The sequence below is a fragment of the Natator depressus genome, chromosome 4, assembly GCF_965152275.1.
Source record: "Natator depressus isolate rNatDep1 chromosome 4, rNatDep2.hap1, whole genome shotgun sequence".
NCBI classification, from domain to species: domain Eukaryota; kingdom Metazoa; phylum Chordata; order Testudines; family Cheloniidae; genus Natator; species Natator depressus.
This window is the reverse complement of record NC_134237.1, coordinates 977,628-1,047,327: the sequence shown is the minus strand read 5'-3', so window position 1 is coordinate 1,047,327 and position 69,700 is coordinate 977,628. Positions and strand designations below refer to the sequence as shown.

The 69,700-nt window shown below is 49.5% G+C and overlaps 3 protein-coding genes, 1 long non-coding RNA gene and 1 other non-coding gene across 6 annotated transcripts; 1 reads left to right on the top strand and 4 right to left on the bottom strand.

Moving 5' to 3' along the window:
- Nucleotides 1-12,607: 12,607 nt before the first annotated feature.
- Nucleotides 12,608-12,680, bottom strand: TRNAK-UUU (transfer RNA lysine (anticodon UUU)). The gene has a single exon. It is a non-coding gene; the product is annotated as a tRNA-Lys (tRNA).
- A 21,531-nt stretch (nucleotides 12,681-34,211) lies between these two features.
- Nucleotides 34,212-64,300, top strand: LOC141986103 (uncharacterized). 2 transcript variants are annotated; one of them, XR_012639199.1, is made up of 3 exons: nucleotides 34,212-34,641; nucleotides 38,662-38,735; nucleotides 63,163-64,300. It is a non-coding gene; the product is annotated as an uncharacterized LOC141986103 (long non-coding RNA). The 2 variants fall into 2 exon arrangements; XR_012639198.1 differs by lacking the exon at nucleotides 34,212-34,641 and adding an exon at nucleotides 36,570-36,656.
- LOC141986083 (maestro heat-like repeat family member 5) lies at nucleotides 41,185-48,418 on the bottom strand. The gene is made up of 9 exons (XM_074950241.1): nucleotides 48,166-48,418; nucleotides 47,490-47,633; nucleotides 46,932-47,108; nucleotides 46,047-46,202; nucleotides 45,411-45,533; nucleotides 44,921-45,023; nucleotides 44,423-44,497; nucleotides 43,422-43,575; nucleotides 41,185-42,202 (listed from the first exon to the last, which is right to left on the bottom strand). Exons 1-8 carry the CDS (start codon nucleotides 48,277-48,279, stop codon nucleotides 43,463-43,465), a joined length of 1,005 nt encoding a protein of 334 aa, XP_074806342.1. The 5' UTR covers nucleotides 48,280-48,418; the 3' UTR covers nucleotides 41,185-42,202; nucleotides 43,422-43,462.
- LOC141986045 (maestro heat-like repeat family member 5) lies at nucleotides 48,340-52,650 on the bottom strand. The gene is made up of 4 exons (XM_074950212.1): nucleotides 52,602-52,650; nucleotides 50,656-50,782; nucleotides 49,396-49,586; nucleotides 48,340-48,580 (listed from the first exon to the last, which is right to left on the bottom strand). The coding sequence occupies exons 3-4, from the start codon at nucleotides 49,581-49,583 to the stop codon at nucleotides 48,340-48,342; spliced, it is 429 nt and encodes a 142-aa protein (XP_074806313.1). The 5' UTR covers nucleotides 49,584-49,586; nucleotides 50,656-50,782; nucleotides 52,602-52,650.
- Nucleotides 51,908-58,678, bottom strand: LOC141986085 (uncharacterized). The gene is made up of 5 exons (XM_074950242.1): nucleotides 58,508-58,678; nucleotides 56,751-57,109; nucleotides 55,954-56,069; nucleotides 54,189-54,338; nucleotides 51,908-52,756 (listed from the first exon to the last, which is right to left on the bottom strand). The coding sequence occupies exons 1-5, from the start codon at nucleotides 58,522-58,524 to the stop codon at nucleotides 52,598-52,600; spliced, it is 801 nt and encodes a 266-aa protein (XP_074806343.1). The 5' UTR covers nucleotides 58,525-58,678; the 3' UTR covers nucleotides 51,908-52,597.
- Nucleotides 64,301-69,700: the final 5,400 nt, after the last annotated feature.

The following is a 69,700-nucleotide window of genomic DNA, read 5'->3' as shown; positions in this document are numbered from 1 at the left end:
ATGATTTACAAGTACCTAGTGGTGAAGTCTCCAGCAATCCTGATTGACTCCTGGTGAATTTGTAGAGATTGGTTAATGAAAATTACTAAAAAATCAAGCATTTCTTCCTGATCACTGCTCGTAATTAGGACCTAATGGAATCATCCACCTAAGATCCTTTTAGATCCTCTCCTGGTCATTTGGTAGAGATGGGTAGTGTAAATTGCTAAAAAAGAGACAGTCATTACTAATCAGATGTAGCCCTTGATGTCTCACGGACTCTTCCTCGAAATGCCAGGCAGATTCTCGCCGGATCATTTGGTAGATTTCTGTTCAAGAAAATTACTCCTCATGACACATACATGATTGACAAGTACTAGTCATCAATTTCTCCTCGAATGGTTCGCCAAAATGCTTTCCGAATCTCTGCTGGTGATTTGGAAGAAATCGGTATTGAACTATACTAAAAAAGAGAAATTCATCTTTGAGCTGTGCGACAGATAAATTTGTGAGGGACTCTTCCTGAAAGCCCCGAGGATTCACTTCGCGTCATACGGTACAGAGGACTTCGTGAAAACGACTCAGTATGAGAAATTCATTCCTAATCAGGGATCCTGATCTATTTCTCATGGCACCATCCACCAAAAACCAAGTCCGTTATCTCTTCGGCATTTGGTAGTGATTTATGGTGAAAATTGCTAAAAATGAGAAAGTTATAACTGATCCTAGCTATATATCAATTATAATTGGAATCATCCTCCAAAAGACTTTCAGATAAGCGCCTTGTGATTTGGTAGCTATCAGTTCATGATTTGGTGGAAATGACTAAAAACGAGACTCTTATTACTGATCCATGTTAGTAATCAATGACACATGGAATCTTCCTCCGAAATCCTTTGGTAATGAGCTCCTGGTGATTTCGAATAAAATCGGTTGGTGAAAATTACTAGGAATGAGAAAATTCATTCCTCATCCGTCTTCTGATAAATTTCCGATGGAATCATCCACCAGAAAAGCAATTGCATTTCTACTTGGTGCATTGGAACAGATCGGCTGGTGCGAATTACTCAAAGTAAGAAAATCATGATTTACAAGTACCTAGTGGTGAAGTCTCCAGCAATCCTGATTGACTCCTGGTGAATTTGTAGAGATTGGTTCATGAAAATTACTAAAAAATCAAGCATTTCTTCCTGATCACTGCTCGTAATTAGGACCTAATGGAATCATCCACCTAAGATCCTTTTAGATCCTCTCCTGGTCATTTGGTAGAGATGGGTAGTGTAAATTGCTAAAAAAGAGACAGTCATTACTAATCAGATGTAGCCCTTGATGTCTCACGGACTCTTCCTCGAAATGCCAGGCAGATTCTCGCCGGATCATTTGGTAGATTTCTGTTCAAGAAAATTACTCCTCATGACACATACATGATTGACAAGTACTAGTCATCAATTTCTCCTCGAATGGTTCGCCAAAATGCTTTCCGAATCTCTGCTGGTGATTTGGAAGAAATCGGTTCTTGAACTATACTAAAATGAGAAATTCATCTTTGAGCTGTGCGACAGATACATTTGAGAGGGACTCTTCCTGAAAGCCCCGAGGAGTCACTTCTCGACATCCGGTACAAAGGAGTTTGTGAAAATTCCTCAATATGAGAAAGTCATTGGTAATCAGGGATCCTGATCTATTTCTCATGGAAGCATCCACCAAAAACGAGGTCGAATATCCCTTCGGCCTTTGGAAGTGATCTCTGGTGAAAATTGCTAAAAATGAGAAAGTTATAACTGATCCTTGCTATAAATCAATTACAAATGGAATCATCCTCCAAAAGACTTTCCGATTCGCTCCTTGTGATTTGGTAGCTATCAGTTCATGATTTGGTGGAAATGACTAAAAACGAGACTCTTATTACTGATCCATGTTAGTAATCAATTACACATGGAATCTTCCTCCGAAATCCTTTGCTAATGAGCTCCTGGTGATTTCGAATAAAATCGGTTGGTGAAAATTACTAGGAATGAGAAAATTCATTCCTCATCCGTCTTCTGATAAATTTCCGATGGAATCATCCACCAGAAAAGCAATTGCATTTATACTTGGTGCATTGGAACAGATCGGCTGGTGCGAATTACTCAAAGTAAGAAAATCATGATTTACAAGTACCTAGTGGTAAAGGCTCCAGCAATCCTAATTCACTCTTGGCGAATTTGTGGAGATTGGTTAATGAAAATTACTAAAAAATCAAGCATTTCTTCCTTATCACTGCTCGTAATTAGGACCTAATGGAATCATCCACCTAAGATCCTTTTAGCTCCTCTCCTGCTCATATGGTAGAGCTGAGTAGTGTAAATTGCTAAAAAAGAGACAGTCATTACTAATCAGATGTAGCCCTTGATGTCTCACGTATTCTTCCTCGAAATACCAGGCAGATTCTCGCCGGATCATTTGGTAGATTTCTGTTCAAGAAAATTACTCCTCATGAGACACACATGATTGACAAGTACTAGTCATCAATTTCTCCTCGAATGGTTCGCCAAAATGCTTTCCAAATCTCTGCTGGTGATTTGGAAGAAATCGGTTCTTGAACTATACTAAAAATGAGAAATTCACCTTTGAGCTGTGCGACAGATAAATTTGAGAGGGACTCTTCCTGAAAACCCCGAGGATTCACTTCGCCTCATACGGTAGAGAGGAGTTCGTGAAAACGACTCACTATGAGAAATTCATTCCTGATCAGGGATCCTGATCTATTTCTCACGGCACCATCCACCAAAAACCAAGTCCATTATCTCTTCGGCATATGGTAGTGATTTATGGTGAAAATTGCTAAAAATGAGAAAGTTATAACTGATCCTAGCTATAAATCAATTATAAATGGAATCATCCTCCAAAAGACTTTCAGATTCGCGCCTTGTGATTTGGTAGCTATCAGTTCATGATTTGGTGGAAATGACTAAAAACGAGACTCTTATTACTGATCCATGTTAGTAATCAATGACACATGGAATCTTCCTCCGAAATCCTTTGCTAATGAGCTCCTGGTGATTTGGAATAAAATCGGTCGGTGAAAATTACTAGGAATGAGAAAATTCATTCCTCATCCGTCTTCTGATAAATTTCCGATGGAATCATCCACCAGAAAAGCAATTGCATTTATACTTGGTGCATTGGAACAGATCGGCTGGTGCGAATTACTCAAAGTAAGAAAATCATGATTTACAAGTACCTAGTGGTGAAGTCTCCAGCAATCCTGATTGACTCCTGGTGAATTTGTAGAGATTGGTTCATGAAAATTACTAAAAAATCAAGCATTTCTTCCTGATCACTGCTCGTAATTAGGACCTAATGGAATCATCCACCTAAGATCCTTTTAGATCCTCTCCTGGTCATTTGGTAGAGATGGGTAGTGTAAATTGCTAAAAAAGAGACAGTCATTACTAATCAGATGTAGCCCTTGATGTCTCACGTATTCTTCCTCGAAATGCCAGGCAGATTCTCGCCGGATGATTTGGTAGATTTCTGTTCAAGAAAATTACTCCTCATGAGACACACATGATTGACAAGTACTAGTCATCAATTTCTCCTCGAATGGTTCGCCAAAATGCTTTCCGAATCTCTGCTGGTGATTTGGAAGAAATCGGTTCTTGAACTATATTAAAATGAGAAATTCACCTTTGAGCTGTGCGACAGATAAATTTGAGAGGGACTCTGCCTGAAAACCCCGAGGATTCACTTCGCCTCATACGGTACAGAGGAGTTCGTGAAAACGACTCAGTATGAGAAATTCATTCCTAATCAGGGATCCTGATCTATTTCTCATGGCACCATCCACCAAAAACCAAGTCCGTTATCTCTTCGGCCTTTGGAAGTGATCTATGGTGAAAATTGCTAAAAATGAGAAAGTTATAACCGATCCTTGCTATAAATCAATTACAAATGGAATCATCCTCCAAAAGACTTTCAGATCGCTCCTCTTGATTTGGTAGCTATCAGTTCATGATTTGGTGGAAATGACTAAAAACGAGACTCTTATTACTGATCCATGTTAGTAACCAATTACACATGGAATCTTCCTCCGAAATCCTTTGATAATGAGCTCCTGGTGATTTCGAATAAAATCGGTTGGTGAAAATTACTAGGAATGAGAAAATTCATTCCTCATCCGTCTTCTGATAAATTTCCGATGGAATCATCCACCAGAAAAGCAATTGCATTTCTACTTGGTGCATTGGAACAGATCGGCTGGTGCGAATTACTCAAAGTAAGAAAATCATGATTTACAAGTACCTAGTGGTGAAGTCTCCAGCAATCCTGATTGACTCCTGGTGAATTTGTAGAGATTGGTTCATGAAAATTACTAAAAAATCAAGCATTTCTTAATGATCACTGCTCGTAATTAGGACCTAATGGAATCATCCACCTAAGATCCTTTTAGATCCTCTCCTGGTCATTTGGTAGAGATGGGTAGTGTAAATTGCTAAAAAAGAGACAGTCATTACTAATCAGATGTAGCCCTTGATGTCTCACGGACTCTTCCTCGAAATGCCAGGCAGATTCTCGCCGGATCATTTGGTAGATTTCTGTTCAAGAAAATTACTCCTCATGACACATACATGATTGACAAGTACTAGTCATCAATTTCTCCTCGAATGGTTCGCCAAAATGCTTTCCGAATCTCTGCTGGTGATTTGGAAGAAATCGGTTCTTGAACTATACTAAAATGAGAAATTCATCTTTGAGCTGTGCGACAGATACATTTGAGAGGGACTCTTCCTGAAAGCCCCGAGGAGTCACTTCTCGACATCCGGTACAAAGGAGTTTGTGAAAATTCCTCAATATGAGAAAGTCATTGGTAATCAGGGATCCTGATCTATTTCTCATGGAAGCATCCACCAAAAACGAGGTCGAATATCCCTTCGGCCTTTGGAAGTGATCTCTGGTGAAAATTGCTAAAAATGAGAAAGTTATAACTGATCCTTGCTATAAATCAATTACAAATGGAATCATCCTCCAAAAGACTTTCCGATTCGCTCCTTGTGATTTGGTAGCTATCAGTTCATGATTTGGTGGAAATGACTAAAAACGAGACTCTTATTACTGATCCATGTTAGTAATCAATTACACATGGAATCTTCCTCCGAAATCCTTTGCTAATGAGCTCCTGGTGATTTCGAATAAAATCGGTTGGTGAAAATTACTAGGAATGAGAAAATTCATTCCTCATCCGTCTTCTGATAAATTTCCGATGGAATCATCCACCAGAAAAGCAATTGCATTTATACTTGGTGCATTGGAACAGATCGGCTGGTGCGAATTACTCAAAGTAAGAAAATCATGATTTACAAGTACCTAGTGGTAAAGGCTCCAGCAATCCTAATTCACTCTTGGCGAATTTGTGGAGATTGGTTAATGAAAATTACTAAAAAATCAAGCATTTCTTCCTTATCACTGCTCGTAATTAGGACCTAATGGAATCATCCACCTAAGATCCTTTTAGCTCCTCTCCTGCTCATATGGTAGAGCTGAGTAGTGTAAATTGCTAAAAAAGAGACAGTCATTACTAATCAGATGTAGCCCTTGATGTCTCACGGACTCTTCCTCGAAATGCTAGGCAGATTCTCGCCCTATTATTTGGTAGATTTCTGTTCAAGAAAATTACTCCTCATGAGACATACATGATTGACAAGTACTAGTCATCAATTTCTCCTCGAATGGTTCGCCAAAATGCTTTCCGAATCTCTGCTGGCGATTTGGAAGAAATCGGTTCTTGAACTATACTAAAATGAGAAATTCATCTTTGAGCTGTGCGACAGATAAATTTGAGAGGGACTCTTCCTGAAAGCCCCGAGGAGTCACTTCTCGACATCCGGTACAGAGGAGTTTCTGAAAATTCCTCAATATGAGAAAGTCATTGGTAATCAGGGATCCTGATCTATTTCTCATGGAAGCATCCACCAAAAACGAGGTCGAATATCTCTTCGGCATTTGGTAGTGATTTGTGGTAAAAATTGCTAAGAATGAGAAAGTTATAACTGATCCTTGCTATAAATCATTTAAAAATGGAATCATCCTCCAAAAGCCTTTCAGATTCCCTCCTTGTGATTTGGTAGGTACCAGTTCATGATTTGGTGGAAATGACTAAAAACGAGACTCTTATTACTGATCCATGTTAGTAATCAATTACACATGAAATCATCCTCCGAAATCCTTTGACAATTAGCTCCTGGTGATTTCGAATAAAATCGGTTCGTGAAAATTACTAGGAATGAGAAAATTCATTCCTCATCCGTCTTCCGATAAATTTCCCATGGACTCATCCACCAGAAAAGCAATTGCATTCTCACTTGGTGCATTGGAACAGATCGCTTGGTGGAAATTACTCTAAGTAAGAAAATCATGATTTACAAGTAGCTAGTGAGAAAGACTCCAGCAGTCCAGATTCTCTCCTGGTGAGTTTGTAGGGACTAGTTCATGAAAATGACTACAAAATCAAACATTTATTCCTGATCACTGCTCGTAGTGAGTACCTCATGGAATCATCCTCGGAAGACCTTTTAGATCATCTCCTGGTCGTTTGGTGCAGATGGGTAGTGTAAATTGCTAAAAATGAGACATTCATTACTAATCAGAGGTAGCCCTTGATGTCTCCTGCACTCTTCATCGAAAAGCCAGTGGGATTCTCGCCTGATCGTTTGGTAGATTTCTGTTCAAGAAAATTACTCCTACTGAGACATACATTATTGACAAGCAGTAGTGATCAATTTCTCCTCGAATGATTCTCCAAAATACTTTCCGATTCTCTGCTGGTGATTTGGAAGAAATCGGTTCTTGAACTATACTAAAAATGAGAAATTCATCTTTGAGCCGTGCGACAGATAAATTTGGGAGGGACTCTTCCTGAAAACCCTGAGGATTCACTTCGCGTCCTACGTTACAGAGGAGTTCGTGAAAATGACTCGGTATGAGAAAGTCATTCGTAATCAGGGATCCTGATCTATTTCTCATGGCACCATCCATCAAAAACCAAACTCTTCGGCATTTGGGAGAGATTTATGGTGAAAATTGCTAAAAAATTATAAAGTTATAACTGATTCCTGCTATAAATCAATTACAAATGTAATCATCCTCCAAAAGCCTTTCCGATTCGCTCCTTGTGATTTGGTAGCTACCAGTTCATGATTTGGTGGAAATGATTAAAAACGAGACTCTTATTACTGATCCATGTTAGTAATCAATTACACATGAAATCATCCTCCGAAATCCTTTGACAATTAGCTCCTGGTGATTTCGAATAAAATCGGTTCGTGAAAATGACTAGGAATGAGAAAATTCATTGCTCATCCGTCTTCCGATAAATTTTCCATGGACTCATCCACCAGAAAAGCAATTGAATTCTGACTTGATGCATTGGAACAGATCGGTTGGTGCGAATTACTCAAAGTAAGAAAATCATGATTTACAAGTACCTAGTGGTAAAGGCTCCAGCAATCCTAATTCACTCTTGGCGAATTTGTGGAGATTGGTTAATGAAAATTACTAAAAAATCAAGCATTTCTTCCTTATCACTGCTCGTAATTAGGACCTAATGGAATAATCCACCTAAGATCCTTTTAGCTCCTCTCCTGCTCATACGGTAGAGCTGGGTAGTGTAAATTGCTAAAAAAGAGACAGTCATTACTAATCAGATGTAGCCCTTGATGTCTCACGGACTCTTCCTCGAAATGCCAGGCAGATTCTCGCCCGATCATTTGGTAGATTTCTGTTCAAGAAAATTACTCCTCATGAGACATACATGATTGACAAGTACTAGTCATCAATTTCTCCTCGAATGGTTCGCCATAATGCTTTCCGAATCTCTGCTGGTGATTTGGAAGAAATCGGTTCTTGAACTATACTAAAAATGAGAAATTCATCTTTGAGCTGTGCGACAGATACATTTGAGAGGGACTCTTCCTGAAAGCTCCGAGGATTCACTTCGCGTCATACGGTACAGAGGAGTTCGTGAAAACGACTCAGTATGAGAAATTCATTCCTAATCAGGGATCCTGATCTATTTCTCATGGCACCATCCACCAAAAACCAAGTCTGTTATCTCTTCCGCATTTGGGAATTACACATGGAATATTCCTACAAAAATCCTTTGATAATTAGCTCCTGGTGATTTCGAATAAAATCGGTTCGTGAAAATGACTAGGAATGAGAAAATTCATTCCTCATCTGTCTTCTGATCAATTTCCCATGGAATCATCGACCAGAAAAGCATTTGCATTCTCTCTTGGTGCGTTGGAACAGATCGGTTCGTGGAAATTACTCAAAGTAAGAAAATCATGATTTACAAGTACTTAGTAGTAAAGACTCCAGCAATCCTGATTCTCTCCTTTTGAGTTTGTAGAGGTTGGTTCATGAAAATGACTACAAAATCAAACAATTATTCCTGATCACTGCTCGTAGTGAGTACCTCATGGATAAATAAATAAATTTATCACTACTACTTGTCAATCATGCATGTCTCATGATGAGTAATTTTCTGGAACAGATCTCTTCCAAATAATCAGGCGAGAATCCGAATGGCTTTTCGAGGAAGAGAGCATGAGACATCTATGGGTAGAGCTGATTAGTAATGAATGTCTCATTTTTAGAAATTTAAACTACCCATGTCTACCAAAAGACCAGGAGAGTATCTAAAAGGTCTTTGGACGATGATTCCATGAGGTACTAATTACTAGCAGTGATCAGTAATAAATGTTTGATTTTGTAGTAATTTTCATGAACCAATCTCTACAAACTCACCAGGAGAGAATCTGGATTGCTGGAGTCTTTACCACTAGATACTTGTAAATAAGGATTTTCTTACTTTGAGTAATTTGCACGAACCGATCTGTTCCAACGCACCAAGAGAGAATGCAATTGCTTTTCTGCTGGATGATTCCATGGGAAATTTATCAGAAGACGGATTAGGAATGAATTTTCTCATTCCTGGTAATCTTCATGAACCGAATTTATTCGAAATCACCAGGAGCTAATTAGCAAAGGATTTCGGAGGATGATTCCATGTGTAATTGATTACTAACATGGATCAGTAATAACAGTCTCATTTTTAGTAATTTCCACCAAATCATGAACTGATAGCTACCAAATCACAAGGAGCGAATCTGAAAGTCTTTTGGAGGATGATTCCATTTGTAATTGATTTATAGCAAGGATCAGTTATAACTTTCTCATTTTTAGCAATTTTCACCATAAATCTCTACCAAATGCGGAAGAGATAATAGAATTGGTTTTTGGTGGATGGTGCCATGAGAAATAGATCAGGATACCTGATTACGAATGACTTTCTCATATTGAATGATTTTCATTTACAATTTTCATATGGTGGTCTGGGGTTGTGCCTTCTGTTCTCCGCTCAAAGTGCAACTTGTTTTCTTCTTCTCTGCCACCTCCACCCATCTGGCTCCATCTCTCCTGCCTCGAATACAGTTTTGGGCTTCCCATCTAGGATGGATCTTTCTATTTCTTCAGGAACACCCTCTAAGAATTGTTCCATTTGCATTAGGAAGGGCAAATTTACTGGACATTCAACACTTGCTCCTGATATCCAGGCATTCCAATGTTTCTCAATGTGATATGCATGTCGGGTAAATGACACTTCTGGTTTCCACCTTAGGGCTCTGAACCTTCAACGAGAATGCTCGGGAGTTATCCCCATTCTGAATCTCTCCCTGGATTTAAACAGTTCATACTTCTTCATGTGTTCTTTAGGCATTTCAGCTGCTACCTCAGCTAAAGGTCCACTGAACTACGGCCTGAGCTCTACCATGTATTGGTCAGTAGAGACGCTGTACCCAAGGCAGACCCTTTCGAAGTTTTCTAAGAAGGCCTCAGTATCATCGCCTGCCTTGTAGGTGGGGATCTTTCTGGGATGGGAAGTGGTACCTGGAGAAGTATTGCTAGGTTTGTTTGTATATTCTTCTGAGCCTTTACCTTCTCCATCTCCAGTTCATGCTTCCTCTCTTTTTCCTTCTCCTCCTCCACATGCTTCCTTGCCTCCATTTCCCTCCTGTGGGCAGCCTCCTGTACCTCCTTCTCCATCCATATGAGTTCTATCTGTCCTTCATGTTCCTTTTGTTTTTCCTCCACCTGAAATCTGGCTAATTCCAGCTTTTGTTGAGCCGTGGAGTCTGTCATCCTAACCTCTCTCTTTTTAACTAACTTTACACCCAAGGTTTAGAAATAAACAAACAAAACTTGGCTGTAAAATTTTCCTGTGCTGGAATAGGATACCTATTCTCTGATAGTGATTGTCATCCTACAGAAAAAGACAATTCCCCTTTTCTTTGCTCTATTCCACAAATCAAAGCACAAAACCTCCAACTACTTGGAAATCTGCTTACCAGCAGCCCAAAGGAAAAAAAAATTCCTGTTCAAACTGTGCTCTTTGAAAAAAAAAATCAAAATCCTAAAAAAAACCCCAAACCCTGCTACTTTTGTCTCCAGGCAAATGGGTAGAACGCCCCCCTATTTACTTTTAGGGGGAAAAAAAAACTCTCTTTTGCTAAGACTGTGAATTTCCCTGCAGGAGATTAAATACTCTGCCTCCAGGCAAAGAAAACCTGCACTTCACAAAGATAATCCCCTTTTGTCTCTGCTCTGGCCCCAAAGCAGAGAAAAAACTAGCTGCTTTCAGTTGGACCTCCTTTCCAGCAGCCCCAAAGGAAAAAAAATCCTTTTTTAAAATCTGTTTTTCTGGTTCAGAAAATCTCAAATCGATCTCAAAAGGATTTCAGGCTAATCCCACCACTCTGCCACCATGTTAAGGTTTCTTCCCCACTCTGAACTCTAGGGGAAGAAGTGGGGACCTGCATGAAAACCTCCTAAGCTTACTTTTACTAGCTTAGGTTAAAACTTCCCCAAGGTACACATTAATTTTACCCTTTGGCCTTGGAATTTCCACTGCCACCACCAAACTTTAACTGGGTTTACTGGGAAACGTAGTTTGGACACGTCTTTCCCCCCCAAATCCTCCCAACCCTTGCACCCCACTTCCTGGGGAAGGTTTGGTAAAAATCCTCACCAATTTGCATAGATGACCACAGACCCAAAACCTTGGATCTTAGAACAATGAAAAAGCATTCAGTTTTCTTACAAGAAGACTTTTAATGGAAGTAAAGGAATCACCTCTGTAAAATCAGGATGGTAGACACCTTACAGGGCAATTAGATTCAAAACATAGAGAATCCCTCCAGAGAAAACCTTAAGTTACCAAAAAGACACACAGACAGGAATAGTCATTCTATTCAGCACAGTTCTTTTCTCAGCCATTTAAAAAAATCATAAACTAACACATACCTAGCTAGATTACTTACTAAAAGTTCTAAGACTCCATTCCTGGTCTATCCCCAGGAAAAGCAGCATACAGACAGACACAGACCCTTTGTTTCTCTCCCTCCTCCCAGCTTTTGAAAGTTTCTTGTCTCCTCATTTGTCATTTTGGTCAGGTGCCAGCAAGGTTACCTTTAGCTTCTTAACCCTTTACAGGTGAGAGGATTTTTTCCTCTTGCCAGGATGGATTTTAAAAGGGTTTACCCTTCCCTTTGTATTTATGACAAGGCTGATGGCTGCAGTCCCTCAACCACCGCCCAACACGCTGTGGTCACTGAAAGAGAGGCTGCTGCTGCTGTATTGGATTTTCTCTTCGCTGGCGAGGGGCCCTCTGGTCTCACGTCAGACCGAAGGACACTGTGCGATTTACCAACAGGTCCGGTGCTCACCGCTGGGTCAGTTCTCCCCCGATAGGGGTGTTTCCTTGCCTGGGTGAATAAGCCCCCAGACTGCTGCTCCCCATCCCCTGGGGTCCCACCACTACCCCAACCTAAAGACAGCTCAGTCCCCACAAGTGCTCCCAAGGCGGGGTGAGAGACTCTTGGTGCTCCACTCCCCAGCTCCACCAATTCCACACTCTCCTTCCCCTGACAATTCAGGCCCCAACACTGGCCTGGACCCAAGCCTCCCAGGGACTGGCACACACAAAAACCTTCTTGCTGGGGGAGTCACAGGCCTACCTCAGGCATTGCAGACACATGCTCTTCCTCCCACTCCACTCCTCTCGCAGACTTTTCACACTCCTCCAAGTCCCAGTCAGCAGCCCCGCCACCTGCACCCCTCTCCAACTGGGGGGGCTGAGCCCCACCTCCTCCCCACTCCCACGAAGGGAAGCCGAGCGCTGGGTGAGCACCTAACGCTGACGGGACAATTCTTTCAGACTCTCCACGGAGCCCACATCATTCTGCTGTAGGAGGGAGCCCTCAATATGAAGCAAAAGCTCCAAACATTCCCCACACCCTGTTTCAGACAGGCCAGCCAGATGAGCACAGCCACGTGAAGGCAGAAAAAGAGGCAAGGAGACAGAGCTTCCACCTCCACCATGTGAGATGCAGCCATCTGGGAGAAACCTGCTATATGCCCAGAGGCCTTTATTCCTCCAGCCTGTGAGGACAGAGGGGATGTCAGGAAGTTTCCCCTTCAATCTCACACACAAAAAGCCCTTCTTAGGAAAGGCAAAATTCTGAAGAGAAAAAGACACCCAGAAGGATGCCAAAGTGATAGACTTTTATGATCTTGGGGAATAGCTCATTGCCTGACCAGGGACTTGAACCCTGGACCCTCAGATTAAAAGTCTGATGCTCTACCAACTGAGCTAGCCAGGCTCACAAAGAAAAGGAACAAGTTCATGCAGAGGAGAAACTAGTCAAGAAAAAGACAGCAGGAAACAGTAGAGGAAACCTGCTGCTCTCTCGCTATCTCTTCCCAGTCCTAGCCCTGGTCTCCTCCTCCCTCCAGCACCCTGAGGCATTTTGCCAGCACAATGCCCAAGTCAACTCCACCCTCCCCAAACTCTAGAAGGTCCAGCTCATCAACCTGGCCACTCTTACAGCCTCCTCTCCAGCCATGACAAATATGGAGGAGGATTGAGTCTCCCTCCCTCAGGCCCACCCTTCAGCATTCCTGGGTAAAGACCAACACCGCCAAAATGACTTTGGGCCAGCAGGTCAACCAAGAGGGCTCCCTCCTAGGCCTTGCTGCAGCCCACCTGCAGGACTCAGAGTAAATTCAGCTCACATCCCTTCCCATAGGGCTCCAGGCAAGGCCAGCCTTCTGGATCCAACGTCTCCTCTGGCATTCAAGTCACAACTGCAAGCAGGCCAAAGACTGGCTCCCACATCATTTGAAAGAGCAAGACAAAGCCTTGAAACTCCACCTATGCTTAGGTGTGAAGCAACAAGTCCAAAAGTCCCACTGAGATCTGAGCTCAGCTTGCAGTATTCAGCACTCTGACAGCTGACCTTTACGCCATGGGACCCGATGATGTCACAGTCTCTAGACACCTGTGGCCCTCAGCTGGCAGGCTTGAACTCTGCACTTACAGCTCTCCAGCTGCTCCCCCTCTCTCTGCTGCTCTCGCCCTCCCCTTGGTTTATCATAGTACCTGGCCCCACTTTCTGCCAACCAGAGACTCTGCTTTCTGGGCCCGCTCCTGTGGAGGTGGGCTTCTATCCTGCTTCCTAGGACTAAGCAGCAGAAAGAGGCCTTTCCAGGAAATGGTCATGGCTTCTGGGAATCCCTGTGTGGCTCTGGACACCACCAGGAATCATTTGACTCCTGGCACACAAGGCAACTTAAAAGCTGAGTGCCCAGCCAGGGGCTTGAACCTTGGACCCTCAAAGTAAGAGCCTGATGCTCTACTGACTGAGCTAACTGGGCTTCCTAATAGAATCTCCCCCTTTGACCACAAGAGTGAGCAGGCAGGCAAAAGAGAGGCAAAAAAGTGCCAGAAACCCCTCCTCTTTTTCTCCACAGCCACTGACTTTCAGCAGGATTCCTCCTCCTCCTCCTTCCTGTGCCTCAGTGTGACTAAATCTCCGCAAATAGACAGCCAGCCCATCCGTTGCATCCCAATCCCCCAGGCCTAAGCCTCCCTGCCCAAGTCCTGCACCTGGCTGCATAGAATTAAATCTCACATCTCGCTGGGAACTCGACTTCTTGTGCCCAGAGAATTTCTGCCCCCCTCAGTAGATGACCCGAGAAACACAATGTCTGCCTTTTCTGAAGAAGTGCTTAGACTACCTCATCATGTGGTCGGATGGATAAGGCATCTCCCTGTGGATCAGATGATTCAGGATTAGAGTTCCTCCATGGTTGTGCTTGCTTTGGTTAAAAGTCCTGTTTTCTTCAGGGCTGGATCCTCTTCTTGGCTGCTCAGGCCAATGCTCTGGCTTCAGCTAGACTCCCGGGAAGGAGTTAGGTTTGGGCATCACAAAGGCTAGGGCGTGAGCCCCAGGTGCGTCCGGTCTAGCCTTTGCCATTCCTGACTTGCCAAAGTAAATGGGCAGCTGCCCAGGCTAGAGTGTAGAGCAGTTTCCCTCCTCCAAATGTGCACCTGTCCCTGTGCTTGAGGGGGCTAAATAGCACCTTGGGAGCTGGGTGTTTCTCTGCTTCTCCCCAGCTGGGGAAAGCCTCTTGGGGTAAAATCTCCTGCCCTGCTGCAAAAGTGAGCACCTGGGAGTGGGAATGGTCAGAGGCCCCACCGGCGGGGCTGTTTTCCTACCATCTTCTGATGCTGGCCACAGAGCAACAGCAGCTGCCCCACATGCTGGTCTGTGGGTGGCCTTCAGTGGGTGTTTGGCATGCCAGGGAACAGGTTGGCCAGGTGTCATTGTGGCTGTCTGCTGGCCATGGCCAGGCACTCTCCTCCCCTCCTCTTGCCCCACCCTCGGTTGCTCTTCTCTTTTTAGCTTTCCCTTGGAGCTGTCAGCACCAGCCACCTCTGCTCTAGGTGCCCAGAGGAGGAGAGGTGTGCTCTGCTCCAGCCTGGGACTCTTTCTCCGTCCTGCCTAGCTCTGACTATGAAGCCTGGCCCTGGCACTCCTTTCTTCAAGCGCCATGTGGGAAAGAGGAAAAACATGGGCAGCAAGCACAAGGGCCAAACTTGTGGGCTGTCAAGATTCCTTCCCCACTCTGAACTCTAGGGTACAGATGTGGGGACCTACATGAAAGACCCCCTAAACTTATTCTTACCAGCTTAGGTTAAAACTTCCCCAAGGTACAAACTTTTACCTTTTGTCCTTGAACCTCTATGCTGCCACCACCAAAGTGTCTAACAAAAATAATAGGGGAAGTGCCCACTTGGAAACGTCTCCCCCCCCAAAATATCCCCCCCAAGCACTACACCCCCTTTCCTGGGGAAGGATTGATGAAAATCCTCATCAATTTGCATAGGAGAACACAGACCCAAACCCTTGGATCTTAAGAACAATGAAAAATCAATCAGGTTCTTAAAAGAGAATTTTAATTAAAGAAAAAGTAAAAGAAAAACCTCTGTAAAATCAGGATGGTAAATACCTTACAGGGTAATCAGGTTCAGAAACACATAGAATCCCTCTAGGCAAAACCTTAAGTTACAAAAAGACACAAAAACAGGAATATACATTCCATTCAGCACAACTTATTTTATCAGCCATTTAAACAAAACAGAATCAAACGCAGATCTAGCTAGATTGCTTACTAACTCTTTACAGGAGTTCTGACCTGCATTCCTGCTCTGGTCCCGGCAAAAGCATCACACAGACAGAGAGGACCCTTTGTTTCCCCCCCCTCCAGCTTTGAAAGTATCTTGTCTCCTCATTGGTCATTTTGGTCAGGTGCCAGTGAGGTTATCTTAGCTTCTTAACCCTTTTCAGGTAAAAGGACTTTGCCTCTGGCCAGGAGGGATTTTATAGCACTGTATGCAGAAAGGTGGTTACCCTTCCCTTTATATTTATGATATGGGCAACAGGTGAAACAGCGAGAATCCCAACCATCAGGTCAAACCGCAGGCATCACTAGCCAGGGTGGCAAATTCAAGGGCCCCAACCCATTGCAGTCATCCTGACCAAAGACCTGGCTCCAGTGGGCATGAGTCACCCAGCAGGACAGAAATGACTCACTCTTTCACCCTTGGAGACAGGGAAGTTGATCACTTTGAGCTCCAGGGCTTTACCACAAACCAATACAAGGTCCCAAAGAGATTTGAACTCAGATTGCAAGATTTAGAGGCCTGAGTGCTGACCATTACACTATGGGACCAGCTCATGCTGCTTTCTCTGGACATCAGTGACCCCCACGGGGCTGGCTTGTGTAAGGGGGCTGTTGGCCCTTTACTAAAACTTTGTGGGTTTGTTTGACTGGCTAGTTCCCAGTACCAAGAGAAGCGGGAAGGGCCAATGGGAAATCAGGACCCAGAGACTGACAGTCCCCAGGGGCAATGGGGAGAGGCCAAAGCTCCAAGTTAGCCAGACTGACAGGGCAAGCAGTCTAATGAGGGAGTCATTATGTTGTACCATGGGTACTGTGCTATATAATTAGTTATGTTCTGGCTATATACAGTGTATGTTTTATAGTAAGAATTAAGGTATTAGAATAAATGAATAGGATAGTGGATACTAGTATTAGCCATTTTCTTTTTATTCATGCCTTGTAAGTAACAGACAGGATCTTGTCTGTGTCTGTGTTAATTAGATCAGAGGAATTTTGAAGGCCTAGGCCCCAATGTAGGAAAAGATAGTTGCAAGATTTAGTTAGGCCTAATTTACGATGCCTTACTTGTTCAACATAAAACACTGCCATTTGTTACCTTTTGACGGTCTCCACAAAGACCTGTTTGTGTGATTGAGGAATGTATGCATCAGGGAAAGATAAGGTGTGAAGGCCATTTTTGAAGCCAGATGGCTAAGGGAGGAGAAGTGAAGAGACTGAAGAGACTCAAAGACACCAGAGAACCATCAACGCACATCCATGGTTGAGGAGGGGCAGACTGACGAACCTCAGGTGAAGGCTGGCACCCTTAAAACACAAGATAATAGATTAAATGGAAACCTGACAGGCTGACCCTCCCGGAGGTGTTTTGGCCATCAAAAGATAACACCCACGGAGGAGTAATCGGTCATAAACTGACACAGCAAAACCCAGAGACTTTAACAAGAAAAAGGACTATAAGAACAGGGTGCTTTGCCATGGGGCTTTGGGTTCGTCTTGCCAACAACTCCAGGAGCATCGGTTTGTGACCGACAGAGCCCGGCTCCCCTCTGCGACCAATCTGTCTGGTCACTAGATTGATCCAGACTCTGAACTGATAACTCTAAATATCGACTGGCTGGACTTTGTGCATGGTGTATGTGTGTGTGTGTGACTGAAAAGCATATGCTAATTGCCCAAGAAGAGCCGGGGAGCACAGCTGTGCTGGTGTAGTGCCAGAAACTGCTATCTGTAGGAATTTGCTACATGTAGCAGTTACTGATACCTGAGGTTGTTCTTATTGGATGACTTGTCCTAATTTGCTAAAACTTGACAGTGGCATGGGGTGGAAGCATCAAGTCTTTGGCTTCCAAACGACCCTGCCTGGTGTACGTCTGTATCAATTACCTCTTTATTTATTACAATAGGAGAAGGAAATCAGTCACACAAGTGACACAGTGACCGTTGCGAGTCTATGCTGATGTAACGAGAGTTAACATAGGCTTGTCGTGTAGCTATGGCCTTAGGTCTATGAAATGTTTGGGTGAGGTAACAGGAAAAGGATGAGGGGAGACCAAGATTCATTCAGGTGTTTAGGCTCCAGCTTTTGTGGAAGTGGCCTTACTGCACCCTAAAGGCTCAGGAACAAAGAGGCCCATAAGAACGAAATATCATGACTTTATTAACATTTCTTGACTTCCGGGTGTATAATTCCTGTTTTTAGAATTTTTGGGATTGTCAAACCCTCTTGGGGTTGTAGACGTGTGTTCATTATGTTTTGAAGGCCAAAGCTGTAAATGGGTTCAACAAAGAATTAGATCAGTTCCTCAGGATAAGTGCATCAGCTATTAATTGAGATAATCAGGGATGTCTCCGCATGCTCTAGGTGTCCCTAAACCTCTGACTGCCAGATGCTGGGAGTAGATGATGGGATGGTTCACTCAGTGATTGCCTGTTCTGTTCATTCCCTCCGAAGCCGCTGGCACTGGCTGCTGTCAGAAGATGATGCTCTGGCTGAAGATGTGTTATCATTAGGTTTTATCTGCCATAGGGCTGGATTAATCACATAAAACTGATTATGTTTTTACTGTTCTTTTGCACACCAAGTCAATGCCATTATGTCTCAGTTGAGCATGTCTGTGGAAGGAATTGCATTCCAGAGCTTCTCGGGCTGAGATCACTATAATCTGCAGGCAGGGAAAAAAAGTGTGTGGAGGCAAATTAAATATTTGGCTAAAGCTGGGGGCACGTGGTGAGCGCAGCACATTAGCCAGGGTTTGTTTCTACCCAGATATGTTCTGTCTCCCGGCTCCGTAGTCAGTAGCACAGCCCGTGGTGCAGGGAAGATGGCTAATGAAGTGAGCAGGTCGGAGGAGGCGGGTAGGCCAATGAGGAGAGCCGCACGAATGGAAGGTGGGGTGGGGCAGGGAGGGATGAGACAGACGCCCAAGTCCTCACCCCCCCGCACCCCAACCCTCTGCCCCCACCCTGAGCCCCTTCCTGCACTCCAAACCCCTCATCCAAATGCCACCCCAGAGTCTTCACCCCCAGCCAGTGCCCTTGTCCCCCTGCACCCCAACTCTCTGCTCCAGCCCTGAGTCCCCTCCTGTACCCCGAACCCCTCATCCCAACCCCCCCGAGCCTGCACCTTCAGCCAGAGCCCTCACCCCCGCCACAACCCAACCCTCTTCCCCAGTCCTGAGCCCCCTCCCACAGTCCGAACTATTGGCCACACGCCCACCACACATCACCTCCATATTGGTGCACAAACAAAATTCATTCTGCACATGGATGTAAAAAATTAAAGGGAACATTCCCCAGGGCGCATTAATAAATGTTTATGGCCTGTCACAACTCAGTACATTGTCTGGGGGTGGAGGCATTTGGGTGGTTTTGGGTGGATCCTGCCTCCTCTGGAGGTTTGGGTCCTGTCCTTCACTCACCCCACGGTGGCGGCTCCTGCACCTCCGGTGTCATGGGGCTGGCTGAACTTGACTCTCCGCTCCGGGCAGCAGGGCAGAATTAACTTTTTGTGGGCCTGGGGCCAAACATATCTGTGGGCCCCCCGGGGGAAGGATTGTAACAGACAGGAGAGTGACACGGGAGTTGTCTTTGACACAGCACACAGATGCACGGGTTTTATGGACAATATTTACATGTTTAACTTGCAGATGGAGGTGGCTGCAACCAGGGGCCCAGCAATGGGAGCCCCAGGGCAAAAAGATCCACACAAGTGTCCAGCAAATACATTCTAAACGACCAACTACAAAATCAACCCTGTGGGGACAACCAGTGAACAAAAGCCAAAGCTGGGCAATCCACCAGCCCTGTGCTGCTCCCATGGAACGGGAACCTTCCAGCTATCTTCTCCCGCACAATTTCCACCCGAACCACCAGGGCTTGAATCCTATTTTCCTTTCCAAGTGGGGTGGATTTAAAACATTGCAAAAATTAAAAATATGAAAAATACATTTTATTTCCAGCATCATTATTCACACTGGTTTTGCTAGCTCCCGAATGGGACCAGAACCACATCCCTCCGCAGAACGATCCCCCTAAAAACCAGTGCAGCCTCAGCAATGACAGTAGAGCCTCAGGGTTACAAATACCCCAGGATGGCGGTGGTTCAGAACTCTGAACAGAAAGCTCTGGTTGTTCCTTCAAAAGTCTGCAGCTGAACAGAGATTGAATACAGCTTTAAATCTTTACCATGCTGGAGAGAAATGTTGCTTTTAACCATCTTAATTTAAATGAAAATAGACAGAAACAGTTTCCTTACCTTGTCAAATCTTTTTTTAAATTTTCCCTTTAATTATTTTAGTTTATATTTAATACACCACTGTGCTTTTTTATTTTTTATTTATTTATTTATTTATTTATTTGGTTTTCTCTCCTGTTGCCTGATTAGAATCATAGAACATTAGGGTTGGAAGGGACCCCTGCTCAAAGCAGGACCAATCCCCAATTAAATCATCCCAGCCAGGGCTTTGTCAAGCCTGACCTTAAAAACTTCTAAGGAAGGAGATTCTACCACCTCCCTAGGTAACGCATTCCAGTGTTTCACCACCCTCTTAGTGAAAAAGTTTTTCCTAATATCCAATCTAAACCTCCCCCATTGCAACTTGAGACCATTACTCCTCGTTCTGTCATCTGCTACCATTGAGAACAGTCTAGAGCCATCCTCTTTGGAACCCCCTCTCAGGCAGTTGAAAGCAGCTATCAAATCCCCCCTCATTCTTCTCTTCTGCAGACTAAACAATCCCAGTTCCCTGAGCCTCTCCTCATAAGTCATGTGTTCCAGACCCCTAATCATTTTTGTTGTCCTTCGCTGGACTCTTTCCAATTTATCCACATCCTTCTTGTAGTGTGGGGCCCAAAACTGGACACAGTACTCCAGATGAGGCTTCACCAATGTCGAATAGAGGAGAACGATCACATCCCTCGATCTGCTGGCTATGTCCCAACTTATACATCCCAAAATGCCATTGGCCTTCTTGGCAACAAGGGCACACTGTTGACTCATATCCAGCTTCTCGTCCACTGTCACCCCTAGGTCCTTTTCTCCAGAACTGCTGCCTAGCCATTCGGTCCCTAGTCTGTAGCGGTGCATTGGATTCTTCCATCCTAAGTGCAGGACCCTGCACTTATCCTTATTGAACCTCATCAGATTTCTTTTGGCCCAATCCTCCAATTTGTCTAGGTCCCTCTGTATCCTATCCCTACCTGCCACCATATCTACCACTCCTCCTAGTTTAGTGTCATCCACAAATTTGCTGAGAGTGCAATCCACACTATCCTCCAGATCATTTATGAAGATATTGAATAAAACCGGCCCCAGGACCGACCCTTGGGGCACTCCACTTGATACCAGCTGCCAACTAGACATGGAGCCATTGATCACTACCCGTTGAGCCCGACAATCTAGCCAACTTTCTACCCACCTTATAGTGCATTCATCCAGCCCATACTTCTTTAACTTGCTGACAAGAATACTGTGGGAGACCGTGTCAAAAGCTTTGCTAAAGTCAAGAAACAATACATCCACTGCTTTCCCTTCATCCACAGAACCAGTAATCTCATCACAGAAGGTGATTAGATTAGTCAGGCTTGATCTTCCCTGGGTGAATCCATGCTGAATGTTCCTGATCACTTTCCTCTCCTCTATGTGCTTCAGAATTGATTCCTTGAGGACCTGCTCCATGATTTTTCCAGGGACTGAGGTGAGGCTGACTGGCCTGTAGTTCCCAGGATCCTCCTTCTTCCCTTTTTTAAAGATTGGCACTACATTAGCCTTTTTCCAGTCATCCGGGACTTCCCCCGTTCGCCACGAGTTTTCAAAGATAATGGCCAAGGGCTCTGCAATCACATCCGCCAATTCCTTTAGCACTCTCGGATGCAACTCGTCCGGCCCCATGGACTTGTGCATGTCCAGCTTTTCTAAAGAGTCCCTAACCACCTCTTTCTCCACTGAGGGCTGGCCATCTACTCCCCATGTTGCGATGCCCAGCGCAGCAGTCTGGGAGCTGACGTTGTTCGTGAAGACGGAGGCAAAAAAAGCATTGAGCACATTAGCTTTTTCCACCTCCTCTGTCACTAGGTTGCCTCCCTCATTCAGTAAGGGGCCCACACTTTCCTTGGCTTTCTTCTTGTTGCCAACATACCTGAAGAAACCCTTCTTGTTACTCTTGACATCTCTTGCTAGCTGCAGCTCCAGGTGCGATTTGGCCCTCCTGATTTCATTCCTACATGCCCGAGCAATATTTTTATACTCTTCCCTGGTCATATGTCCAACCTTCCACTTCTTGTAAGCTTCTTTTTTTATGTTTAAGATCCGCTAGGATTTCACCGTTAAGCCAAGCTGGTCGCCTGCCATGTTTACTATTCTTTCGACTCATCGGGATGGTTTGTCCCTGTAACCTCAACAGGGATTCCTTGAAATACAGCCAGCTCTCCTGGACTCCCTTCCCCTTCATGATAGTCCCCCAGGGGATCCTACCCATCCGTTCCCTGAGGGAGTCGAAGTCTGCTTTCCTGAAGTCCAGGGTCCGTATCCTGCTGCTTACCTTTCTTCCCTGCGTCAGGATCCTGAACTCAACCAACTCATGGTCACTGCCTCCCAGATTCCCATCCACTTTTGCTTCCCCCACTAATTCTACCCAGTTTGTGAGCAGCAGGTCAAGAAAAGCGCCCCCCCTAGTTGGCTCCCCTAGCACTTGCGCCAGAAAATTGTCCCCTACGCTTTCCAAAAACTTCCTGGATTGTCTATGCACCGCTGTATTGCTCTCCCAGCAGATATCAGGAAAATTAAAGTCACCCATGAGAATCAGGGCATGCGATCTAGTAGCTTCCGTGAGTTGCCGGAAGAAAGCCTCATCCACCTCATCCCCCTGGTCCGGTGGTCTATAGCAGACTCCCACCACTACATCACTCTTGTTGCACACACTTCTAAACTTAATCCAGAGACACTCAGGTTTTTCCACAGTTTCGTACCGGAGCTCTGAGCAGTCATACTGCTCCCTTACATACAGTGCTACTCCCCCACCTTTTCTGCCCTGCCTGTCCTTCCTGAACAGTTTATAACCATCCATGACTGTACTCCAGTCATGTGAGTTATCCCACCAAGTCTCTGTTATTCCAATCACGTCATAGTTCCTTGACATCACCAGGACCTCCAGTTCTCCCTGCTTGTTTCCAAGGCTTTGTGCATTTGTATATAAGCACTTGAGATAACCTGTTGATCGCCCCTCATTCCCAGTATGAGGCAGGAGCCCTCCCCTCACAGACATTCCTGCCTGTGCTTCCTCCCGGTATCCTCTGTAGTAACTCAGATCCCACCCCATCTAACATCCCATCACAGGCCATTGGGCCTATTAACCATGAATATTTACAGATCAATTAATTGCCAAAATCATGTTATCCCATCATACCATCTCCTCCATAAACTTATCGAGTTTAATCTTAAAGCCACATAGGTCTTTTGCCCCCACTGCTTCCCTTGGAAGACTATTCCAAAACTTCACTCCTCTGATGGTTAGAAACCTTCATCTAATTTCAAGTCTAAACTTCCCAGTGACCAGTTTATAGCCATTTGTTCTTGTGTCCACATTGGTACTGAGCTTACATTTTAATTCCTCTCCCTCTCCGGTATTTATCCCTCTGATATATTTATAGAGAGCAATCCTATCTCCCCTCAACCTTCTTTTAGTTAGGCTAAACAAGCCAAGCTCCTTGAGTCTCCTTTCATAAGACAGGTTTTCCGTTCCTCGGATCATCCTAGTAGCCCTTCTCTGTACCTGTTCCAGTTTCAATTCATCCTTCTTAAACATGGGAGACCAGAACTGCACACAGTATTCCAGGTGAGGTCTCACCAGTGCCTTGTAGAACGGTACTAAAACCTCCTTATCTCGACTGGAAATACCTCGCCTGATGCATCCCAAGACCGCATTAGCTTTTTTCACAGCCATATCACAATGGCGGCTCATAGTCATCCTATGATCAACTAATACTCCAAGGTCCTTCTCCTCCTCCGTTACTTCTAATTGATGCGTCCCCAGCTTATAACTAAAATCCTTGTTATTAATCCCTAAATGCATGACCTTACACTTCTCACGATTCAATTTCATCCTATTACTATTACTCTAGTTTACAAGGTCATCCAAATCTTCCTGTAGGATATCCCAGTCTCTCTCTAAATTAGCAATACCTCCCAGCGTTGGATCATCTGCAAACTTGATTAGCACACTCCCACTTTTTGTGCTGAGATCAGTAATAAGAAGATGAAATAAGATTGGTCCCAAAACTGATCCCTGAGCAACTCCACTGGTAACCTCCCTCCAGCCTGACAGTTCACCTTTCAGCAGGACCCGCTGTAATCTCCCTGTTAACCATTTCCTTATTCATCTTTCAGTTTTCATATTGATCCCCATCTTTTCCAATTTAAATAAAAATTCCCCATGTGGCACTGTATCAGACGCCTTCCTGAAATGTACGTAAATTAGATCAACTGCGTTTCCTTTGTCTAAAAAAACTGTTACTTTCTCAAAGAACGAGATCAGGTTGGTTTGGCGTAATCTACCTTTTGTAAAACCATCTTGTATTTTGTCCCATTTATCATTGACCTCAATGTCCTTAACTACTTTCTCCTTCAAAATTTTTTCCAAGACCTTGCATACTACAGATGTCGAACTAACAGGCCTGTAGTTACCCAGATCACATTTTTTTCCCCCTTTCTTAAAAATAGCAACAATGTTCGCAATTCTCCAATCAAACGGTACAACCCCTGAGTTGACAGATTCATTACAAATTCTTGCTAATAGGCTTGCAATTTCATGTGCCAGTTCCTTTAATATTCTTGGATGAAGATTATCTGGGCCCCCCGATTTAGTCCCATTAAGCTGTTCGAGTTTTGCTTCTACCTCAGATATGGTAATATCTACCTCCATCTCCTCCTTCCCATTTGTCATGCTACCATTATCCCTAAGATCCTCATTAGCCTTATTAAAGACTGAGGCAAAGTATTTGTTTTGATATTGGGCCATGCCTAGATTATCCTTGACCTCCACTCCATCCTCAGTGCTTAGCGGTCCCACTTCTTTCTTGGTTTTCTTCTTATTGACATGGCTATAGAACCATTTACTATTGGTTTTAATTCTCTTTGCAAGGTCCTTCTCACTTTATCCCTTCATATTCTGACCTCAAGAAGGTAGCTTTCCTTGCTGATCCCTCCCATCTTCCACTCCCTGTATGCTTTCTCCTTTTTCTTAATCACCTCTCCGAGATGCTTGCTCATCCAGCTTGGTCTACAACTCCTGCCTATGAATTTTCCCCCTTTTCTTGGGATGCAGGCTTCTGATAGCTTCTGCAGCTTTGATTTAAAGTAATCCCAGGCCTCCTCTGCCTTTAGATCCATAAATTCTTCAATCCAATCCACTTGCCGAACTAATTTCCTTAATTTTTGAAAGTCAGCCCTTTTGAAATCAAAAACCCTAGTTGCAGATTTATTGTTTGTTGATCCTTCCATTCAGTTTGAACTGAATTAGCCCATGATCCCTCGAACCAAGCTTGTCCCCTACCAGCATTTCTTCCAGGAGGTCCTCACTATTCACCAAAACCAAATCTAGAATGGCATCCCCTCTTGTCGGTTCAGCAACTACTTGATGAAGGAATCCATCAGCTATCGCATCTAGGAACATCTGAGCCCGATTATTATTACTAGCACTCGTCCTCCAGTCTAGATCTGTGAGGTTAACGTCTCCCATGATCACGCAGTTTCCATTAGTGTTTACTTCATTAAAAACATTAAAGAGGTCTCTATCCATATCCAAATCAGATCCCGGCAGTCTCTAGCACACTCCAAGCACTATCCCAGGGGAGGCTCGAGTAGTTTTCTTCCCCAATGTCATTTTTGCACAGACGGATTCTGTCTTATCCATTCCATCGCTTCGTATTGCTTTACATTCTACCGCCTCATTGATAGACAATGCTACTCCACCACCTTTACCTTTATTTCAGTCTTTTCTAAACAGCACATACCCTTCAATACCCGTTGTCCAGTCATGAAGACTATTCCACCCTGTTTCTGTTATCCCTAGAATATCTGGTTTCACTTCCTGCACCAGTAGCTCTAGTTCCTCCATTTTCTTACCTAGGCTCCTCGCATTAGTGTACAAACATCTTCATTTTTGCTGTTTAGCCTCGCTCACGTTCTTTACCCAATGAGGTACGGTCATTCTACCGCCAGTAGAAAATATTAGACTGGTGTCCACACTGCCCTTCCTCCTTATAGCCATTCTCCTACCCACGGCTGTATCCTTTCTTACTTTGTTTTCTTCCCTCTCAAGGCTAAAATCCAGCGTGGACATTACCTGGACATCCCCCAACCAACCATCTCCCCCAGATTCCTAGTTCAAAGCTCTCTTAATCAGTTGTGCCAGCCTCTATCCTAGAAGTCTATTTCCTTCCCTACTCAGATGAAGTCCATCCCGAGAGAACTGTCCTCTGTCCAGGAATGCCTCCCAGTGGCCAGACATCCCAAAGCCCTCCTTCTAGCACCATTGCATGAGCCATCTTGTCACGCCTTTGTTGCCCTTCTCCAGGAACAGGCAAAATCCCACTACAGATCACCTGAGCCTCGATTTCCTTAAGCGTCTTCCCCAGCCTAGCACAGTCTCCCTTAATCATTTCCAGCGAGAATCTAGCCGTATCATTTGTTCCCACATGAAGGATAAATAGGGGATTCTTTCCCGCTCCCTTTAGGATCCTTTTCAACCTCACATCTACATCCCATATCTTAGCACCTGGAAGACAGCACACCCTTCTATTCTCTGGATCAGCTCTGGTTACAGGCCTGTCTAGTCTTCTCAGGAAAGAGTCCCCGATAACGTAGCCCTGCCTTTCCATGATGACGATGCTATTCTCCAGTCTATCCCCTCTTCCCTCTGGCTGCAAGTTCTTTCCATTCCTACTCTCCCTTGTAATCCTCTTCAACCCATCCTGTATCCTCCTGGGGCTCATATTTGGTGTAGTCTCCATTGACTCTTCCCCTTTTCCAATAGGACTAGCAGCTCTTCTCTTCTTTCTTGCCCCTCCACCTTCAGTGACTACCTGCTGAGCCCCTTCTTCATTTTCCAACTCTCAGAACCGATTCCTGAGCTCTATTTCTCCTTCACGAGCCCGTCTTTTCCTCTGCCTGGTTCTTCTAGTCACATGCTTCCACTGACCACTTTCCTCACCCAGCTGTCTCTCCTCAGAATTCCTCAGTCCTGCTTCCATCTGCAAGTCTGAGCTTTTCCCTTCAGATACCTCATGTCTTTGCTCCATCATCTTCTCAACCCCCTTTCTAAACTCAACCAGACTTTCCACCTGCATCTCCAAACCTCAGATCCTCTCCTCCATCAGCTCGAGCAGATGGCATTTCATGCAGACAAAACTCTTACCAGGTCCCCCTCCAGGATCATGGACATACGGCAGCTTCCACAGCCAGTCATCTCCATTCTGTCTTCCACGACATGAGTCACGCCCACTGCTGCCTCTGTGTCTGTCATCGCCTTCCCACCTAAATCCTGTTCACCTGGGAAACACCCAAACCCCACCCCCCACAGCAACAACAAACCCCCAACAAGCACCACAAGACAAACTCCCCCTCAGACTCCCCTGTTTACAGCCCTGTTTGCTGGCTCCTGTGCCACGGCCTGGCTGGCTGGCTCCCTTCATAGGACCCCGAGTCAGAGAAGCCCCGGCCCCGAATCAGGGCTCAGCTTCTCCCCCAGCACAAAGCCCCCACAAGCCTCGACACATACACATAATACCAATACACAACCAAATACCAACACCTTCTCCTCCACACCATTCACAGCTGTTGGTCGGTCTTGGGGAAACCCTGCTGTTCCCCCCCCCGCAGCCTCCGCTCCCGGCGCCGCCGGCCCATGCTCCGGGCAGCGGGGCTACGAGCCCGGCCGGCCTCGGGGCTCTGTGCGGCACGGGCCGGCAGTCGGACCTGGGGCAGCCGCCCCCAGCCCCCGGGGCTCCAGGCAGCACGGTCAGGGGGCAGGGAGCGAGGGAGGGGTGGGATAGAGGGCAGGGGAGTTTGGGGAGTCAGGGGCTGGGGGGCGGATGGGGTCGGGGCGGTCAGAGGGTGGGGAACACCGGGTTGAATTGGGGGCAGGAGGTCCCGGGGCGGTCCGGGAGAAGGGGTGGTTGGATGGGGCAGGGGGTCCAGGGGACAGTCAGGAAGCAGAGCAGGGGGTGGATGGCGCGGTGGGGGACAGTCGGGGGTGGGAGTTCCAGGGGCGGTCAGAGGACAGGGAGAAGGGGTGGTTGGAGGGGGCAGGGGTCCTGGGGGCAGGCAGGAAGGAAAAGGGGGGTTGGATGGGGTGGTGGGGGGCTCTAAGGGGCGGGGGGAATCTGGGGCCCCTCAGGGAACAGAGGGGTTGGATGGGGCCGGAGGCCCGGGGCGGCCGTGAGGGGGTGAGAAGCGGGGGTCGGATGGGGCGGGGGCGGGGCCATGCCTTGCTGTTTGAGGAGGCACAGCCTCCCCTAACTGTCCCTCCGTACAATTTCTGAAACCCGATCCGGCATCAGACCAAAATTTGCCTGCCCCTGGCTTAGGGCCTGATTTATGCAAAGACCCATTGGGAGTGTGTGAACATTGCCCCATTTCTGAAACTGGAAACAACCCCCTGCACAGGGCTGGGAAAATATAGCAGAGCACTGGAGCCTGAGACTGCGATGAAATCATCTCAGGCATTGGCATCCTGACAGCAGGAGTATCTGGCTATGTCGACTCTCTCCTCAGGCCCTACGCGACCAGCACCCCTAGCCAATGTCTGAGATGATGGGGCGTCCAGTATTTCCAGGTTTATGGATCTTGGGTAGCAGATAGAAGACCCCTGGTCGGGGTGCCAGGGGCGTGTCTGTGCAGATTTGTTCTTGTGCTTTTTCAGGGAGTTTCTTGAGCAGATGGTGCAGTTTCTCTTGGTCACCCTGAGTGGGATCAGAGGGGAATGGGCTGGAGAATGTGGAGTTGGAGAGCTGCCGAGCAGCCTCTTGTTCATATTCCAACCTATTCATGATGACGACAGCACCTCCTTTGTCAGCCTTTTTGATTCTGATGTCAGAGTTGTTCCTGAGGCTGTGGACGGTGTTGTGTTCTGCACGGCTGAGGTTATGGGCCAAGTGATGCTGCTTTTCGACCACTTCAGCCTGTGCTTGTCGGCTGAAGCACTCGAGTTGAAGTCCAGTCTGCTGTTTCGACCTTCAGGCAGAATCCTTCTTTTTGTCGTGTTGGTAGGAAGATCTCTGTGGATTAGTGTGTTGTTCAGAGGTGTGTTGGAAATATTCCTTCTGTCGGAGACGTGGAAAGTCGCATTCCAGGTCACCGCAGAACTGTATCATGTTGGTGGGGGTGGAGGGGCAGAAGGAGAGGCCACACAAGACACCCACTTCCTGGACACTACAGTGTTAATAAGCGATGGTCACATAAAGACCACCCTATCCTGGACCGCTATACTTACCTACATGCCTCCAGCTTTCATCCAGACCACATCACATGATCCGTTGTCTACAGCCAAGCTCTAAGATACAACCGCATTTGCTCCAATCCCTCAGACAGTGACAAACATCTCCAGGATCTCTATCAAGCATTCTTCAAACTACAATCCCCACCTGCTGAAAGGAAGAATACCCAGAAGTCACCTACTCCAGGACCCGCCCAACAAAGAAAGGAACAGAACACCACCAGCCATCAGCTTCAGCCCCCAACTAAAAGATCTCCAGGGCAGGATCAAGGATCTACAGTCTATTCTGAAGGACGATCCCTCAATCTCACAGATCTTGGGAGACAGGCCAGTCCTCGCTTATAGACAGCCCCCCAACCTGAAGCAAATACTCACCAGCAACCACACAACAAAAACACTAACCCAGGAACCTATCCTTGCAACAAACCCATTGCCAACTCTCTCCACATATCTAGTCTAGGGACACCATCCTCGGACCTAATCACATCAGCCACACCATCAAATGTGCCCAGATACATTTGTTAGTCTCTAAGGTGCCAGAACTACTCCTCGTTTTCTTTTTGTTTTTGCTGATACAGACTAACACGGCTCCCACTCTGAACTAACTGATTGCATCTCTCCCCAAAATCGATCGATAAGCACAAAGAACACCCTAGAGACCAGGCCTTTAAACGTTAGGAAACATCAGAGTTAAGGTGACGTGTACATACTTCGCGCAGTGCTGTTATGCATGTGTGTTATGATACAGACTCACAAGTGTGGCCTTGGGGTCAATTCCCTGCCCCCCACAGCATCAATTTCCTCCAGGCTACCAAGGGAAGTGGTGCTTCCTCCATCCCTTGATGAGATGCCTTTCTGGAGTCTGCTTTGGACCAAAACTCGCTACTGCGCCATAAAGGAGGCCTGTGATGCGTAGGGGGGCCAGATGAGATGATCTAACAGTCTCTTCTGGCCTTCAAGTCTCCAAATCTCTGCAAAACCGAGTGCGGCACATTGAGCATCCTCTGATGGTTCCACGTGTGGCCTGCGTGAACCCTTGCCCGACCACTGAGTGTGTGGGGGTGACCCAGGGGGAGCAGCTCAAACATGCAGAGGAGCCGGCTCGGGGCAGGACATGAGCCCTGCAGGGCAGGGGTGGGGCTGGCAGTTACATCACAAGGGCCTTTTGCAGCACTCAGCTGATTGGTGAAAGGAGGTTGGGAGGCGGTGACCTCACAGAGAGTCCACGACAACGGCCAGGGAGGACAGGCTGCAGGGCAGGGGGATCTGAAGGACCCCCGGGGCTTTGCTGCAGGGAGTCTCCTTCTTGAGGTGTCTCCTTGAGGACTGAGAGAGAATTCAGGGACTCGTATGTGAGCGCGAGGTGGAGCCTCTCTGGAGTTTTCTCCTTTCCCACTGCTCATTGAGCGAGAAGACAGACGTCCCTGTGGAGAAGGTAAGAGCCCCAGAGAGGTTTGGTACCGAGGGAGCCTGATCCGCCCGGTACTGGCCAAATTCTCGGCACGGAAAACAGGAGGTTAAGGTGGGACAATTTTCCCCCAGCTAGGCCTTTGTCCCTTCGAGTCTTTGGGGTTTGACTTTTTTGGTTTCCGTTTTCCTGCTTCCCTCCCTCCACTGGCGAGGAGGGGGCTGCTCTGTCGCCCTCATGGTGGGAGGCCTCCCAGAGAGATGGGACAGGAAGTGTGCTCTGAGAGTGATCCTCACCGGTGACCTGAGCCATCCCTGGGCCATCTGGGGAACCCTCAGCCCACCGCCAGAGTCTCCATGCTGACTGGCTGAGCAGGGGGTCTTGTGGCAGGGAGGAGACTCAGGACTTTGTTGTTCTCTTTTAAGGCCCAGCAAATAAGCCAGAACCAATCATCTGCTTGGTGAATTGATTGTCTCTGAGCCGTACCTGGTTCTCGCTGGTGTTCTCGTGCTTCTAAAACACTTGCTGAAGAATCAGTGTGAATGGTTGTTGGTCTGTAGCTCATTGCTGGTCCCTTTATTCTGATCATTCAGTGTGTGAAACTCCAGACTCATGGTTCATTTGAAAGTCAGGACACCCGGGTCCTGTTCCCAACTCTATCCCGACAGGTTGTGTGATGGAAGACAAGGCCCTTCGCCTTTCTCAGCCTTTGTTTCTCCCTCTGTCAGTTGGGGAGAACAATCCTCTCACACCTACCTCCCGGTTGGGGGAGGCTGGGGAGCTGTGGGGACCTGTTTGAGAGCGTCACTCGTCGCAGTGTATCGTAGGAGGTGTCCTATCGGATTGAGTCATTCCAGAGGATGATGTCGTGCAGCAGAACCCCGTTTTCCCAACCTGGCACGACAGCTTTCCATGTGAACCGAACCAACCGTGCACACAGGTCCACAAGTCGGCAATTTCTCCTTTGGCCGCTAGATGGCTATGCAGGCTCCCACTTCCCCCTTCTCCTGGTCAGCGCAATGGGGGTTAGTCTCCCCAAAAAGAACGCCCGTCTCGCTTTGAACGTTCCTTGATGTGCACCCTGTGGATTGTCGGGATACGTGTCCAAAAGTTGCAGGGCTTGTTTCATAGTCTCCACAACGACAATCTTTCTTCCTTTTTAGACATGACGACCTTTTTGGTCAAGATCCTTGATTATTCGGGGACTTATCCCGGAAGACCCAAAGTATTTGGGACATAAGACTTGTCTGGAAGGGCGCACAGGGCTAAAGTGTTTTTGGCCATAGCAGGTGCCTTGTCGCAAGAATGATGTCCATCCCCCTTCCAAACAAGGCCCAAATGAGCTGTTACCAGAATTGCCCTTTACCTTGGGGTATGCCCATTTGTTAGGATTACTCTTCTCGTGGGGGGAGATTCTGTCAATGTGCTGCTTTTGTCACTTGTGTTTTCCTATGGAGCGCTACTCCTTCCTTCTGCAAGTTCCCTCCCAATGGAGCTACCCTGCAGGACCTCGGTTCCCCAGGGCTGGGGTCTTCCAGCCCCCAGATGTGACGAACATGAACAGACACACAGGCAGACACACATGAACATAGCATGTCAGAGAGGACTGGGTCATCAGCACTCGCAAGCTGACCCCTGATGTGTCCCGGGACTCAGTGGGCTGGATCGAACAGCAATTTAAAGCTGGTCCCCTCATACGTCCTTGGTCTCCGCGGGCTGGGCTGAGCAACACCTTAATCTGCCACCCTCCTCTGCCCCCCAGGTTCATCACCTCCCTATCCCCACCTTCACCCCACAACCATTCTGCTCATAACCCATTTTTGGATTTTTGGGGCTGCAGGGATCTTTAGCTTGGGTACAAGGAGCATTGCTGCAGAGTGCATGGAGAAGCCAAAAACACCCATGGAGGTGGGGTGGGGGGCTAGCAAACTATAACTGATCACAGGAGGCAGGGTCAGGAGGCTATTCCTAGAGAGAGACAGAGGCACAGAAAGAGACAGGTGGATCTCAGCACTCCTTGAAGCTGGAATCGATCAGTGTCCCAAGGTGGCCTTGGTAGTTGAGGGACTGGAGCGCTGGAGCCAGGCAGAGCCCCCAGCACAATCAGTCAGGAAAAGCGAATGAGGAGGACTTGTGGCACCTTAGAGACTAACCAATTTATCTGAGCATAAGCTTTCATGGGCTAAAGCCCACTTCATCAGATGCATGCAGGGGAAAATACAGCAGGAAGATATAGATATAGATATATCGATACAGAGAAGACGAGAAAATGGCGGTTGCCATACCAACTGTTAATGAGACCAATCGATGAAGGTGTGTGACGTGGTGTGTGTGTGTGTGTGTGACGTGTGTCGTTGTGTGTGTTTGTGTCTGTCTGTGTGACGTGTTGTGTGTCGTGTTGTGTGTCACGTGCTTTGTTTCATGTGTGTGTGTGAGAGACCTGTTTGTGTGTGTGTGATGTGTTGTGTGTGTGATGCGTTGTGTGTATTTGTTTGTGCGACATGCGACGTGTTGTCTGATGTGCAACGTGCAACATATTGTGTGTGTGACGTGCGACACGCAACGTGTTGTGTGTTTGACGTGCGGTGAGCAACGCGTGACGTGCGACGTACTGAGTGTGCGTGCGACGTGCGATTTGTTGTGTGTCCGACATTCGAAGTGTTGTGTGTGTTATGTGCGACGCGCGACGTGTTGTGTGCGTAGGTGTGACGTGCGACATGCAACGTGTGATGTGCGAAGTGTTTGTGCGACGTGCGGCGTGCGATGTGTTATGTGTGTCCGCACGACGTGCAACATGCCATGTGTTGTATGTGTGACGTGTTGTGTGTCATGTTGTGTGTGTTATCTGTTGTGTTTTGTGGTGTGTGTGTCTGTGTCTGTGTGAGATGGGTTCTGTGTCGTGTTGTGTGTGTGTGAGAGACACGTTTGTGTGTGTGACGTCTTGTGTGTCGTGTTGTGTGTCACATTGTGTGTGTTTGTGTGTGTGACGTGTTTCTGTGTGTGTTTTTCGTGTGACTTTCGTGCATGTGTGGGTGCAATGTGTTGTGAGTATCCGTGCAACATGCAACCTGCGACATGTTAGGCGGGACATGCGATTTGTTTCTGTGTGTGTTGTGTTGTGTGTGTGTCATATTGTGTTGTGTGTGTGAGATGGGTTGTGTGTCATGTGTGTTTGTGAGACGTTTTTGTGTGTGTGTGTCGTGCTGTGTGTGTGTGTGATGTGTTGTGTGTCTTGTTTTGTGTCACCTAGAGTTGTGTGATTTGTGTGTCTGGTGTTGTGTTTGTAGTGCCATATGACGTGGCGTGTGTGTGTGTGACATGTTTTGTGTAGTATTCTGAGTTTGTGTCATGTTCTGCGTCATGTTGTGTGTGTTTGTGTCTGTCTGTATGACGTGTTCTGTGTGTTTGTGTGTGTCATGTTGTGTGTTTGTGTGTGTGTGTCGTGTTATGTGTGTGTGTGCGATGGGTTGTGTGTCTTGTTGTGTGTGTGCATGAGATCTTTTTGTGTGTGTGTGACGTGTTGTGTGTCGCGTTGTGTGTGTTTCTGTGACCTTTTGTGTGTGTGTGTCGTGCGACATGCAATGTGCGACATGCGTGCATGCGTGCGTGCGACGTGTTGCGTGTATCCATGCAACCTGCAACCTGCGACGTGTTGTGTGGGACGTGCGACGTGTTCCTGTGTGTGTCGTTGTGATAGGAAAGGGCTTACATGCTAGTTTATAGAAATGTTTGTTTAATCCGTTTGCTCTTATGGCTTCGCAGGAGTTACTAACTCCGCAGACGCGAGTAAAGCAGTTGAAGCCTGAGGCCGAGGTCGAGCTGACCTGCGAGGAAGGCTGGAGAAGCAGCTGCCAAACCAGTGGGGGCCGCCCGTTATCCCTGGAGCTAAGGGAGAAGAGCTAATTGTCCTCAGGAGTGCGTCTGGCACCCGCAACGGCCTGTCAGCAACAAACCTGCCCAGTCGGGAAGAGCAGAGACCCCGACTCAAACGAGGGGATCGGACTCTGGACGTGGGCGAGGGCGGTGTTACCAACCGTCGAGGGTACACACGCTTGCAATGTCTGCGGGGCGGGGTCCCTCTCCGGAGGCACCCGGCTCGGGCTGTATTTCGGCGGCCTAATAAAGGACGCTTGTAGAAACTGGACTCAGAGTTGAGAAGTTCGTGGGATCCGAGAGTCGAATCGAACACCTAAATTGGTGAGAGACCGGCTAACTCATTTTTCCTTTGACAGTCGTGTTGTGTGTGTTTGTGTGTGTGAGCCGTTTTGTGTCTCGTGTTGTGTGCGTCGTGATATGTGTGTGTGTGACGGGTTGTGTGTGTGTGTGAGACGTCTTGTGTGTCGTGTTGTGTGTGTGTTGTGTGTCGTCTAGAGTGTTGTGTGGATTGTGTGTGTGGTGGTGTGTTTGTGGTGACATGTGAAATGCTGTGTGGGGTGTGTGTGTGTGAGACGTGTTTTGTGTAGCGTTGTGTGTGTGTGACGTGTTGTGTGTCGTGTTTCTTTGTGTCTGTCTGTGTGACGTGTTGTGTGTTATGCTCTGTGACGTGTTGAGTGTGTGTGGTGTTGTGTTTTTGGTGTCATGTGATGTGTTGTGTGTGACGTAGTGTGTGTGTGTGAGACGTGGTGTGTGTCATGTTGTGTGTGTTTGTGTCTGTCTGTGTGATGTGTGTTTTATTGTATGTGTGACATGTGTGTAGTGCTTTGTGTCTGTGCGACGTGCGGTGTGCTGTGTGTGTGACGTGTTGTGTGTGTGTCTTTGTGGTGTGGTGTGTGTGTGTGATGTTGTGTGTGTATATTGTGTTGTGGGCCGTTTTGTGTGTCATATTCAGTGTGTGTGTGGTGTTGTGTGTGTGCTGTCATGTTACGTGTTTTGTGTGACATGGTGTGTGCAGTGTGTGTGTGTCGTCTTGTGTGTGTTTGTGTGTGTGTGACGCATTGCGTGTGTTGGGTGTCATCTAGAGTGTTGTGTTGAGTGTGTGTGATGTGTTCTGTGTCGTTGTGTGTGTGTGTCTATGTGGATGTCTGTGATATGTAGTTTGTCAGGTTGTTTGCCTGTGTTGTGTTGTGTGCCGTTTTGTGTGTTGTGCTGTGTCTGTGACGTGTTTTGTGTCCTGTTGTGTGTTTGTGTGTGTGACATGTGTGTAGTGTTTTCTGTCTGTGTGATGTGATGTGTGTCGTGTTGTGCGTGTGTGAGACATGTTTGTGAGTGTGACGTGCGACGTGCTGTGCGTCCATGCAACGCGCAACGTATTGTGGGTGTGAAGTGCGATGTGCTGTGTGTATGACATTCGATGCGACGTGTTGTGAGTGCGACGTGCGAAGTGTTGTGTGTGTCCATGCAATGTGCGATGTGCATTGTGCGACAGGCGACGTGTTGTGTATGTGATCTATGACGTGTTGTGAGTGCGTGCTACACGCGACATGTTGTGCGTGTGACATGCGATGTGTTGTGTCTGTGTGTGCGACACACACCACGTCACACACAAGACGTCTCATGACACCACAACCACACAACACACACTCAACATGACACACAAAACGACACACAACTCAACACACACACAACACAACACACAACATGTCACACAACACTCTAAATGACACACAACACACAACACGACACACAACACTACACACACACAACACGAAACACAACACAGCACACACACTGAACACAAGACTCTGCACGACACACAGCACACACACAAGACATCACACACACACACAAACGTGTCTCACACACACACGTGGGCAAACGTGGCTGGTTGCTGTCAGGGTCTGCGTCTCCCTGCGGGTCCAGGGGCCTGGCTGCAGCTCCCGCCCCAGCCCTCCCCCCGGGGGCGTTTGCTGCTGCCCCTTCCCGTGTCCCGGCCCCTCCGGCCTGGGTGTGTGGCTGGTGGCTGGTCTGTGGAAACGCCTGTGGGATGCGGCTTCCTTCCAGTTCCCAAAGGGTTTGTCGGAGTCGGGCACGAGTCTCCTTTACCGTGCGAGAGATCCCGGCGTCACCTTTCCACCACGTCCTTGCCAAGGCTCCGTGTGCAGCTGAGCCGGGAGGGTTTTTTACCTGTGTTTTTCTCCACCATCCTGCCTGCAGAGGGAGAGCTGCATTCGGGTCTGACTGTGGTGTGGTCAAGGTGTGGGATTCTCACTCGGGGCGGGAGAGAGTGCGGAGAAGACCTTGGAAAGGTGAAGTCGGGGGCAGGACTTTTTCAGGTGCCTGTTTTTGCGGGGGTTTGTTGAATGTTGTTTTTTGCTGAAATGGAGAGAAAGGTGGTTGGCTTTTCAGCCTGAAGGCTTGTTCTGTCCAGCAGCCCAAACTGCCAGCCTTGTTTCTCCTGTTTAATGTTGGACAGTGTTGCCGGCACCCAGTGCCGAGAGGCAAAACAACAGCAGGGGGGAGGGGTTCATTACCCGGTGTGCGTCACCCAAGAATCACAACGGGGTGGAGAAGCAGAAAAGTTTATTTGAAGCTTCAGAAAGGTCCAGGGAGAATAGAATCTGCAATTTTGCACCCAGAGCAGGAAGTTACACAGGCTTTTATACATCCTTTCTTCAGCATACTTATCCAATGGCAAGCTGCCCTAAGTATCCATCTAGCCAGACAATCCAGTTCCCAGCTAGTTCCCTTGTTTTTTGTATCATTTGTTAACCTATACATAAAGCTGCTTCCTTCAGCATTGTTCTTCCATATCTGCCCTGTTTGGCCTTGTTTAGTTTCAGGCAGTCTGACTCTGCAACATATTGTTGCAGATCCTCAGCATAACTGCTGCGAGTGCCTCCAGGCGGGGGGGCCAAGGACACTTGGGCCTAGTGCGAGGGGGCTTCATCGACACTCGTGGTCTTCCATCCCCTCGAGTTACCTAGTGGCCATGCCCCAGTGTCCCCAACAACAGGGACAGGGTCACGTTAGCAGCTCTGACTCTTTTGGAGCCCCTTGACTCGACTGAAATGACCACAAAAGTTCCCACCCCCTGTGTGAGTAGCATGTGGGACTGAGCCTCTTTTTTCCTTTCTCCCCTCTCGGATGTCAGAAGCACCCTAGACAGGTGCATGGCTCCTTCGCCTTCACATGGCATGATAGTGGGCACAGGCTGAGAGAAAACAACTATCCCCGGGCCAAGTGCAAAGTGGGGAAGGTGACTGGTGGGGTCGGACTCTCCTTTGGGTTATTACAAACCCGGGGTTCCTGCATTTCCTCCAAAACAAAACCTGTTTTCTAAATCGCTTCTCTGCTAAGGCTGCGTCTACACTCCCCCTTGTGTCGGTAGAACGTATGTCGCTCAGGGGTGTGAAGAAGCCACCCCCCGAGTGAGACAAGTTACACCGACCTAAGTGCTGGTGTGGACAGTGCTCTGTCATTGATTTCCCTGCAGTAATAGGCTTCATCTCTCGCTCTGCAGAGCCAAGCCTCTCAAAGCCTTTCAAGGAATCCTCGGGTGCTTCAGGGGTGTCTGTGCTGAGGACAGCTGAATTAATGTGAACTGGCTGAGGCTTGGTTTTTCTCAGCTCAGGGCCCTGATTTATCTGGTGCTCTGGGTAGTTCCCCTGATCACAATTCCTCAGGCTCTTCCTTGAGAGGAGATTTCTCATGGGAACTATGCGGAGAGGAATGATCCTGGGGAAGTCAGTGCCGAGCCTCCCAAATCTGCCCCTTTGTCTTTCTTTAATGAACAGATGGAAGATCAAAGCATTGTATTCAATCCTTGAAGTGTCCATCCCATTTCTGTGCACAGTGGACTTGAAAAGTTGTCCTTCTTCGTCTGTACACCACACGTGTCCATTTTAAATCAAAAGATGCATAATGAGCCATGGGCTACTTCCCTATGACACAGAGGGTCACAAACATGGTAGTGAAGAGGACAGATTACTAAGTAATCACAGTGGGTTTCAGCCCCGTAGGATCACCTGGAAGGATTTTTCTTTCCTTTCAAAAGGGCAGAACCCAAACCCCTTTCAGAAGATGCAGGGAATCTTACAGTAAATTCTTCCCACATGGTCCCCTTTGTAAAGCCAGTCTGTCAGAGCTTGCCTTAGCACAAGAAAATAATGCCAGACAGTGGTAAGCACACAAACAAGACTTTATTTACGAGCGGGAAAAGGACTAGGCTAGGCTAGAGAAGGGGTGGATTAACAAAACTTGAAATCTGGAAGTGCTCCAGTCTCCCAAACAATTACACGCAGGAGGTCATGTTGATGTTCTCTCTCCCTTCTCTTGCAGGGACAGCGATGGACAGCTGCTGCTCTCTTGACATTGGACGTCAGGGAGGGACTCCATGATGGACACAGGAATGGGTGAGTAGACCTAACTAAAAACCCTCCCTATCCCTCTTTGCGTCGTCTCTGCCTGGATGTTAGACCCTATCTACGCGGATTCAATCCGTGCGTGGGAGTGTGCTTCCCAAGCCAAACTAATATAGGAAATGGCTAAAGGTCACCAGATTCTTTTCCCAAGTCCAAGATGGCCACCTGACAGATAACCCAAAAGGTACATGCCTTTCTTCCCTTTTTTCAGGAAAATTTGGCCGGGGCAACCAGCATTTTACACACACGGAGACTGGTGTTAAGGAAAAGTTAGCACATGTGACTCCATTTTGGTTTGGGGCCCACCATTGTTTAAATGCCAGCACATCATACACCAGGAGGAGTGATCCTTAGATACTGAATCCCTGTGAAAATCCTCCTCCTTGTCTCCAGCCTGCCTTGACTCCCAGTATCTGGTTTTTGTCAGTCTCTAACTCCCTGTCTCTTGGCCTTGATGTGAGGCCTCCCATCCTGATAATAAAAGTTACTGATGCATGGCTTTAGGACCATGCTGTGTAATTAACATAAAGCACGAGGAATGCACCAAGCAGAGATAGGTGGTAGATAAGAAAAGGGTTTGTTTCTTGGCTAAGGTTTCCGATGCACGAGGGCAACATGCTTTGCTAAAAAGTATATAACCTTTGTATAATCTGTATTCAGGGTCCCCTCCTGGCTAGCAGGGGGGCACCACGCTCGAGCGTAATAAACTTAGTGTCTTTTGGGAACTCTGCAGTTGTGGACTTTGTTTCTGTGCCTCAGCCTAGATTCGAACTGTGCGTCCTATTAGGTATAATTCGCAGCACTGGTGTGCGTGTCCTACCAGGTGTAATTCGCAGCAGTTGTGTGCGTGTCCCACCAGGTGTAATTCGTAACACTGGATTTGACCAATCAGGGGACGTTGCGGGGCAGGGTGACCCATGCAGAAGGGGGTTGTATATCCCCTCTGAGAACGCCTCCCTGTGTCCTCTACCAAATGAAGTGGGCGTCAGCCCCGTAGGACCACCCCGAGAGGGGATTTGACCAAAGAAGGGAAGTGCTGCAGTGGAGTGACCTGCCCGCAACAGGATCCCGTGGTCCCTCTAAAACGTCCCCAAACCACCCTCTAGCAGTTGGCGAGGGTTTCATTCCCACCTTAGGCCATCTCAGAAGGGAAATGTGTACCAATCCAGAACAGGTATAGCCCGAAGGTCTAGGCCACGGTTTCTTCAAAAGACATCCTTGGAACGAGACGGGCTCTTCCCCGCAGTGTTGTGTTGCGACTTCCAGGACGATGCTGCCAGCCACGCAAACGTGGAGCTCCAGAGATCGGCGGCTTCTGGCCTAGACCTTCGGGCACTGCCTATTCTGATCGTTACGTTTCCCTTCTGGGATGGCCTAAAGCGTGTGTGCGAAACCCTGACTGATTAGCAGAGGACGGTGCGGGGATTTCATGGAGGGGTGGTGGACCCCTCTTGCGGGCAGGTCACCCCACCACAGCACTTACCCTGTTTGGTGAAATCCCCTCTCTGGTTGGTCCTAAGGGGCTGAGGCCCACCCCAAGTGTGAGGAGCTCTTGGAGGGGTCACGTGACCCACTTCCGGATGGGTCACTCTGCCCCAGAACATTCCCCAATTGCTCAAATCCATTCCTGAGGCAGGTGGATGGAGATAAAACACCCCCAGATTGGTAAAGGAGTGGGAGGATCTCTTAGAGGGGTCACATGGCACTCCTTGCTTCTACTCCTGTTTGCATCTTGACCCCAAAAGTCTTATGTCATGGGGTCGGTCTCATGGTGACAGATGAGCGATGTCTGAGGAGTGAAGGGGCGAGGTCCCATGGTTGACATCAAATAACTTCACTAAGCCTCAGGGTAGTTTGGCCAAATGCCCAGTGTCAAAATGGCTGCCCTCCCATGCAGTGTTGTGTGTTCCAACGCCCAGAGTCCGTGCGGCCGTCCTCGCCGTCGGGGCTGCGTGGCCCAGCGACCAGAGTCCGTGCGGCTGCCCTCTCTGTCCAGGACTGCGTGGCCCAGAGACCAGAGTCCGTGCAGCTGCCCTCTCCGTCGGGGCTGTGTGGCCCAGCGACCAGAGTCCGTGAGGCCATCCTCTCCGTCGGGGCTGTGTGGCCCAGTGACCAGAGTCCGTGCGGCCGTCCTCTCTGTCGGGGCTGCGTGGCCCAGCGACCAGAGTCCGTGCAGCTGCCCTCTCCGTCGGGGCTGTGTGGCCCAGCGACCAGAGTCCGTGAGGCCATCCTCTCCGTCGGGGCTGTGTGGCCCAGTGACCAGAGTCCGTGCGGCCGTCCTCTCTGTCGGGGCTGCGTGGCCCAGCGACCAGAGTCCGTGCGGCCACCCTCTCCGTCGGGGCTGTGTGGCCCAGTGACCAGAGTCCGTGAGGCCATCCTCTCCGTCGGGGCTGTGTGGCCCAGTGACCAGAGTCTGTGCGGCCGTCCTCTCCGTCGGGGCTGTGTGGCCCAGTGACCAGAGTCTGTGCGGCCGTCCTCTCCGTCGGGGCTGTGTGGCCCAGCGACCAGAGTCCGTGCAGCTGCCCTCTCTGTCCAGGACTGCGTGGCCCAGAGACCAGAGTCCGTGCGGCCGTCCTCTCCGTCGGGGCTGTGTGGTCCAGCGACCAGGGTCCGTGCGGCCGCCCTCTCCGTCGGGGCTGTGTGGCTCAACGCTCAGAGTCTGTCCTGTCTCTTACGCCCGTGTGGCCCGATGGCAACGGACAATATGGTTACTTTCTCCCTCAATGCTGTGTGGCCCAACGGCCGGAGTCAGTATAGCTGCCCTTCAGTGCAGGGCTGTTTGGCTGAGAGTTCAGAGGCAAGATGGTTGCCCCTCCTCTTGGGGCTGTGCAGTCTAGTGGGTCATTGGGGACGTGGGCAGCCACCAAAGGATGGATGGCAGCCAGGGCAGGTGGACCCAGGCCCTCGTTACTCCACCGGCTCCTCGCCCAGGGCCTCCTCCGTGGCCAATGTGTTTGCCATTGAGTCAGTGGGGATCCAGCCTGGGGATGACAATGGCTAGTTCACCCAGGTTACTTCCTAGGAGATGTCTCTAGGCCATGGGCTGGGGGTCTCTGGATTCCCGGCGTAGGAAACTCCCAGAGTCTCCGATCTCCCTTGCATGTTTGCAGACCCCCGGGGATGCGGCTGGGTCTTGGCGCCTCGGAGAGCTGCAGTCAGGGGCTTGAGCTCTTTCTGGACTGGAGCCTACAGTGTGCATCCTCCATTTTCAGCGGTCTGCCTAGCGTAAGCTGAGCTGCTCCCTTACACTCTGGTGCTCCAGTTGGAGCATGTCCGGCAGGGCTGGGGAGGGGCTTGGCTTTCTCCACCTAGACTATGGGGTTCTGTGTGGCTGCTTCAGCCCGGCACATGCTGCTCGGCCTCTTCTGTCTCCTCCTTCCCATGCAAAGCTGCTTTGCCGTCTCACAAGAGATGGGATCAGTGGTGGGCTCAATTGGCTGCTGTTGGCCTCTCGATGTCTGGAAGAGGGAGAAAGGGCAGGAACCCAAATGAGAAGAACAAAACCTTCAAGCAGGGTAGTTTTCCACGGCACAACCCCACCCCATTTTGCTGATGCTCATTGGCGACTTCCCTGAGAGCTGGCATTTCTTAAAGAGAGCACCCAACCTCCCGCAACCTCCGCTCCCCTGTGGGCTGGCAATGGTAAAAGGGAGTCGAGGAGAATTTCTCCTCTCTCCGCCTGGTTCTGATGAGTGAGGGAACCACATGCGAGAAGCTGTGTGAATATAGGGCTCTGTGCAGTAGGATGAGATGTCCTCCATGGTGCCCAAAGGTGGGGTTGTCCTGCCTTTGCAGTGACTTCCTTCTAGTGAGAGAGATTTCAGAGATCAGCTCCAGGGTTCTGCCCTGTACCAGTGTGTGGGAATGGGGCAGAAGTGGGGCAATGGTGCACTCAGGAAAGGAGTAGGGCTAAGGGGGGCCCAGGCTGCAGCCACTAAACCCCTGCCTGGCTGGGGTGGGGGCGAGGCGGCTCCGCACGCTGCCGTTCCTTTCCCCCCGCCAGCCACGTCAGCGCGACGAGCACCACACCGGGAACCTCTGTCCCGGGAGCTGATCTTGCCTGTAGGCTAAGTTCCTCCGCAGCTCCCATTGGCCGGGGATCGTTAATCCGGCCCTTGCCCTATCCCCCAGCCTGTTCCAATCCTGCTCTTGACTCCGGACTCCGGCTCCAACCCTTGGCTCCCCTCGGCTCGGCCTCCACCACTTTGAGCACGAGGCCCCAGCGCCACTGCTCCAACCACTGGGCCCAACCAGCCGTGCTTTGGCTTCTGACACCAGCGATATGGAGGAGTCGTTCACCTCACTGCTTTCATGTGTATGGCCCTGCCTTGGTCAGTGCTGGTTTTCATCTGCCATGGTGCTGCCCAGTGACATGGCTTTCTTCGATCCCTTTGAACTTCTTCCAAGTCTTCTCTAGGCCTGACTAATCAACATAATTTTGGGTCATCTGCTGATATCCACCTTGTTGTTCAGCCCCGGTTCCAAACATAAGGACATAAGAAAGGCCACAGCAAAGGTCCATCTAGCCCAGTATCCTGTCTTCCGACAGTGGCCAATGCCAGAGGGAATGAAGGGACAGGCAATCATCTAGTGATCAGTCCCCTCTCCCCCATTCCCAGCTTCTGGCAAACAGAGTCTAGGGACACCAAAAAGTTGAGAAGCGTCTCTTGTATTTACCATAGCAGGACAAAGAGCTCTTCGGTGTCGGTCCCGGTTCCCTAGTCGAATGCAGAACCCAACACGAGATTTTCAAGCTGCTGCAAATATTTATAATATCTGTTGAGGATGTACCACGTAGTCCTGTCCGATTTCAAAGGCACTTCGTGAAAAGCTGAAACCAAGAGGAAATGGGTTGAAAACCCCACGGTGCTGATGTGACTGGTACCTAGGAAACCTCCCCTTCCGATGGCCATTGCCCCCTGCTATTCGCTCCCCAAGAGTCTAAGGGCACAAGAACAACAACTCGGCTCCTCCCAAAATAGCCCTGGACAGAGAGGAGACCCCATTCTTGCCTAACTTCCCCCTCTGCTGGCAGACACTCCTCCACACACCCGTACACACAGACGGCTGGGGGCACTTGTTCTTTGGATGGAACAGGCAAGTGACAGCGGCAGCCACGTTAAACCATCCAACATTTAGGCCGAGATCCACAAAGGGATTTCGGCTCCTAACGTCTCCTGAAATCCTTTGTGGCCCTGTGCCTTCATTCCTGAAGAGCTCACAGGGAAAAGTGTTTCCCATGTGCCCTCATGGGATTTCCTAGGAGCTGATAACCAATCTTGGAGTGAAGGTCCCTGGCCTGCAATCACTCCATTCCAGGGAGGGCAGGTGATGAATCTTTCCCTACAGAGGGGAATCGTCATCATCATCATCATCATCATCCTGAATAACAAGAGCCCTTTTCAATTCGGTCAGGCCTTCCTTTAGAGACTTTCTGACCTTGATGAAGACAGTCTCCCCACACAGCTCTAAGGCTACGTCTACACTAGGAGCTAGGGATGGAATTCCCCTGCTCCCGTGCACAGATTGTGGGACCTTGATGAAAGCTCGCGTGACCACCCTTCTTCCTTCAACGCTGTCCTTAGACTGAGAGGGACACATGCAAAGCTGTGTTCAGGCCCTGTGCTGCACCCCTGTGCTTCCCACAGAGGCCCAAACACACAGAGGTATTTCCTTACCTTCATACAGGCGGGAGATGCCATCTTCATTCACGGTTTCAGACAACAAATCGCAGTAATGGTGGATAGTATTTCCTAGACATACAATGAATACAATGGGTCTCATGGCTTTTCAGATCCTTCGCTGAAAACTGCTAATGATGCAGCCATTCCCCCAAGACACCCTTGGGAAATTCCAGACATTCCTTACATCTGTTCACAAAGCACGTTCGAGAAAGCATCAGACGCCCAGAAGTTACTGAGAGGCTGATTTCCAAAGGAGATTGAATTCACATCCTGCTGGTTTCCCCTAGGCACAGCCAAAGAGTTGTTGTGGGCGGGTGAAGTTGGTGCAGTCGATTCAGCTAAGTTGCTCCCTTCATCTTGGAATACATGTTAATTCACACACAAACACACCATTTTAGGATTCTGGTGCTGTTGGAGGGAACAGAGCAGCCGTCCAGAAAAAGGCTCTGAAGGAAGCATTGAGAAAAGATCCAGTGAATTTGCTCTGCTTACCAATGAATCGGGCTGCTGAATGTCTTATTGTTGTCTGTGAGCTTTCCAGGTACTGTAAGGCCTGGAACAGGAATTTGGGGATGTGGCTCTCGTTGTTCTGCATCTAGGAAGAAAGAAGGAAGAAATGCACAATATAGAAATGACATGTTCTTTCCACAGCGAATAGTCCAGGAAAGCCAAAGCATATAGCCAGGCCATGGCAACCGCCAATATGAACCCAACACCAGAGCAGCACCCCTCTGAAGTTCCCATTGTGTTCTCCAGAACCTCAGCTTTCATTGGAAAAGACAAAAGTTTGAAGGTCGGAGAATTGTGGAGAAAAATGTCAACAATGTGAATGGATTGTAACTCCTGCCGAAATGAGCCAGCAGAGAGCCTGGAACGGAGTCCTGCAGCCCGACCGAAGCGGATGGGTACTCAGGGTGTGGGGTTAGAAAGGTCTTCCTCAGGTTGCCATTCAGCACTCTCAAGGCACAAGGAATTCACCTACCAAGCAGATCCAGACACACTTCAAGAGCTGTGAGGAGCCATCCCAGGCCATGCTGCGGAAGAGCGTCTTCAAATGAGTCCACCTGAGGAACACTGCGCAGCGGAAGAGCGTCAGTTTACATGACTGCAAGAGAAGAGGAGACCAAGAGGGTTCTCCCTGAGAGAGGGATAGTCTGGGGGACATGGAACCTTCCCCGTCCCTTGTTCTCCTGCTTTTCCTGCCAGTGGAGATTCCTGTAATTTGTTCTGCACAGGAGTGTGCTGAGGAGAGGAAAGGGAGAGTTGGCTGGAGAGAGCCAGAGCTGTCCTGTCCTTTGGATGGTTTGGGGCGGTTGCCCAGGGCCCCGTGCTTTGGGGGGCCCCGCACTTCAGGGGGACGCAGGCCCTGGGCCATGCCGGGGCCAGCAGCAGTACTCCCGGCCCCGCTACGCTATGCCCCTCCTCTTTCCCAGAAGAAGGCTTTTCTTCCCAATTGTGCTGTGTGCTGTGAGGATGGATGAGGCACTTAGCTCCAGCATGGAGTGAAGCAGGGAGGAGAAGACTCCACTTGGGCAAGGGGCTCTGGCGATGAATGGAGTGGGGGCACCAGGGGATACTGGCTCTTTGCTCTTAAGGCAATAATGTCCGTGGCACTTACCAGTTTCACACTCTCCTCCTGGTCTTCAAGATGCAGCAGCAGGGGGAGCAAGCAGTGGATGATTTCCTGCTGCACCAAGGGTTTGTCGGGGTCCTGCACCCTGCTCACCACCTTGCCAAGCAGTACAATGGCAGCTGAGCGCACACTGCCCTTCTCCTGGCAATGACACACAGGGGGTGGGGACCCCCGGTTACAGCCAGGCAGCATCAGAGCATAACGCCACTGAGTGGTAATGCGCACGCTGCTCCGGTTCCCCCTGTGTGAACTACCTTGGCTGGCGGGAGCAGGGAGGCCGCCAGGCCAGCGCCATAGACATCTTGTGCAGGGCCTGAGACCCTGTGCGGGACAGTGCAGCCCAGGGTGTCCCAGAGGCAGTTTCTGTCTGGAGAGCACAGAATCCTGGAACCCGAGAAGATGAGGGGAGAGGGCAGGAAGGCTGCTGGAGACTGGTGTGGGGAAGGAGAGAAGCAGCTGCTGGAGCCTGGCAGGGACTGGCTGCTCCAAAAGACAGCATTTCTTTTGCTCTTGGGTGCCCCTGAGAGCCGGGCCATTCCCGACCCACCTCTTTCCTGCTGAGAATCCCCACCTCTTTGGGAGCCTGTGTTCTCCAGACAGCTGGTCATCTGCCCAGTGCCAGGCCCCCTCTCCCCCAGGCCAGGCTGCAGCAGGGGCTGGGAGCATGGCACTGAGCTTGAGCTTTGGAGAGAAGAGCTCTGACAGGGAGGTGGCTCAGCAGGAGATTCCCCACCCATGGCGGGGGCACTCCTTGGAGGCTCCATGGCAGGCCTGAGGGGCGGGAGGAAGGGGATGGGGAGAGAGAGACAAGGGCATCAGAGACAGGTGGAGGGGTGGAGTGGGCTTCTTTGAGGGGGTTCCAAGCCTTACATCATCAATGAAGGGGCGAAGGCTGACTGCAATATCCTGGGAGATGGAGCCAAGCCCCTCCCTGTTGAGGAGGTGGATGATGTCTGCAGCTTTATGCATGGCCTCCAGAACACGCCCTCCATCCCTGTCACAAAAGACGGCCAGGATTGCTGGCAGCTGGGCCCGTAAGAATGGCACCTGCCGGAATGAAGAAGGCAGCTCATTACTTTCCCAGGTGACAGCCTGGAGCACATGCTGGACCACTGCCACCGACGAGAAACCACGGAGGGCACAGCCCCCCAACGGGGCAGAAAGTCATTCTCCTGTCACTCTGTGCCAGTTGCTCACTGTCACCTTTGTCTTTGCTCACCCCGCCTCCCCCATTGCATCCCATCTGCAATCAGGGCTCAGCTCACGGGAGCAGGGAGCACGGCATGCCTTGATTTGCTCCGAAAGCACCTCCACCATTTGAGGGCTGTCTTTTAAACACGAAGGCTTGTGTGTGGCTCTCCCTCTCATTTCTGAGCTATTTGATGGACATTGGCTTCCTGGGTCCCCTGGGCAATCCCCGGCTCTCACCTTTTCTGGCTGGAACACAATACTGCCAAGGCCTCGCAGACTGAGCCTCCGTATGATGGAATTTGCATCTTTGGTCCAGTCCATGAGCTGTGCCTGGAGGACTGATCTTGTCAGGATGGTGTCAATGGAAGGACTCTGGAGAAACTGGCAAGAGCCAAATGAAGATCAGGTTGAGGAGCAGAGGTCTTATTGTGGGGTCTGTTCCCTGGACAGTCATCTTTCCCAAAGGGCCACTTCCTCCTATGCAAAGTCTCTGGTGAGTAGGGAGCCAATTGCTGCTGTTTCAGTTGGTTCCTTCCCCAAATTTAGACTAATGCACAAGTCACAAATAAGCCCCCAGGGAAAGGGGAATCTCCAGACCTCATTGAGTGCCATGGAGAGAGCCGTGGGGCAGAAGAAAAGCAGAAGCCCAGGAAAAGGTGAGGAGAGAAGCATGGCCTTGGGGCACTGGAGAAACATGGCTTCTTGTCCCATAACCCCATCTAGGCACATCCAGCCAGGAGCAATCTCACCCTGTCTCTCCCTCCCTCTCTTTGCCATGCCCGCAACCATCCATGTGCGGAGAGGAGCTAGCTGGCGGTAGGGCTGCTAAGCTGCTGACAATGTAGCCTAGAGCTTACTGTCCTGAGCTGCTCTCCAGAAAGCCCACTTCTGCCTGTCAACTCATGAATCTCACCTCAGTGCAGAAAGCCAGGGCGATAGTTCTCTGCTCCTCCTCCTTCCCACTCTGGACGATGGAGATTGCCTCTCTGAAAACTGCAGGGAGCTGAGGGTTCTCAAACTCAATCATGGCTCTGGAACATGGAACAGAAAGTCCCTTTTGATTCTCAAGGGGGAGAGAGCGTTCAGCTCAAGTTGCTGGGCTGAGCTGGCAGCCTAGAACTGAGGAGTATTTCACATGGAAATCCCATTCCCAAGAGAGACCCAAAGAAGAGGAAACTTTGAGCTCCAACTTTGCAATCAGGCCAACCCCCTGCGAGTAGTGATATCGGGAGGCTATCATGTCCCAACCCCGATGAAAGTGGATGCTGGCAAATTCCTTCCAGTAGCCGGGCATGGAGAAAAGCGTCTTCACAGCCTCCACTGAGGTGCTAAAAACAAAAACAAACAAACAAACACACAAAAAAGAGTGTCAAGCAATGAGATCAGCCCCAAGCATGGCAAATCAGCACAAGTCCTGAGACACCCAGCATGCTCAGCAGTAGCTAGCCTCCCCAAGGATCGATCCAGTGTGATACCCTGTCTACACTGCAGTTTCACTGAGTTTGGAACCAGTTAGGGATCCTGTAACTTCTTCAGATGGTTGGTGTCATCACTCACGATAGTTGAATACTTGATTCTTTACTGTGACAGGTAACAGGACTCAAGTGGGCATGTGGGTCCAGATCCTTTGTTGGTGGAATCGAGCAAAGCTCGATCAGTTTACGCCACCTGAGGTGTCTTCTGGCGCTCTCTCTTTCCCGTGCAGATGGAAGCCCCTAACTGTGCCCACAGAACCAGATGAACCGGTCCCTCTTCCTCCTGTCTGCCTGTGAGGCTGACGTCCTGCGGTGCCTGTCCCCATGTGCTGCCGGTGTGGCTCTGTCCGCGTTCGGGGAGAGAGGCCCACGGATTTGCTCAGCAGGCACTGAGGAAAGCACTGACCCTTTGGCGGGTGGCAGACGTGGATGGATGCACAAACATGGCTGCTGCCTGAGTGTGTAGGGAAAGCAGCTGGCCTGTGGACGGTGTCAGATGAGCGAGTGTGACTCACAAGAATGCACGGCTCTCAACCCTTTTCCCTCAAGAGAGACCTGCTCCCAACTGAGCCTGGGCTAACGACAGCACCCGAACAACTGATGGCCATGAACAGCCCCCATGTGTTTAGCCGAACAAATCTGTTCTTCCTTTTCCTTTCAGTCATTACCTTAAGAGGCTGAGGCAGCTGGATCCCTCCTCGGGGCTGGATGTCTGCCTGGCCGTGTAGGTCCCTGGCAAGTGCAGATCCAGCACGTACTGCACTTGCCTGACGCAGAGAATGAGCAGCTGGGGATACATTTGCAGGATGGCTTCTCGGTATCCCCGTAGGAAAAGGAGCTCATAAATGGTCTTCATTGCCTGGAGGGGGGAAAGAATTTTACTCAGCTCTCCCAATCTGCCACCTGCCCCCATTGCCATTCGCTCTTGTCCTTTTGTCATGTCTCCTTTCCTCTCCAGCGTATTACAAAACAGTATTGGCTTCTGAGAGGGGTGGGGACATTTGGAGGCTCCTGAACCTTCCCCCATTCCTGGAACGGAAGCAGGATGGAAAGATGAGAAGAGTCTGGATGAGGTTATTCCCCATTATTTCTTTTTCTGGTGCAGAGCCTGTGCTTTGGCTTTCCAGCCATGACTGGAAGGGCTGAAACCATCCTGAGGAGATCCGTTCTCCTAGGCCCAGTGTTTCTGGCCCAGTCAAAAGTACCGGACTTCTCAGGATGCCATGTTGGGAAGATTTCTAGCCACAGTTTACAGAGCCAGAAAGCTGGAGACTTCCAAGAGACACCTGAACTGCACCTGCTCACTAAAGGGCCATCTGGAGCAGAAGACAACTGAGCCAGGGTACCAGCAGATAAACCACTTCAGATGTGTAACTTTGACCTGGGGGAAACTTTACTGACACCTCTTTGGTTTGATTGGAAGTGGCGAGGACACACTAAGGCCTGGTCTACACTCCAGAGTTAGGTCAACGCAAGGCCGCTCACTCTGCATCCCCCTAAGGATGGAATTTCCTTCCCGTCGTCAGAACTGCCCCTTGGTGCCAAATTCGTAACTCCACCTCCACAAGTGGCAGAGAGTCCAGGTCGATGCAGTTAGGTCGATGCAGCGTCAGAGCAGACACCGCGTCGCTTTCGTCAACTGGCTTTCAGGAGCCTTCCCACAATGCCCCACCCTGACCCTACAATCAAGACAAGCCCTTCTGGTGAGGACGTGCACTGCCGACACAAGCAGCAAAGTGCGGACACACACCAGGGATGGAATCGCTGTGGCGGCTGTCTGCCCATTTAAGTTAGGTCGGCTTCAGTGTGTGGTGGAGCCATGGCCTGAAGCTAAGAAGAGGTGAAACTTGTGCACACACACACACAGATGCACCATATTCCCTGTGCCTCTGGCGGGTTCGCAAGGTGACATCTCAAATCTCACTTACAGCCAGAGACACATGGCTGCTCTTCTCCTCCCGGCGTCTCTGCTGGAGCTTGTCCAGCAGCTGCTGCAGCACCTCCCTGGTGAGCTGTGGTTCTTCACCCAAGGCCTTCCACAACTCAATGGCACATCTGCAAATTCAGAAACACACGTCAGAGCTTTCCTGCTTGGCCATCTCTTGCCCTCCCCAGGGAGAGGCTTGGAATACCAGAGGAGACAGCCACTGGTGCAGGGAGGCTAAGGCAGGGCAAGTCCCTTCAGAGAAAGTTGTATTTATTCCTTTCCCCTCATGGGTTCTTGTTTCTAAAGCTAACCCACTCTTTCCAAGACAGTGACCATGTACTGACCACAGAATGACCACCAAACTGTGACCCGCAGACTGTGCAAAATTCTGCTCTGTTACACTTGGGTCAGTCCCGAGAAACTTGCCTGACATCATTGGAGTTACTCTGGCTGTTTGGGGGTCTAACGGAGAGCCAGCGTTTGGCCAAGTGTCTCTTAGCAGCTCAATTCTACTGCAGTGTGGTGGACAGGGTCAGAGAGTGAGTCAGCACATGCCCTGATCTGAGAAGATTCAAGAGCTTGGAAGAGGAGATTGTAAAGCCCAATGTGACAGAGATGGAAGGAAAGTAGGACTGAAATCCCCCTCCTCCATTCTTGCGGATCTAAGTCCTGCTGGTCCCCGCAGACATCTGCAGAGGAAGACTGCAGATGGATCCAAAAGACTTCCAGTCATTTGACTTCCAAGTTTGGTGAGGAAGGTCAGAGGTGGTGGTCAAGCCCTAGGACATTGAGAACTAGGTTGGACAACTCAAGAGCAAATGGCCTGGAAGCAAGGTCTTCAGGAAGCTTGACTGAACTTCTGTGCCAATGCTGCCGAGTTTCTGTGACTTCTGAGCACAGCCCCTGGAAAGCACTGTGGCTGTTCCAAGAAATTCAGACCTGATTCTGAAATTCAGAAAGGTTTACAAATCAAACACTCAAAGAAATCTTAAAACCAACACGCTATTCCTCTGATAACTGAATTGGGTAAGAAGTTCCATTTCTTTCCTGCTGCTCTTCAATTTGCTCTGCAGTGTGACACAAATTTCGCTCAGGTCAGTGCAGAACTGCATTGCAGAAGATGCCAAGGAAAGCTGGACTTTTGACCTCTGGCTAGGGTTCAGTTGGGTTTCATGGCCCCGAGGCACATGGGGGTTGTGTTACAAACCCCTCAGCTGGCTGACCCTTCCAAGTAATCAGCAATAACCAGCAGGACTGAAAGTTAACAATCTATTGAGGTGGAAAGAGGCACTCCCCCCTCTCAGAGCTATTAATGCTGACTGTCTGCTCGCTGCACTGCATTTAGGCTCTGGTCATGTGGGGAGGATTTTTTTGTTGATTTTATTTTATTTTCTTTTGCATCAATAAGGGCTGGAAATGTCTGTCTTAAGAGATTGACCTCTGCCCCACAGCTCCATAAGGATGAGTGTATTTTGTCACCAATTCCTCAGCCATGGAATAACTGGGGGGTCTGACGACAGATAAGAATCCTGCACTGGTCTCCAGGGGATAGACAGATGGGCCTCATGGGCCTTTTCCATCTCTGCCTTCTCTCCTGCAGTAAGGAGCAGCCAGACCTCATGAGCCAGGGATGTTGAGTGAGACCCCAAATCATTGATTGGCCCTGTACTGGATCTGAGGGGAAGTGGGGTGACCCACAGAAATCAGGACAATGCTGGAATTCTCCAGAAAAGTGGCATGTCTCCATCCCGGGGAGTGTAGGAGGAGGGGTTGGCTCTTCAGTGGCTGGGCCTGGCCATCTCCTCTTAGGAAGCGTGGACAGCTCTCTGCACAGCAGGAAACTCCCTCCAAGTGTGTGAGCCCCACGGACCCCTCCCGGCCTGTGGCCTGTCAGTAGGAGCAGGAAGAGAACTACTGGACTGAGGAGATAACAAAGCAGCTCCCTACCTGTGCGATGAGAGCGTGTGAGCCACACAGGTTAGAACCACGTCCTGGGGGTGGGAGCGAGCCAGCAAGACCATGGCCCTGAGCACTGCTCTTCTGGCTCTGGGATCACAGCTGTTGTCGAGCCAGATTAAGATCCCTCCCACCACGTCTCCAACCTGGAAGAATGCCAGAAAGTTGAGGGATGGATTTATCAATGAGTGGCCTCCTCCCAGGGAAGCCCTCCTGGCAGCCCTGCAAGCCTCCTCTGACCTCGGTTGCCCATCTTGGCTGCTCCCTAAGAGGCTTTGACAAGTCCAGGAATCCCAGCCTTCCTGAGGTCTGGGTTAGCACCTTCAAGCTCCAAAACACGCACAAAACGTTAGAGTGGGCACAGTCCTAACTCCCCTAATGTCCCAGGGCCTTCCCTGCCGTAGCAAACGGCTCTCAGCCCTGCTCTCAAGGGCTTCCCTCCAGGAGCCTTTCCTCCATCTCTGCAACTTCCTTTTAGCTCTTTCTTGCACAATCTGTTCCTCCAGACCAGTGGTTCTCAACCTAGGTTCCATTGTGGGGCACATCCAATCCGGCCTGTTTGTCCCTGAGGATGTCCCGAAGGGGCGCAGCTCTGTGCTGAGCGGGCCACAGGTTGAGAAGCACTGCTCCAGACCCAGCTGGTTCTACTGATGTATCCCACAGCCCATGGCAGAGATGGGATGCAGGGCTAGTTGGGTGGGGCTAGCCAGCTCCCGGCCCCAGCCCTAAGGAGAACCTCCATACTGTGGGATTTTAAAATCTTCCGCGACAAATCTTGAAGCCGGGTCTCTAACCTCGGGTTCATGCTATGGCACTTAGAAGAGCAGTGTAGACAAGGTGACTTGGGCTGGAGCCCAGGCTCTGAAGCCACCCTCCCCCCCAGGCTTCAGAGATCAAGTTCCAGTTCCAGCCCCAGCCCAGAAGAGTCTGCATTGCTGTTTTGGCCCCTCAGTGCCAGCCCTGGGAGCCCAAGTCCATCGGGCCAGGCTTTCAGGCTCCTGCTGCAGAGTTTGCAACACAGGGAGACAGACCCTAAAGGTTCAAGCCACCCCCTAGGACTCTTCCGTGAGGAATCGGTCATTGCTCTTTCCTCTGTCGAACAAGGAGCAGGAGCTACAAGGCGGGTGGCTGGATTCTGTTGACCTGTTCTGCTAGCAGGAGTTAGAGCCCTGCACAAATCAATCTGCTGATTGAGGGGCCATTTGTTAACTTCCCGCTGGGACCTGTTGGAAAGAAGGAACTCGGGCAGAGACAGGGACGACCTGCAGGAAACCTGAGGAACAGGCAGGTTGGGGAGGAAGTTCAGGCTGAGGATTCTGTTAATTGATTAGTCTCAGAGTTTCCAGGAAAGCCAAAGCCCAGGAAGGGAATAAGTCTGCACTTCCGCGCCACGGGCAGGCGGTCTTTGGAGAAGGGCTTGAATGTCACCTATCCCCGTGGCCAAGCGATGAATGGCAAGGGGCTGAGCCAACCTTCCAATCCCATGCCAGTGTCCCAGGAATGGTTTCCGAGGAGAGGAACTTCTCCCATCCCCCTCTCTGCGCAGCATCCCCCTGCCCCATTGCGGGAGTCTCTTACTCTCTCCATCTTGTCTCCGTGGAGAGATACGATGGCCCTCAGCTCTTCCTCTGCGGCTCTAAATCTCTGCAGGGTGGGTGTTGTCAGACCCTTCACGGCTGCCATCAGCAGGGCATGGAGCGGGGCTGAGGAAGGGTGCTCCCTGGGGGTCTGCAAAGAACAGGGACAAAGCCTGTTGGGACTGAGTATTTCCCTCGGGCAGCTGCCCTGGAACAGTCTGTCCCCGGGGGAGGCTGGCAGTGCCGAGGGAGCGTGGAGACTCCGGCTGAGCCCTTTTCTTCAAAAGCCTCCCCAGGTGCTAAGGTTTCCTCAGCCTTTTGTCCCCTCTCTGGCCCCCTCTCCTGAGAAGAGACGGGAGCCTCTCGGGCAGTGCTGGGACCCCAAGGGCCACCCCGTTTCCTCCCTCGCTAGCCCCTCCTCGCAGGAAACCCCGCTTTTGCTGAGAAAGCCTCAATGTCCTGCAAAGCCCATTCGAGTTGCTCCTTGAGTGTCACCGAGGGGTCACTGGAGAACCTGACCCATGTCCCATCCCACCCCGAGCGCCTGAGGAGATTGGCTCAGGAACTCTGGCAGCCCACAGTGTCTGCGAGGAAGGGACTGAGAATAGGGCCCAAACGGAAACGCCCTCTTCCTTCCCCACCTCGCAGCCTGTGGGGCTGCCAGAAAACAGGCAGGAATCGCCGTCAGGACAGAAAGTAACTGAGACTGAAGAAGCAAGTTTGCCTGGCTGAGGAGAAGCCCAAAGCGTGGGCCTCTGGGGCCAGAGCCCTGGGGGTGAGAACTGACTGGGCACAATGTTACTCTAGGGGGCCTGGTTCCAGGGTCACCTCAACCCAGGGCCTGGGGTGCTGGAGGCCTTTGCCCTGGTGTCTCAGGGCACCCCCTGGGGATTACTGCAGCTGGCCTGCATGGCACTGGATTAGCACCGTCTGTCCTGGTTGCCAACAGCTGAGGGGTAGCTCAGTGGTTTGAGCATTCGCTAAACCCAGGGTTGTGAGTTCAATCCCTGAGCGGGGGACCATTTCGAGATCTAGGGTAAAAATTGGGGTTTGGTCCTGCTTTGAGCAAGGGGGTGGACTAGATGACCTCTTGAGGTCCCTTCCAACCCTGATATCCTAGGATGCAGTAGAGCACAGCGGAGTGGCACACTCGCCTCCATACTCCAGACCCCCGGTGGGTCAGAAGGTCCCAGAATTGCAGCCTTTTGTATGCGCTGCAGGGTGCTCTGTCCCGAAGAAAAAGAGTTACAAAGGTGTCCAGAGGCTTTTGTAACTCGGACAGAGCCCAGATGTTGGCAGGCGGGAGGGAACCTGGGACCTCTGGAGCTTAGTGCAGGAGCCTCGACCACAGGAGCGAAAAGCCAAGAGGCTGTTAGCTAAGGCTCTAGAGCAGACTCCTTTTCTCTGTGTCTCAAAGTGGTCCTGGTGCCACGAGATGGGCCAGAACCCCACAGCCAGGAGATATGTGGGTTCCCCCGACCAGGGCAGGGATGGGCCTGGTCTGATTTTCAGCCGTGCCTGTGTGCCATAGAAAGTGCATCAGAATCGGGCACCTGAGTCAGGCACTTCTGCCAATCCCACAAAGCACCTCTGGACTTCTTTAGGTGCCTAAACCCCTTTGTCAAAGCGGGCCTCGTTCAAGCAACCCAGATAAAGACTGGCTGGAGTTGATCACCCTTGAGGAGTGTTTCTTTTCAGCCCCTGGGAGATATTCCTACACACAGCAAGGGATGCTTTCCATGAGCATGGCCACACAGCATCATTACCATCGTCATATGGGAGCTGCTTGTTAATGAGGGGCTGGGAGTGCGCTCTTCTTCCTGCTCTTCTGGGCTTCCTTTTTCCCACTTCCCCTTCGTGTCAGACGGCTCCTTCTTCGTCCCTGCAGCAGAAAGAAACATTCTTAACATTTTGTTTTTCCACCTCTTCCCCCTGGTTTACAGAGGATGGAAGTTGGGCCCAGAGCCCTGAAGCGAATTGCCCAGGGTCAGACTGAAGGTTGTTGACAGAGCTCAGCAGAGAACTCCGCTCTCCTGACTCCTAGCTGGGGGCTTTGACCACACAAGGCTTCCTCTTCCCTCGGGGCCAGTTTCTTTTCAATGGTGTCGTCTACTCTTCCCCTCCCCTTGCACCCCTTTCCTGTCAGTGATGGGCACCTGGCCTCCTTTTGCATTGAACCCCCCAAGAAGGAATGACTCAGCTCTGGTACGGTTCCCAGCTGGGACCTGCTGAGACCTCTGGAGCATTTTCCTGAGGAAAGGGACCCAATCGAGGAGAAAAGAAATGATTTCCTCCAACGTCCAGCCTCTCTCCTCTCCTTCCAGCCTGGAACAATGTTAGTAGTCCCCACCCCACCATGCCAGATCCCCAGAGGGGGGTGACCTGACATTGTCAGCTCTCCCCACCTCAGCCATGGACCTCTGCCACCCTCTAAATGGATTCCAGAGCTGGAGGTGCCCATCACTGTCCCATGAGATGGCCCTGATGTCGAAGGCTTGTCGAGTGATTGGTGTGAGTGTTCCTCACATGCTCCTCGCCAACCATGTGGATTGAACCATCTCACCTGTAAGATCCACTTCGTCTTTGTCTGTCGTCTCCTGCAGCTTCACCTCCTCTGCCTCCACCTGGGTCTCAGCTGCTTTCTTCTTCAGGGACAAGTGCGTCCACCTTCTTGGAGAGGAAGCTGTTCTCTCCTCACTGCTCTCTGCCATCGCGCTGTGGGATTGGCAACAGACACAGAGTCTTTTCATGCCTGACAGGATGGTCCATGAGCATTTTCTTCCCTGGGGCTTCTCTGGCAAGGCCTGTTCTTGGGGGCTGAGGCCAGAGCATGCCTCAATGGCTGCAGGTTGGACGAGCACTTTGTGCACATGGATCTCTCTGTGCTCCCGAGAGGCGAGTCTTTGGAAAAAGGAACGAAGCCTGGAATAGAAAGAAGGAGGAAATGGGTTTTTCTGTCCTTCTCGAAAGGAAGGGAATTAGTTTGCCCAGGATTCCCAGATCCACGAGAGTGGTCTTTTGAAGACATCTGCTCCTCTAATAGCCAGGACTGGTTGCTGCAACCAAGAAGATAAGCAACACAAGGCCGCCCAGACTGGGTCAAACCAAAGGTCCATTTAGCCCAGTACTCTGTCTTCTGACAGTAGCCAGTGCTGAGTTCCCCAGAAGGAATGAACAGGGAATCATCAAGCGATCCATTCCTGTTGCTCATTCCTGGCACCTGGCAAACAGAGGCTAGGGATAGAAAGAGCAAAAGGTCAGTTTCTATGTTCTTTGCTCATTGCCTGGGCCTAGGTGCAAAAATGCTTCCTTCTTAACCCCACTCCTTTGTGCACAGAATGTTGGGACTCTGGGAACAGATCGGACCAAGCTGAAAACTAAGAAAGCTCTCTTCCCAGAGAAGCCAGGAAAAGGAAGAAAAGATTGTCATCTCGAGGGTTTGAGGGTCTGGAAGGATGAATTAACAGCTGCAAATATGTTGACTTCTTCTCAACTATTTGAAAATCTGGAATGTATTAGCATGGGGGAAAGAATCAGTCAACTTGAAATGAAGAATGACCCATATTATTTCCAACATCCAGTCAGAAGTTAGGCCTCCAAAACAAGGACAAAGAAATCACAGCGAGACCCATGACAAATGTAGGCGACAGTTGATTGAAACCCCTTTCCTGGAAAGGAATTGCGGGGGCGGGGGGGCGGGGAGGGGATCGACACATCTCTTTTCTATAGCCCAAGGGGGTAGAGTAGAATTTGTAGAGAGTTTTGAGATCTATCGCCATGAGATTCTTTCTGAGAGAACTACCAAGATGACAGCCAGGGGATGGGAGTGGAGCTGTATCACTTTCAATATCTTAAGATTCATTTCTTCTGCATGATTTGAGCTCATTTATGTGCATTTCAATCATGTAAATTCTGAGATCGATATTCTCTCAATACACATTTCTTTGGCAGTCATGACAGGAGACAAAGGGTTTCTATTCCCAACTTGAAGGCAAGGAGTGCATTAGGGGCAACTCCAAGGGAAATAATATTGATGGAGATATCAATCTAACTTCTACACGAGTTTTCTTATCTTCCCTTTTGGTTCTATCCCTGGAAATTCCCCCCGACTAGTCTGCTGAAAGATAAAATCATCTAAATCTGCCTCCAAAGAACCTGACAGGCTGAAGCAGGAGGAGACCTGAGAGATGGCCACATTCAAATCAAAAGGGAACGCTGAGACCTGCCTGTTGCCACACCAGCCCCCACCCGTCCCGAGGAGAAGGAGGCACCGACCTGTCGTTTGCGATCTAATGAGCAGGGAAAGAATCTGGGAATTACCTTCTGTAAAAACTCATCCTTTTGTTCCTCAAACACCTGTGAAAATAGCTGATTCAAGAAGTTGTTGACAGAGGGATGGTCCGCGTCTCTCAGCAGCTCCTTGGCTCACCAGCCGTTGTCAACCAAGCCAGTTGGCAGACTGACGGCAGGGCAAGAATGCTGACGCCGAACACTCTTTGCTGTTGGCATCCGTGACATCACAATCAGCTTGTGCGTAAACACACACAGACCCCCACCCAGAGAGACACACCCCCAGAAAAGTTAGTAACATGAACAAGACTGAGAGACTCCCCCAAATCTCTAGGCATTTTGATTTGGGGGAGGGGGATCATAGGAGCCGACTGCATGGGTGCTCCGGGCCTGGATCACCCAGGAGGAAATATTAGTGGGTGCTTAGCACCCAGTGGCAGCCAAGCTCTGCCCTCCCCGCAGTGCGTCTCGCCCGCCTGCGGCCCCACTGAGCAACTCCCCACTCTCCTTCCCAGCACTTCCTGCCCACCGCAGAACAGCTGTTTCATGGAATTGAGGATGCTCCGGGAGCGTCGGTTGGGGCGGGGACATGACATACTTGGGGCAGTGCATGGGATTCTTCTCTCCTAAGTGCAGGGCTCAGCACTTGTCCTTGCTGAACCTCATCAGATTTCTTTTGGCCCAATCCTCTAATTTGTCTGGGTCACTCTGAACCCTATCCCGACCCTCCAGCGTATCTCCCTCTCCCCCCAGCTTAGTGTCATCTGCAAACTTGCTGCGGGTGCAATCCATCCCATCCTCCAGATCATTCACGAAAATGGTGAAGAAAACCGGCCCCAGGAGTGACCCGTGGGGAAGCGGGGGAGGGGGTGGAGGAGAGGAGGCAGACGGTGAGTGGCAGGGACCCCACAGAGCGGGGTGCAGTGGAGGAGAGGGGGAACTCATCCAGGCAGCGGTGGGTAGTGTGGGCTGGGAGAAGGGGCGAGGCAGATACAGGAAGAGATGGAGCACAGGCGGGGCACTGGGGCCCAGGCACCCGGGGCCTGGTCATCGTCGGCACCAGGAGAGGAGAGGAGAGAGAGAGAGAGAGAGTTGGCGAACACACGAGAGAAGACAGAGAAACATGAGAGCAAGGCAAGCCACTCACCACCTGGAGTCATCCTCTTGGATCCAACCTTCTGCTGTGGAGGAGACACCGTTCTTGACCAGAGAAATGAGCAGCTTCTGAAAATGGGGATGTTTTCTCCCTCGTAACCACAGCTGATCAGGAACCTTTTCTTACAAACCGAACCCTAATTTACAGGGCTTTTCTACCTGGACTCAGGTGGGGCGTGAAGAGAGCCCTCACCAAACCAGACACTTATCTCACCAAGACTGGCGCTTGCTCGGCTCCCAGATGGAGGGCTCTTGCCTGGCATCACCAACGGTCACAGGCTTGCTGCTCTCACTCACTTTCCGTCGCATGAGGGCAGTAGACTCTGAGGCTTGACTTCTTTTTCCTTCGTACTAAAGCCAGCAGAGTGGGGGAAAAACAAAAAAAATTACCATCTCCGTCTGCAATGTCGTGTAGTCTCTTCATTTCACATCTCCCGTATCCCACGGCTCCGCCCTCAACCCATCTCCCGTTCCTACTTTACAACTGCAACTAGAAGGCGCCCATTGTAACGGCACCCAAAATCGTCACTTTGCTCAGGAGACTCTGGTCCCTTCCTCAGCCTTAATCCCAGAGCCTCGTACTCAACAAGGAAGCCCACGGCCTGCGAAGAGTACTACAGGGAGTACAGATGAGGAATTGAAAGCACTGACCGCTTACTCACAGCCAGTTATGCGAGAGGCAGAAAGCTGACGACTCTTCACGTCTGCTTAGAAGGATGTCCAAGCTGCTCAGGTCCACTCCTGCCATATTCTCCTCCGGCTAGGGCTCCTGGACAATTCCTCTGCGAAAGCAGCTGCAAAAGCCAAGCATGAGCCATCACTCCACAAAGCTCGATGGGTGCTGGAAATCTTGCCCTCAGCCCTGACTCACTCTTTCATCCCATCCACATCGGCCCCACTCGAGGAACGGAGACGGAGTTAACACCGACTGTCACTGCTCCACTCTCGCACCCACTGCCCTGCATGATTTTCGTCCCCTCCTACTGCTTCTTGGCTTCCGAGACAGCCTGAGGGGATGCACACCTAGCGTGCCTGCCCGTGCCCTGTGAAGGGAGACAGCACAGGGAAAGGCAAGGACAGAGAGAGAGAGACAGAGACAGAGTGTGTGTGATGGCCAACATACTAGAGGAGAGACAGAGAAAAACATGGTAGGATAGCAAGCAACTCACCTCCGGGAGTCATCTGTGATGAAGCGGGACTTCATGTTTCCTCTGAATCGTGTGGGGGTGCCTCAGTTTCCCCTAGGCAGTTCTTAAGGATCTAGGTGGTGGGGTAAGGGTGTATGATCGTTGCAGAGCTCTGGACGCAGAGTATGGCCGACACCCTCTTTCCTGGCACCTGATGCCCTGGGCCCTTCCCCCCTGCAAGGTGAGAGCTAAAGGGTTGGAGAACAAAGGAATCCGGTGCCCTCCTGGCCGGGGAAAGGGACAAAGCCCAGAGGAGGAGGCGCTGGGGGGAGTTTCAGTTGGGGGCTGGCTGGAGACATGGAGTGAAGGGCAGACGGGGTTGTCTGGCTCACTGCCTCCCAAAATGGACCCGGCTGAGGGGTCCTGTTCTCTGCACCTACAAGCTCTGTGTTAGACCATGTCCCTGTCGTCTAATAAAGCTCTGTTTTCCTGGCTGGCTGAGAGTCCCGTCTGACTGCGGAGTTGGGGGGCAGGACCCTCTGGCTCCCCCAGGACCCCGCCTGGGTGGACTGGCTGTGAGAAGCGCAGGGAGGGGCAGAGGAGGCTGAAGGCTCCGGGGTCAGAGCCAGGAAGGTGGAGCCGGGGGAGCTGTGTGTCCTGCAGACCGGCTGCTCCCCGAGAGGAGACTTCCCCAGAGTCCTGCCTGGCTTCCTGGGGAGCAGTTCCAGAGCATCGCCCGGGGACTCTGGGACATCCTCCTCCGAGATGAAACCTTCTGCTGTGTGACGTGTTGTGTGTGTGACTTGTGTGTCATTTTGTGTGTGTGAGATGTGTTTATGTGTGTGTGTTGTGGTCCATGTTGAGTGTGTGTGTGCCATGTTGAATGCCGTGTTGTGTGCATGTGACGGTGTGTGCCGTGTTGTGTGCCGTTTTGTGTGCATGTTGTGTGTGTCGGTGTCATGTGTTGTGTGAGATTTTTGTGTCTCGTGTCATGTGCTGTTTTGTGTGTCGTGTGTCGGTGTCGTGTGTCGTGTTGTCTGTGTGTGTGTGGTGTTGTGTGTGGGCGTGTGATATTTTGTGTGCGATGTTTTGTGCATCGTGTTCTGTGTGTGTGTCACGTGTGCCGTTTTGTGTGTCATGTGAGGTGTTGTGTGTCATATTGTGTGTGGGTGTCGGTGTCATGTGTGATTTCTGTGTCATATTGTCTGCCGTTTTGTGCGTTATCTCGTGTGTGTGTGTGTGTGTGTGTGTTGTGTGTGATTTCTTTGTCACGTTGTCTGCCGTTTTGTGCCTCATCTCGTGTGTGTGTGTGTGTGTGTGTGTATGTGTCGGTGTCGTGTGTTCTGTGTGATTTTTGTGTGTCATGTTGTGTGCTGTTTTGTGTCATTTTATTTGTGTGTCATGTTGTTTATGTGTCGGTGTCCTGTGTTGTGTGTGTGTGTGAGAGACGTGTTTCTGTATGTGTGACGTGTTCTCTCTCTGTGTGTCGGTATCGTGTTGTGTGTGTGTGTGTCAGTGTCGTCTGTTGTGTTTTGTGTGTGTGATGTTTTGTGTGTGATGTGTGTGTTGTCTTGGGTGGCCACACAGGGTAATGCACAAAGCATTCCCCTCATGGAGGAAGAGTGACACAACGTGGCCACTCAGGAGTAACACACAAACAATTTCCCTCCCTTCCCGCTCCCCAGAGCAACAGTGATGTGTGTGGCCAATTCAGGTCATGCACAAAGCATTTCCTCACGGAGTAACAGTGACCCCGGGTGGCCCCTCAGGGTACTGCACAAACCATTTCCCTCACGGAGCAACAGTGCCACTGGGTGGCTAATCCAGGTATTGCACAAATCATTTCCCTCCTGGACCAAGAGTGACACTGGGTGGCCACTTAGAGTAATGCAGAAAGCATTTCCCTCACGGAGCAATGGTGACACCGCGTGGCCAATTCAGGTAGTGCACAAATCATTTCCCTCCCGGACCAACAGTGACAGGGGGTGGCCAATTCAAGTCATGCTCAAATCATTTCCCTCATGCAGCAAGAGTGACACCGGGCGGCCCCTTGGAGTAATACACAAATCATTTCCTCACGGAGCACCAGTTGCACAAACTGAGTTTAATAATAATAATAATAATAATAATAAACCAAAAATAGTTTCACTAGAAAAGGTAGATTTTCAGTGATTATAAGGGATAGCAAACAGAAGAAGGCAGATTACTAAGCAAATACAAATACACACACATACTAAGCCTAAGATCTTAAAGAGTCTGGATTCAAGAAGTAATTTCCCATCCTAAATATCTTTTGGCAACTTGAAGAGTTTCTGTAGCTTAGACTTCCCATTGTTTCTCTTTACAGACTAGACTCCTGTCTTAGTCTGGACTTCCCCCTTCTCATTTCCTTTGTCTCTTCAGGTACTTTCAGCAGCCTTTCTACTGCCCTGCATGATTTTCGTCTGCTCCGACTTTTCCATGGCTCCCGAGACCTCACCTGTGGGAATGCACACCTACCCGTGTCCTACAAAGGGAGACAGCATCAGGAGAGTAGAGGAGAGAGAGACTGAGAAGTTGGCCAACACAAAAGAGAAGAGAGAAAAATATGGGAGGAAGGCAAGCAACTCACCAGCTGGAGTCATCCTCCTAGATGACACCTTCTCCTGCGAAGGAGACACCGTTCCTGGCCAGAGAAATGAGCAGCCCCTGAAAATGGGGACCTTGTCTCTCTCCTAACCACAGCTGGTCAGGAACCTTTTCTTACAAACCCAGCCCCAGCTAATGGGGAGTCCCTCCTGGAGCCAGGCGGGCCGTGAGCAAAGCCTTAACCAAACCAGACACTTATCTCACTGACATTCGCGACTGCTCCGCTGCCAACCGGACAACTCCTGGCTGCATCAACAGTGCTCGCAGGCTCACCGCTCTCGCTCGCTTTCCATCCGATGAGGGGAGTCAACGGTTTGTACTAAACCCAGACCAAGGAGGAAAAACAAAGAAGTTACCATCTCAGTGGGCCACATCGCGTAGGCTATCATTATACAATGCCCCATTGGTGCTGGAAATCTTGCCTTCATCCGCGCATCGGCCCCATGGGATGAACCGAGACAGAGTTAACCCCGACAGTCACCGCTCCACGCTCACACCCACTGCCCGGCATGATTTTCCTCCGCTCCGACTTCTCCATGGCTCCCGAGACCTCACCTGTGGGAATGCACACCTACCCGTGTCCTGTGAAGGGACACGGCACGAGGAGAGCAGAGGAGAGAAGAGAAAGAGAGAGTTGGCGAACACACGAGAGAAGACAGAGAAACATGACAGCAGGGCAAGCCACTCACCACCTGGAGTCATCCTCTTGGATCCAACCTTCTGCTGCGCAGAAGACACCGTTCCTGACCAGAGAAACGAGCAGCCTCTGAAAATGGGACCTTTTCTCCCTCGTAACCACAGCTGATCAGGAACCTTTTCTTACAAACCGAACCCTAATTTACGGGGCTTCCCTACCCGGACTCAGGTGGGGCGTGAGCAGAGTCCTCACCAAACCAGACACTTACTCACCGAGACTGGCCAGTGTCGTGTGTGTCTCAATGTCGTGTGCCATTTTGTGTCGTGTGCCATTTTGTCATGTGTCGCGTTGTGTGCGTCGTGTCTGTGACATGTAGTGTGTGCATGCGTGCGACGTGTTGTGCATGTGCGCAGTGCGAGATGTACGTGACGTGATACGTGCGACATGCGACAAACTGTGTGTGCGACGTTGTGTGTGTGCGACGTACGTGCAACGTGCTGTGTGTTGTTGAGTGTGTGTGAGACGTGTTGTGAGACGTGTTGTAGGTCATGTTGAGTGTGAGACGTGTTGTGGGTCGTGTTGAGTGTGTGTGTGAGTGTGACGTGTTGTGGGTCGTGTTGTGTTGAGTGTGTGTGTGTGTGTGTGACATGTTGTCGGTTGTGTGTGTGATGTTTTGTGTGTGATGCTTTCCGTGTCGTGTTGTGTGTGTGACTGTGTCGTGTGTTATTTTTGTGTGTCGTGTTGTGTGCCGTTTTGTGTCATCGTGTGTGTGTGACGTGTGTGCGTCCGCGCGTTGGACGTATTGTGCGTGTCCATGTGGGAAGTACGAAGTGGGATGGCTCAACTTGCCACCCCCTTCCCCAGCACTTTAGCCCCCTGTCGTAAACATGACCCTCCCCCCTCCCTAGGGTGCTTCTGACACTAAAACCACCTAAAAGACCCCCGACTTACCACTATTGGCTGGCACCCCATTGCCACCCGCACTTCTATGCTGCTGGCCAAACCCTCCCCCCAAATCTAAACCCCACCCCCTACCCGGAACCCAACTGGAACCCTGACCCCATAACCTGCCCCCCAACTCGAAACCCCTGAACCAAAACTGTAGCCCAACCCTCACCCCAACCCGAACCTCCAGCTCTGAACCCAGCCCCTCGAAGCCGGACACCGCTTTAAGCCAGAGCCCAGTTCCCCATTCCCACCCTGGGCAACAACAGTGCAAACCACACCCTCCTGCCCCCCGCCCAGGGATCCTGCTTCTTACCACCCCTTCTTTGGAAATGAACCTTTTCTCCATTTGCATCCCACACACCTTCATTCTCCTTTGAGGGGTTATTTAGTGACAGGGGTCTACACAAGTCGATCGAAGAGCGTCTCCCGTCGACCCAGCCCAGTGTAGACACAGCAGTAAGTCGACCGAAGTGATGTCAAATCCAGCTCTGTTATTCACGCAGCAGGGGAGCGTAACTTAGGACGATTTACTGCGGTAGGAGAGAGTCATAAATAGAAAGGGAAGGCTAACCACCTTTAAATCCCTCCTGGCCAGAGGAAAAATCCTCTCACCTGTAAAGGGTTAAGAAGCTTGGATAACCTCGCTGGCACCTGACCAAAATGACCAATGAGGAGACAAGATACTTTCAAAAGCTGGGGGAAGGGAGAAACAAAGGGTCTGGATCTGTCTGTGTGATGCTTTTGCCGGGGACAGAATAGGAATGGCGTCTTAGAACTTAGTAAGTAATCTAGCTAGATGTGCGTTAGATTCTGATTCCTTTAAATGGGTGAGAAAATAAGCTGTGCTGAATGGAATGGATATTCCTGTCTCTGTGTCTTTTTGTAACTTAAGGTTTTGCCTAGAGGGATTCTCGATGTTTTGAATCTAATTACCCTGTAAGGTATTTACCATCCTGAGTTTACAGAGGTGATTCTTTTTACTTTTTCTTCTATTAAAATTCTTCTTTTAAGAAACTGAATGCTTTTTTATTGTTCTTAAGATCCAAGGGTCTGGGTCTGTGGTCACCTATGCAAATTGGTGAGGATTTTTACCAAACCTTCCCCAAGAAGGGGGGTGCAATGTTTTGGTGAGGATTTTTGGGGGAAAGACATTTCCAAACAGCTCTTTCCTAATAAAAAACCCGGTTAGACTTTTGGTGGTAGCAGCGAAAGTCCAAGGGCAAAAGGTAAAATAGTTTGTACCTTGGGGAAGTTTTAACATAATCTGGTAAAAGTAAGCTTAGGAGATTTTCATGCAGGTCCCCACATCTGTACCCTAGCGTTCAGAGTGGGGAAGGAACCTTGACAGAAAGACACAGTGTGAGGCCTGAGTTTCCCCTGCTGTCTGGATGCTCAAACACCGGCTTGGCAACACAAGTCAGCAAGACCAGGCCACATAGAGACAGGCTCAGTGTGCAGCGTGGACAGACCCTCAGACAACCCCAGGATTGTCAAAGGAGGAAATCCTTCCTGTGTTTTGACTTGCTGGTAGAAGAGCCGAGTGACATTGGAGCTCACCGAGCTTCACTGACCAATGCAGCGCTCCAGCACCTGAGCTCTCGGGCTCCCTGTTGAAAGGAAAGCTGAATAAGTTTCAAAGGTCAAAGAGAGTGCTCGTCTTTGGCCAAGGGCAGGGACTCCCCCCCTCAAAGCGAGAACATTTCTCTCTTTGTCCGTCTGTGTTGGGGCAGGAGCGATAACACGTCCTCCTGCATTTGCTATTTCAGAGAGTAGTTTCTGGCTGTCTTCTCAAAGACAGGGTGCGAAACAGGCCTCAAACATGACTGAGTGGAAACAAGAACGATGCAGCTCGACTGAGCCAGCTGAGAATTGAGATGTGCCCCTTTGCTCGAGTGAGGGAATGACCCGTGAGGGGACTGGATACCTGACCGGCCAATTCTTAACTTGCACTCTCTCAGCATCTTTCCTCTGAGTGCCGTCACTGTAGCTTCAATACTCCAGCACCGGACGCCCTGCCAGCTCTGGGCCCGACAAGCTTTCCTTGGGATTGGATTCTGGAGAGCAGGGGTGCAGGGAAGCAACAGGTGCATGTGACTCCGTGGTGAGGTTTTCCTTGCAAGATGTGTGTGTGAGTCTGTGTGTGTAGGAAGCACTGAGGGTGGCACTCTCACTGAACCCACAGAGGGTGAGGGTGGTGGGAGCGAGACAGTAGAAGTATAAAGGGGCAAGGATGGGCATAACGATGATGACTGTGTTGTGTTTCATTCCTTAGATGTGGGGCCACCACCTTTCTCTTTAGCCTTGTAGTATCCCAGGGGTAAAACTAACCATCTGTCCAGCTACCAGGGCGTGTTTGTGTTCATTCCTGCGAGCCACACAGGGGTTTGATGTTGCTGCTTCCAATCCTCTGGCTCTGCCGGGAGAAGGGGCAATTCAGGCCATCACTGAGCTGAGGGAGGGAGATGAAATAAGATTGGTCCCAAAGATTGATCCCTGAGGAACTCCACTGGAAAGCTCCCTCCAGCCTGACAGTTCACCTTTCAGCAGGACCCGCTATAATCTCCCTGTTAACCATTTCCCTATTCATCTTTCAATTTTCATATTGATCCCCATCTTTGCCAGTTTAACTAATAATTCCCCATGTGGCACCATATCAAACGCCTTCCTGAAATCTTGGTCAATTAGATCCACTGCGTTTCCTTTGTCTAAAAAATCTGTTACTTTCTCAAAAAAGGAGATCAGGTTGGTTTGGCATGATCTACCTTTTGTAAAACCATCTTGTATTTTGTCCCATTTACCATTGACCTCAATGTCCTTAACTACTTTCTCCTTCAAAATTTTTTCCAAGACCTTGCATACTACAGATGTCGAACTAACAGGCCTGTAGTTACCCAGATCACTTTTTTCCCCCTTTCTTAAAAATAGCAACTATGTTCGCAATTCTCCAATCAAACGGTACAACCCCTGAGTTGACAGATTCATTACAAATTCTTGCTAATGGGCTTGCAATTTCATGTGCCAGTTCCTTTAATACTCTTGCATGAAGATTATCTGGGCCCCCCGATTTAGTCCCATTAAGCTGTTCGAGTTTCGCTTCTACCTCAGATATGGTAATATCTCCCTCCATCTCCTCCTTCCCATTTGTCATGCTACCATTATCCCTAAGATCCTCATTAGCCTTATTAAAGACAGAGGCAAAGTGTTTGTTTCGATGTTGGGCCATGCCTAGATTATCCTTGACCTCCACTCCATCCTCAGTGCTTAGCGGTCCCACTTCTTCTTTCTTGGTTTTCTTCTGATTGACATGGCTATAGAACCTTTTACGATTGGTTTTAATTCTCTTTGCAAGGTCCTTCTCACTTTATCCCTTCATATTCTGACCTCAAGAAGGTAGCTTTCCTTGCTGATCCCTCCCATCTTCCACTCCCTGTATACTTTCTCCTTTTTCTTAATCACCTCTCCGAGATGCTTGCTCATCCAGCTTGGTCTACAACTCCTGCCTATGAATTTTTCCCCCTTTCTTGGGATGCAGGCTTCTGATAGCTTCTGCAGCTTTGATTTTAAGTAATCGCAGGCCTCCTCTGCCTTTAGATCCCTAAAGTTCTTCAGTCCAATCCACTTGCCTAACTCATTTCCTTCATTTTTCAAAGTCAGCCCTTTTGAAATCAAAAACCCTAGTTGCAGATTTATTTTTTGTTGATCCTTCCGTTCAGTTGGAACTGAATTAACTCATGATCACTCGAACCAAGATTGTCCCCTCCAGCCATTTCTTCTAGGAGGTCCTCACTTCTCACCAAAACCAAATCTAGAATGGCACCCCCTCTTGTCGGTTCAGCAACTACTTGATGAAGGAATCCATCTAACAGCATCTAGGAACATCTGAGCCCGATTATTATTACTAGCACTCGTCCTCCAGTCTAGATCTGTGAGGTTAACGTCTCCCATGATCACGCAGTTTCCATTAGTGTTTACTTCATTAAAAACATTAAAGAGGGATCGATCCATATCCACATCAGATCCCGGCGGTCTCTAGCACACTCCAAGCACTATCCCAGGGGAGGCTCGAGTAGTTTTCTTCCCCAATGTCATTTTTGCCCAGACGGACTCTGTCTTATCCATTCCATCGCTTCGTATTGCTTTACATTCTACCGCCTCATTGATAGACAATGCTACTCCACCACCTTTACCTTTATTTCTGTCTTTCCTAAACAGCACATACCCTTCAATACCCGTAGTCCAGTCATGACGACTATTCCACCCTGTTTCTGTTATCCCTAGAATATCTGGTTTCACTTCCTGCACCAGTAGCTCTAGTTCCTCCATTTTGTTACCTAGGCTCCTCGCATTAGTGTACAAACATCTTCATTTTTGCTGTTTGGCCTCGCTCACGTTCTTTACCCAATGAGGTACGGTCATTCTACCGCCAGTAGAAAATATTAGACTGGTGTCCACACTGCCCTTCCTCCTTATAGCCATTCTCCTACCCATGGCTGTATCCTTTCTTACTTTGTTTTCTTCCCTCTCAAGGCTAAAATCCGGCGTGGACATTACCTGGACATCCCCCAACCAACCATCTCCCCCAGATTCCTAGTTTAAAGCTCTCTTAATTAGTTGTGCCAGCCTCTATCCTAGAAGTCTATTTCCTTCCCTACTCAGATGAAGTCCATCCCGAGAGAACTGTCCTCTGTCCAGGAATGCCTCCCAGTGGCCAGACATCCCAAAGCCCTC

Bases quoted from the DNA above. Each gene is read 5' to 3' on its own strand.
- LOC141986083 (XM_074950241.1), bottom strand. From the start codon at position 48,279: ATGATTGAGTTTGAGAACCCTCAGCTCCCTGCAGTTTTCAGAGAGGCA. The intron at 47,634-48,165 runs GTGAGATTCATG...GGCTCTTGCCAG, and splicing joins CCCTGGCTTTCTGCACTGAG to TTTCTCCAGAGTCCTTCCAT. The intron at 45,024-45,410 runs GTAGGTGAATTC...CTTTCTTCCTAG, and splicing joins AGTGTGTCTGGATCTGCTTG to ATGCAGAACAACGAGAGCCA.
- LOC141986085 (XM_074950242.1), bottom strand. The intron at 54,339-55,953 runs GTAATGATGCTG...TGTTCTTTGCAG, and splicing joins GCAGCTCCCATATGACGATG to ACCCCCAGGGAGCACCCTTC. The intron at 52,757-54,188 runs GTAAGAGACTCC...GCATTCTTCCAG, and splicing joins ACGGAGACAAGATGGAGAGA to GTTGGAGACGTGGTGGGAGG.
- LOC141986045 (XM_074950212.1), bottom strand. From the start codon at position 49,583: ATGAAGACCATTTATGAGCTCCTTTTCCTACGGGGATACCGAGAAGCC. The intron at 48,581-49,395 runs GTAATGACTGAA...TTTTGTTTTTAG, and splicing joins AGCTGCCTCAGCCTCTTAAG to CACCTCAGTGGAGGCTGTGA.